The following is a 72,089-nucleotide window of genomic DNA, read 5'->3' on the forward strand; positions in this document are numbered from 1 at the left end:
TAAAGATGAAATATTTCCCAAGTTCTTTAACAAAAAATTCCTTTACTTGGTTTACGACCTTACCTCCACAATCTTTGTTTTCATGGAACCAGTTAGAGCGATTGTTCCATGAGCAGTTTTATATGGGACAGTCGAAAATCAGTTTGAAAGAATTTGCCGGAGTCAGGCGAAAGGGTACAGAAGCGGTCGATGATTATCTAAACCGTTTTAGGTTATTGAAAGCCAGATGTTTCACCCAAATCCCTGAGCATGAGTTAGTCGAAATGGCTGCAGGTGGGTTAGATTATTCCATAAGGAAGAAATTAGATACCTAACATCTAAGGGATATGGCACAACTGGCAGACAGGGTGCGCCAAGTCGAAAGGCTAAAAGCTGAAAAAGCCAGAGTTAGCAAATATCATAAAAAAGAAAAGATAGCTTATGTTACTACCAATGAGTTCGACTCTGATAGTGATAGTGAATACGAGGAAGGAGAGGTTAATGTGGCTGAATTGAAGCCAGGACCACCATATATCTGTAAATTACTCAAGCCCTCAAAAGATAAAAATCCGATCGAAAGTAAAAATGAAAAATTTTCTAGAAAAACGTATTCATTTGATATAACAAAATGTGATGAGATATTTGATTTGCTGGTTAATGATGGACAAATTATAGTACCGCCAGGACTTAAAAATCCTCCTCTTGAACAAAAGAAAAAAAGAGGATTTTGCAAATTTCATAATTTCTTGGGTCATAAGACTTCTCAATGTGTCCTTTTCAGGGATTTGGTGCAGAAGGCATTGAAAGAAGGAAGGCTACAGTTTGGAGAAAAACCAAAGTCATCAATGCAAGTTGATACTGATCCCTTGCAGGTCGAAGAAGCTCACTATACTGAGCTTGCTGATGTGATGATGGTCGAGACTACTGATGGTTTCGGCGAAAAGAAAGACGGTGCTACTGATGGCAAAGTCTTGAACATGGTGTATCCTAAACCAAGAGAGAGCCTTCTGAAATTCCTTGAGAGGTGTCACAACAACAACTCTCAAGTTGGATTATGTCCAAGGTGTGATGCTGTTTTCAACGTTGATGCTGCAAACAGAGTGAGGTTCGACCCTCGTCGAGGCAAGAATCGTTAGTTCATGTATACAGGAGAAAACAGTGGTCGAAGGGCTGGAGAACACAGGAAGCTATTCGAAAAGCCAAAGACTTTTCGCCCCAAGACGGATGTCCCTGAGGATAAGTGGGTAAAACCCATTAACTTCAGAGGAGGCAAACGTCCAGAATGGCAGATCCAAGGTGTTGGAGCAAATGCTGAAGGCTCTTGAACTGATAGTGGATCTAAGAGGAAAGATTACATATCTCCAAACTACAAAGGAAAGAATCCTATGACTCGAATGCAGTGGAGTCGTTATCAGAGAAGCCATAAGAATGGGCAGGAAAGTTCGAAGATGATGCAAGCAGGTTTTTCTCATTATCAGCCAAAACCTTTTCAGAGGAAGTTGACTGAAGAACAAGCCAAAGTGGCAAATGAGAGACTAGCTGCAAGAATGATCCTGGGAAAGAAGCTCATCAAAGAATTAGTCGACGATGATACTCCGACTCTCAATACAGGAAAAGAGGCTGAGTATTCTCCATTGTCGGACGAAGAGGTCGACAACAACTTTGACATAGAATCAGATGAGTTGTTAATTGACTGTGGAATTGTATCTGTACTTCCAGCAGAGTTCGACAGAATATCTGAGGTGTCTGAGAATGAAGATGATTTTCTTCCAGACAAAAATGTGGAAGAAACACCTGTTTGTTATTATGTAATGGGAAAAAGAGTAGTGGAAGAACAAAAGGCTGTGTTTGAGAAGCCAGGTCGAGGAATGATGTATCATTTGAAGCCTTTATTCCTAAGGGCAAAGGTAGATGGTGTTCCAATAAACAAAGTCTTTGTTGATGGTGGAGCTGTTGTGAACTTAATGCCCTATTCTTCACTTCAGAAAGTGGGTAAGTCTGACAAAGATTTAAGGCCCCATAATATGGTGCTGTCTAATTATGAGGGCAAGACAAGTGGAATACTTGGAGTGATTCAGGTAAAATTGGCTGTTGGTTCGACTGTCAGGTCAACCATCTTTATGGTGATTGCATCCCAGGCAAATTTTAAATTACTCCTGGGTCGAGAATGGATCCATGGCATAGGGGCAGTTCCCTCTACTTTGCATCAGCGTGTGGCTATTTGGAGGCCAGATGTGATAGTTGAAAATGTCGAGGCTGATCAAAGTTACTACAAAACTGAGAATGGTCGAAAACACTTCGACCAACATCTAGCAAATGTAGCTCCTTGCTACAAAGCGGAAGAGGTGTATTCTTCTGATGAAAGTGTGTCTAAGTATTTGAACTTAGACCCAAATTATGGTTTTATTTGGAATAGAGAAGATCCCAATGAACCATTGAATCATGAAAGTCCTCTAGAGAAGGGGACAGCAGTCAAAGATGATGACCACTGAGTCAGAATATCTGGCTCGAATAACGGCTTACTTGGCCGGGAATAAGATAAAAACGGCTTTAGAATCCGAACTGGAAGAAAATATGGCTATTGAGGCCATGATTGTAAAAAGTGAAAACAATCTAGAAGTCGATCACCAAATCGAAAGACTTGATGGGATATACAATGACGAACCCTTGGGCTTCGAGATGGATCCTTTAGGATCAGTAAAAAGAATGCAAGCTCAAGATCCTCTTGAAGAGATTGACTTGGGTGACGGAATTACTAAAAGACCTACGTATGTTAGTATGAAACTTACAAGGGATTTAAAAATCAAGTTGATTTGACTTTTGAAAGAATATAAAAATTGTCTTGCTTGGGATTACAATGAAATGCCTTGTTTAAGTCGAAGTGTGGTAGAGGATCGAAAACCTTTGAACCCAGGAAAGAAACCTATCAAGCAGCTTCCTAGAAGATTTGCACCAGAGGTGATGGAAAAAATCAAGGTGGAAATTGAAAGGTTGCTGAAAAGCAAGTTTATTCGAACTGCGAGGTACGTCGAATGGTTAGCTAATATAGTGCCTGTAATAAAGAAAAATGGTAGCCTTCGTATATGCATAGATTTCAGAGATTTAAATAGTGCAACCCCTAAGGATGAATATCCTATGCCCGTGGCTGAGATGTTGGTCGATTCTGCAGCAGGTTTTGAATACCTTAGCTTATTAGATGGATATTTAGTCTATAGCCAAATTTTTATAGCTGACGAAGATGTGCCTAAGACGGCGTTTCGATGCCCAGGTGCTCTAGGTACTTATGAATGGGTAGTGATGCCTTTTGGTTTAAAAAATGCTGGAGCTACGTACCAGCGAGCTATGAATTCCATGTTTCATGATTTTATTGACAAATTTATGTAGGTTTATATTGATGATATTGTAATAAAATCTAATTCTGAGAATGGTCATTTAGACCATCTTCGACAGTCCTTTAAAAGAATGAGGAAATATATGGATTAAAAATGAATCCTTTAAAATGTACTTTTGGTGTACATGCAGGGGATTTCCTAGGTTTCGTAGTTCACAAGAAAGGTATTGAAATAAACCAGAACAAGACGAAAGCGATCTTGGACCTGAAGGCACCAGAAACAAAGAAACAACTCCAGTCATTTTTGGGGAAGATTAATTTCTTGAGGAGATTTATCTCAAATTTAAGTGGTAAAACGAAGATCTTTTCACCACTTGTGAAGCTCAAGAATCAAGATCAATTCAAATGGGAGCAAGAACATCAACAGGCATTCGACCAAATAAAAGCTTATTTAACTAAGCCTCCTATTTTGTTACCCCCCAATAGGACAAAAAGTATGAAGTTGTACATAGCTGCATCAGGTTCGACAATTGGGAGTATGTTAGCCCAAGAGGATGATAATAGCGTCGAAAGAGCTATATATTATCTAAGTCGAACCTTAGTGGATGCTGAAACTAGGTATAATGATATTGAAAAATTATGTTTATGCTTGTACTTCTCATGTAATAGACTTAAGCAATATATAAAGCCTGTTGATGTGTATGTGTCCTCTCATTTTGATGTTATTAAACATATGCTGTCTAAACCAATTTTGCATAGTCGAATTGGTAAATGGGCCTTGGCGCTAACTGAATTCTCCTTAACATATGTTCCTTTAAAAGCTATGAAAGGACAAATCGTGGCCGATTTTATAGTCGAACATGGGTTAGTTGAACTATCAGCAAATCTGGTCGATCAATCTAACTGGAAGTTGTTTTTTGATGGTTCTAGTCATAAAAATGGATCAGGCATTGGAGTCCTGATTATTTCTCCTAAAGGACTTCCAACCAAGTTCCACTATAGAATGAAGGATGTATGTTCTAATAACGAAGTCGAATACGAAGCTTCGATAACTGGTTTGAAAGCCCTAATTGACTTGGGGGCAACGCGAGTTGAAATTCGAGGTGATTCTGAGCTGGTAATTCGACAAATCAAGAAAGAGTATAAATGCATCAAAGAAAATCTAATAGTGTACTATGCAATAGTGGTACGCTTGTTAGAGAAATTTGAATATGTTGAGATTTTGCATGTACCAAGATCTGATAATTATATTGCCAATGAATTGGCACATATTGCTTCTGGGTATAGAGTTTCCAAAAGTAAGTTAGAAGATATGGTCGATATCAAAGAGAAGGAAACTCATGTAGTGTTGGACAAGTTAGGACTATTGTCGACACCAAAACTTGGGGGGGTAGAAGACAAAATTAAAAGTGAAGATTTGTATGCCTTGGAAATTTTTGCCATCGACAATATGACAATTTCTGATTGGAGAAACCCATTAGTCCAATACCTAAATAATCCAGTCGGAGGAACTGATCGAAAGATCAAATACAGAGCTTTAAACTATGTGATATTGGGAAATGAATTATACAAGAAAACGGTTGAAGGTGTATTGTTGTAGTGCTTAAGTGAAGCCGAAGCATATTTGGCCGTGTCAGAAGTGCATAGTGGTGTTTGTGGAGCTCATCAGTCAGGCCATAAAATGAAGTGGTTGTTGTTTAGACAAGGTTTATATTGGCCGACAATGTTAAAAGATTGTATTGAATATGCAAGAGGGTGCCAAGAATGCCAGAAGTTTTCAGGTATTCAACATGTTCCAGCCAGTGAGTTGCATGCCATTGTTAAACCTTGTCCTTTTAGAGGATGGGCTTTGGATTTAATAGGAGAAATCAAACCTGCATCTTCTAAACAACAAAAAATCATTTTAGTAGGAATAGATTATTTTACTAAATGGATAGAAGCAATTCCACTGGTTAGTGCTGATCAAGAAGCAGTGATTAGTTTCATACAGAAACATATTATTTACAGATATGGGATTCCAGAGACTATTACCACTGATCAGGGATCAGTCTTTATTGGTCGAAAGATGCAAGCTTTTGCAGCAGAGACAGGACTTAAATTGCTAACATCCACTCCTTATTATGCTCAGGCTAATGGTCATGTCGAAGCTGCTAATAAAGTTATTATAAACTTGATAAAAAAGCATGTAGGGAGGAAGCCAAGAAACTGGCATCAAACACTCGACCAAATCCTTTGGGCTTGTCGAACATCACCAAAGGAAGCAATAAACACTACCCTATTTCGTTTGACCTTTGGGCATGACGCTGTGTTGCCTGCAGAAATTCATCTACAGTCGGCTAGAATTCAACGACAAAGCAATCTTTCGATAGAGGAGTACTGGAGTATGATGTTAGATGAATTAGTAGAGTTAGACGAAGAACGACTAATAGCGTTGGATAGGTTAATAAGACAAAAGCAAAAAGTGGCGAAAGCTTACAACAAGAAAGTAAAAGAGAAAACATTTGTGGTAGGTGATTATGTGTGGAAAGTTATTCTACCCATGGATCAAAGGAATAAATTATTGGGTAAATGGTCCCCAAATTGGGAAGGGCCGTTTAAAATTTTGCAAGTGTTTTCAAACAACGCATATGAAATTGAAGAACTGAATTCAGATGGTCGAATCTTGAGGATAAATGGTAAATATTTGAAAAAATATAAACCTATACTTCAGGAAATTCGCATAATAGAATAAAACCAAAAGACTATATTAAAATGGCTGAAAATTTGGCCAGTCATTACAAAAAGTTCCTTATAAAGTACGTGGACAGTCAGTCGAAAACAAAAAATTACAAAGTAGGAAAGTTATTCCTAAAATAGGCTAGCTTGGCCGACTCAAAGTCAATCTTAGAGTCAAGTCAAGACAAGCCTTGTCTAAGTTGTCGAACGCTACTTTCCAGTTTGAGAGCATTTTCACCATGACCAAGACCCTTCAAAATCTCTTGATTAACAGTTTCAGGCGAAGGAATCTTCTTAGTTTGAGCCAAAGTGATTTTCTCCTGTTCAAGATCTTGAATTTTTTTGTTGAGAGCATCAATTTGGGCCTTATAGTCAGTAATTTTGTTGTTGATTTCTCCTTCCTTGTCAGAAAACTTTAAAGTTTTTTCCTGAAACTCTTCAACCTTCTTAGTCGAGGCTGCACTGGCATCCCACTCCCTCTCCATTTCGCGCTCTTGTTCTTTGCTTGTCGATTAATGTTTTTCTTGGTGATGAGGTCTCTCCAGAGCTGGTCGAAGTACGCCTCAAAATCAAAGAAGAATTGAGCAACAACTGCTGGAAGAGAAGCTTTAATGAGTGAGTCCAGTAACTTGCGAATTTCTCCACCAAGATGTTCAGAGCTCTCAAGGACAGTAAGAAACTCAGGTTCATTCAAGTGGGCTCGTAGTTGGCACATAGCATCGACAAGGGAAGCGTCGATTTCAGCATCAGGATTAGTCGACTGAACAGGAATGTCAAGAGAACTTGGCCTCAGTTTTTGAAGTCGAAGGAGAGCCTCTAGAGGATTAGTCTTTTTCAAGTCCAGAATCTCCTCCTGACTAAGAGAACTGTTGGAGTTAGTGTCATCAACAGTAAGATGTTGTTTGGACTGAGAAATGGTATTGTCCTCTGGACGAGAGGCATGGTCAGCAGCTTCAACATTTTTAATTGCAGGTTGAGCTTGGTCGATGATGGGATTGTCTTAGGGCTCCGTTCGACTTCGACCTGGGGTATTAGCTGAATCTGTAGTGCTTCCAAAAGCGTCAGTCTTTTGAGGACTAAGAAGGCTGGAATCAGAAGCAGCCTCAGGAATGTTTTCAGCAACTTCGACAATTTTCCCTTGAGTATGGTCGACAGTGGATGCAATCTATTTTAGAGGAAACAGATTAGAATATAATTTACTGAAAGAAATACATTAAAAGATAGTGCTAAGTTACCTCATGAGGAACTTGAGACGAAGAAGAGATTATTGTTGGAATTGTTTGGGGCTAGACAACCACTTTAGGAATTTTTTTAACAACCTTCCGTTTCTTCGTTGGAGTCGGAAGCGGAGGTCGTGAGAAAATTTCACTTTCTTGATTTGGTGGAGGCGTAGTTTCGTCTGAATCAGCAGGAACTACCAACTAAAGAGAGAATAAACAATTAATGAATGAGTATTTATAAGAGATAAAGGTTAAGGTAATACCTTTCTTACAACTTTGTTTTTCTTGGTTGTGGTGGTGTTCGACGTACTAGGACGCTTTCGACCTGGTTTAGGAGCAGGGACTTCAACTTGATTGGTAGGATTAGGCCCTGAAAGGTCTAAGATTGAAATTAGAACATTGCAAATTGTAATAAGAAAACGAAGTTAGATGTAAAAATACTTACTTATAGTAAGTTGATCCTCCAGCACGTCGAACGCAGTATTCAGTTTCTTGACAAACGAGTCTCCATCATACAGTTGGTAATATGCAGACCACCACTCACTAAACTCTTTGGCTGTGAAGTAAGAATTTTGGAAAGTAAAGGTGGGGTGTTCCAAGGATTGTTTATTGTGGAATTTTAAGCAGTCGAGATGTTGACGAGCTGTGAACGGTCCACCAGAGTAGCAGATATCATCATCATGAGTGTACAGGCTTTTGGGAAGCATTTGGCTCAAACCAAATTGTCGAGAGACCAAGTTTGGTTGATAACCCACAAACCCATAACACTTACCGGTCGACTCAATTTGATGAGAGAGGAGTGTTGGGGTCAGGAAAGCAGCCCAAATGGCATTCAATTGAGCTCGAAGGGTTGGAGTATTTCCAAGGAAAATGGCATTAAACCAAGTTGGCCCAAAGCACCGATTTGAGAAAGGAGCCATGGAAGCTATGAATGTTTTACATTTAGAAAACACTTTCACATATTTGAGAAGGTTGGGCCTGTTAGACTCATCTTGAGGAGTTTGAAAGGAAAGTTTGATGCCTTCGACCCTCCGGTCATACATGACCTCTAGAATGGACCTAGAAACAGTATAACCAATATGTGACTCGAAAGTGGCATTTAACCAATGTTGTAAAAGCCAGTAAGGTCCTGACAGAGAAAGCTGCTTTGGGGTTTCATGAAGGCGTTTGATTCTTAGAGACGCTATACCCAAACTATGGTAAAGATAAGCAAGTAAAAGCTTACCCAAGGAAACCTTTCGACCTTCATGGATCTGGATAGCCAGGGGTATATAAGCTTTAGCTATCTGAACCGACCCTGGACAAAACAAGTAATACGAAAGCCAGTAAGTGAGGAAAGCAACATGTTCTTTGTCAGAAACTTCAACCGTGGACTTATCATAGTGATCCTGCATATATTTGGTGATAGTAGCATTGGTGAAGTTGAAGTTCATATCCGTTGGGAGAGTTGGGTCGAAGATTTCACCAAAGGGCGAAAGCCATGTGATGGCAGCCACGTCGAAAAGAGTGGGAGTCATCATCCCACAAGGGAGATGAAAGGTGTTAGTCGAACCTTCCCAGAAGAACAACGAAGCAAGCAGCATAGGGGAACAAACCCTATGACCATTTCTGGATAATTGGATAGCGTCGAAGATGTTGTTTTTTCGCCTGAACTTTGTTGAGCCAAGCTAGATACTCTTTGTTGCCAGGAGCTGGAGTCGAACGAAACACTCTCACTAAAGGATCCATGAACTTCAGGTCGAGAGGGCGTTGCTTATCAAATGCTACAGGCATTGTGATTTGAAATGAGGGGAAGAAACCTGTGATTTGTTCTGGGTGAGAACGATGATCTGGAAGAGGTCCTGAGAAGGCCACTAACTTATCAGTGACCTGGAAAAGAATAAACATTTGATTCTGCCAGATAATGGCTTTAGCTTCTGTAAGTTTTGGTTGAGGAACGAAATCCAACCCTTTCTCTTCTTCTTCACGAGAGATAATAGCTCCTAAAGGGTTAGAGCCTGTAGCATAGACGGTGGTGTTTGTGTTATTTGTGGTGTTTGCAGCCATTGTTGAAGTATTGAAGAAAAAGAAACACGATTAAAGGTTGAGAGAAGAAGAAAATTCTGAGAGTACTTGTGAAGAACAGAAAAACGAGAAGAGAGGAAAGAAAGGAAGAGGAGTACATATATATATGGGTGTAAGTGACGTCAGTAAAATCGTGTGGAAAGGAAGTTGTTGAGTCAAAGGTCACATAAAAAACGCTTTGGAAACTGGTACAAGAAAGTGGGGAGCAGTTATAGCCCACTACCTAGGATTTAGGTAATAATTAGTGTCTAGGGATGCGTAAATTAATCATGGCGTTAAAAGATAACAAAAGTCGAAACCTACGAAGAAAATGAAACGCCATCTTTCTCTTTTGTAAAATCAGTCGAAAGAAGTCGCTTGGGGGGCAATTTGTTACCCTAGGATTTCGACTTGCTAATAATGGTAAATAATCTCTAAGATATATGAGATTATTAAATAGTCTAAGGCAAAGCAGCCTGATTAAGAAGCTTTCTTAGTCAAGACTACTGTTCGACTAAGAAATGCCATCATTGCCAGGGGTGGTTCGACTAAAATTGGCAAATTTGCCATGCATGGTCGACTAAAGTATGCAGAAAACTTAGGCGTTTTACCAAGTATAGTTTTGAAGTCGGAAGACATCAGAAGTCAAAGGAAGCAGTTTCAGACAGTTTTCAGCAATTTCTAAAAGACGCGTGGAAGCCTCACAGACGAAGATGCTGCATGTCGAGGACACGTGTTGGCTAGTAATCAATCGACCGTTAGTAGTAGTTATTTTATTTTCACTATTTAAGTAAGATCCAGATGAACAGTTTAGGGTCCGCATTTTCTACAAAACACAAGTGAAACTCAAATCTCTGTGCAAAAATGAGTAATGAGTGCTGCTTTGAAATGTATGTATGCGCACCAACTTAATCTATGCAATCATTTACGTTACGTTTTAATTTCAGTGCACATTTACTGCATTTGTATCGTTTTCAATCTACTTTAAAGCCTTTAATTTCAGTGTTCTTTACTGTAAAATTATTGCTACATTTAATACGAATTAGATACACGTAACACAACAAAGAAAGCAATTAGTCCTGGAATATTCTAGTTGATTCCGCAAAAGTAACCTTTAAAAAGGAAACTAGCGATTGTTTACCATATTTCTGGGTAAACAAAAGCCTAATCTTCTTTACATCAGTCATTGATCTACCCTATTCAGGAACCTCTCCAGGTAGTCTTATGTAAGACATTACTTCATTTTGATGAATTCCTCCTCCAGATACACTCAATGCATATGATTCAGTCTGAAGAACATTTGCTTTAGACAAACATCTTGTTAAAACATCTGAATGGCATCTTTAAGCCCATTCGTACACCGACAATAGAGTCACAACAATTGAGTCAGATCTAATTCTATCATCACAAACGGTGTAGACACGATCATCCTTCCGAGATCTAATTCAGTTGCTACGAATGGTGCTGACACGATCGACCTTCAAAGATCTAATTCTATCATCACGAACGGTGTAGACACGATCATCTCTCCAAGATGTAATTCAGTTACTACGAATGGTACTGACACGGTCAACTCTCAAAGATCTAATTCCATCATCACGAACGGTGTGGACACGATCAAACTTCCAAAGTCTAATTCAGTTACTACGAACGGTACTGACACGACAAAAGATCTAATTCCATCATCACGAACGGTGTGGACACGATCAACCTTCCAAAGTCTAATTCAGTTACTACGAACGGTGCTGACACGACAAAAGATCTAATTCTATCATCACGAACGGTGTAGACACGACCATCCTTCCGAGATCTAATTCAGTTACTACGAACGGTGCTGACATGATCGACCTTCAAAGATCTAATTCCATCATCACGAATGGTGTATACACGATCAACTTTTCCAAAGTCTAATTCAGTTACTACGAATGGTGCTGACACGACTAACATTCAACAACTACTTCTCAACACTTCAAATACAGATATAGTCCAACAAACGACTCATTCTGACTTTCAAAACTTATCAAGACAGGTGCCATCTTAAAGCCCACTTCACATCCCCAACATTCGGATGGCATCTCTAAGCCCATCCCCGATGGTACAAATTTTTGGGTACTCTAATGTTCAATCCTCTTCCACCTTCAGATACCGACTGGCATACAAACCACTCTACATCCTCAGGTTTAAGAAGATTGAACAGGGGCAGCTATCATACCCCAAAATTTTCCCATCTCATTTCTCCTTTCAAGCTCATACCAAGGCTCGAGGCTCAAAGACACACTCTCTTAAACAATGGCTCAATGAACTGGGGTTTTGAATTCTCTAAAGGAAATCAATGAATCAAAGTCTCCAATGGATTTCACATGGCTTATAATGTTTCAAACTATCTCTATGGCAAAGTATAAGCTTCAATTCCAAGGATTGCCCAGTCAAATTGCTCAGAAAGTCAATAGTCGACTAATTTGACCTAAAAGTCAATTGTGGTCAAAGTACAGTCAAAATTCTTGATATTTTTGTCAGCAACCTTGTTTTGAAGTACCATTCATCATTTGATCAAGGATTGATCATGATTCATTAAGGAAAGTTCAGAAATCAACCAAACCTAAAGTTTCTAAATTAGAGTTTTGACCTAAAGTCAACTGAACTTTTACCAGCCATAACTTTCACATGGAACATCAGAAATTTTCCATCCAAAGCTCAATTTGAAGGAAATAGAATTCTCTACAAATTTGTCTCTCAAAAGCCAAGTCCAAAAATGCTTAATTTGAGAGATATGGATCGAAAGATTATAGGTTCTTTTTGAAAGTCAACCAAAAGCAGTTTTTTGTCAAAGCCCATATCATCAAGATAAAATCTTCAAATGCAAAATATGTTCTATAGTAGCTTATAGAGGACATCTTGGGCTTTCCAAAAAGTCCTAGAACATCTTCATATGATAAATATTGAAGGAGTTATGGCTTGTTAAAGTTGAGCAATTTTGAGGAAATGCACATAAAGCAAAATGAAGGATTTAGGGTTTTTGAACCAATGGGCCTAAGATATGGATTTCAAACTTGATTGTGGGCCTTACAATGACTCTTAAAATAATTGTTTTATTTTTATAATATTTACTTTTATTTATTTGAATTTTATTCATTTAAATATTGATAAATCATATAAAATTGGAATAATTGGTTTTAAATTCAAGATTTGATTTTCCAATCAGAATCAATCATCCAATATCATATATTTGAGGAAAAAATCGTGATTAAGAGAAATTGGAAAGAGAAGAGTGAAATTGAATCAAAATTGGAAAGATTGAATGATGATTTTCAACCAAATTCCAATCACCTTGATTCACTAATATTTGATTCAATTGATTGACCTAATTCAAGTCACATATATATACAAATGATGCAGACCTAAAGGGGGGAATGATTCTTCTGCAGCCAAGAACCGTAACAAGTAAAAAAAACCATGGTGTCCAAACATCTAGCAGTTGAAGTTTTAAACGGATTCAAACAATTTTAAGCATCCCAATAGCTTTCTGAGGATTCTCTGAATCGTTCCAGGTCATTGCAAACGAACCAAACTTCTGGAAACGCATAATCGCGGTGCCTCTTTGTCTTCACTTCGCCAACGCTCGATTTCATGTTTACATGGGTTTTCAATAAGAATTGATCATATATTTGTGTTCCTAACATGATTTCGATGCTTCCTGTATGATTTAATTTTAGTTTAAGTGCAGGGATGAAGCTTCACCATTGTTAGGGTTTCGGAACTCCGAAGGGAACCATGAATAGAGGCAAAATTGGCCAAAACTGATTGCGCCATTGGATTCAGAGAGCAATTTCCAATCGATGTTAGAACAAGATTTGTTCTGATAAATATTCTTAGTTTTGATGATAACAAGGATATGAATTTTGTATGAGATAATGTGGTACTCTAATACATTGCAATTTCCCTTTCAGGAAATATATAAAGAGTATGCACAAATCAGTGCTCAGAAGCTTTGACTCAGAAGGTTCAGCATGCAACATCAAAACATGGTCTGGCAAGACATCAGAAGATGGTCAAGGCAGTATCAGAACATGGGTCTATGAAAGCATCAGAAGAACTTGAGATCAGAAGCAGAAGCACTGAAGTTCTCATGGTATCACGCTCAGAAGCACTTCAAGGTCAGAAGACAAGAAGATGCTATGCACCAAGCTGTTTGACTCTGATGATATTCAAACGTTGTATACACAAACATCAGATCAGAAGAAAGTACAGGTGGCAGGCTACGCTGACTGACAAAAGGAACGTTGGAAGCTATTAAAGGCAACGTCAGTAGACACAGCGTGAACAAGGCTCGAGGTAGTTGACAAAAGCGTGAAACATTAGATGCAATGCTGTACGGAATACACAAAGCATTAAATGCTCCCAACGGTCATCTTCTCAAAGTGCCTATAAATATGAAGTTCTGATGAGAAGCAAGGTTAACAATTCTGAAAGAACTTATTCTGAAAAACTTGCTGAAACCCTGTTCAACTCAAAGCTCAGAAACTTCATCTTCATCAAAGCTCACTACATTGCTGTTGTAATATATTAGTGAGATTAAGCTTAAACGTTAAGAGAAATATCACTGTTGTGATTATAGCTTTTCAGAAGCATTTGTAATACTCTTAGAATTGATTACATTAATTTGTAAGTAACTAGAGTGATCAAGTGTTGATCAGGATACTCTAGGAAGTCTTAGCTTGTGTCTAAGCAGTTGTAATTAGAGTGATCACGTGGTGGTCAGGATACTCTAAGAAAGTCTTAGCTTATGTCTAAGCATTTGTTCCTAGAGTGATCAGGTTGTGATCAGGAAACTCTAGAAGACTTAGTCATGGGCTAAGTGGAAAACCATTGTAATCTGTTGCGATTAGTGGATTAAATCCTCAGGTGAGGTAAATCACTCCGTGGGGGTGGACTGGAGTAGTTTAGTTAACAACGAACCAGGATAAAAATAACTGTGCAAATTGTTTTTATCGTTCAAGTTTTTAGACTACACTTATTCAAACCCCCTCCCTTTCTAAGTGTTTTTCTATCCTTCAATTGGTATCAGAGCGCCGGTTCTAAGGTGCAAGCACTTAACCGTGTTTAGAAAAGATTCAGGAAGAGAAAAACGCTTCAGTAAAAGATGGCTGGTGAAATTCCAACAGATCCACCTGCATCTACATCTGGCTCTGCTGAGCAATACAATGGTAACAATGGTTATACTAGACCACCAGTATTTGATGGTGAAAACTTTGAATACTGGAAAGATAAACTGGAAAGTTACTTTCTTGGTCTAGATGGTGAATTATGGGATCTTCTGATGGATGGTTACAAACATCCAGTAAAAGCCAGTGGCGTAAGGCTTACAAGGCAAGAAATGGATGATGATCAAAAGAAGCTTTTCAAGAATCATCATAAATGTAGGACTGTTTTGCTGAATGTTATCTCTCATGCTGAGTATGAGAAGATATCTAACAGGGAAACTACCCATGATATATATGAGTCATTGAAAATGACCCATGAGGGAAATGCTCAAGTCAAGGAAACTAAAGCTCTTGCTCTAATCCAGAAATATGAAGCCTTCAAGATGGAGGATGATGAAGATATTGAGAAGATGTTATCAAGATTTCAAACTCTAACTGCTGGATTGAGAGTTCTGGATAAAGACTACACCAAGGCTGATCATGTAAAGAAGATCATCAGAAGCTTACCCAGAAGATGGGGTCCAATGGTGACTGCATTCAAGATTGCCAAGAATCTGAATGAAGTTTTGTTGGAAGAGCTTATCAGTGCCTTGAGAAGCCATGAAATAGAGCTGGATGCAAACGAGCCTCAGAAGAAAGGTAAGTCTATTGCATTAAAATCTAATGTTAAAAAATGCACTAACGCTTTTCAGGCTAGAGAAGAAGATCCTGAAGAATCAGAATCTGAAGAAGAAGATGAACTGTCCATGATCTCCAGAAGGGTAAACCAACTCTGGAAGAGCAAGCAAAAGAAGTTCAGAGGCTTTAGAAGTTCAAAGAGATTTGAACGAGGAGAATCTTCTGGTGACAGAAGATCTGACAAGAAGAAGGCTGTCTGCTATGAGTGCAATGAGCCTGGACATTACAAGAACGAGTGTCCAAAACTTTAGAAGGAGAATCCCAAGAAGAAGTTTCATAAGAAGAAAGGTCTTATGGCAACATGGGATGATTCTGAATCAGAATCAGAATCAGACTCTGAAGGAGAGCAGGCCAACTTCGCACTGATGGCTACAGAAGATGATGGATTAGAATCTAAACTTGCTTCAGCTCATTCAGAAGATGTGATCCTTGGGAAGAAAGATGATCCCATCAGAACAAGGGCATTCCTTAAGAACAATGCAAAATGTCAATTAGATCTTGTTTCTTTGATCGAGCCAAATTCTGTTGAGCAAGCTCTAGAAGATCCAGACTGGATAATTGCCATGCAAGAAGAACTCAATCAGTTTACAAGGAATGATGTATGGGACTTGGTTCCTAGACCAAAAGGATTTAACATCATCGGCACTAAGTGGGTATTCAGAAACAAGCTAAGCGAGAAGGGAGAAGTGGTAAGAAACAAAGCCAGACTGGTTGCTCAAGGTTATAGTCAACAAGAAGGAATTGACTACACAGAAACCTTTGCACCAGTGGCCAGGTTAGAATTTATTCTTCTATTAATTTCTTTTGCCACTCAACATAATATCACTCTTTATCAGATGGATGTCAAGAAAGTCTTCTTAAATGGTTATATAGATGAAGAAGTTTATGTCCATCAACCTCCTGGTTTTGAAGACTCCAAGTCTCCAAATCATGTTTTTAAATTAAAGAAATCATTATACGGATTGAAGCAAGCTCCTAGAGCTTGGTATGAACGTTTAAGTTCTTTCCTTCTGGAAAATGGTTTCACTAGAGGAAAAGTGGACACTACTCTCTTTTGTAAAACCTTTAAAAAGGATATTTTAATATGTCAAATATATGTTGATGATATCATCTTTGGAACATCTAATGCTACACTTGGTAAGGAGTTTGCTGAGTCTATGCAGGCTGAATTTGAAATGAGCATGATGGGAGAACTCAATTATTTCCTTGGGATTCAAATCAACCAAACTTCTGATGGAACCTATGTTCATCAAACGAAGTATGTGAAAGAACTTCTGAAGAAGTTTAATCTTTCTGAAAGCAAAGAAGCCAAAACTCCCATGCATCCAACATGTGTCCTAGGTAAGGATGAGGTAAGTAAGAAGGTAGATCAGAAGTTATACAGAGGTATGATTGGATCTCTTCTATACCTAACTGCTTCTAGACCTGATATTCTCTTTAGTGTTTGTTTTTGTGCTAGATTCCAATCAGATCCGAAAGAATCTCATTTAATTGCGGTTAAGAGAATTTTGAGGTATCTGAAAGGTACTACTAATGTTGGTTTAGTTTACAGAAAATCCAAAGATTACAACTTAGTAGGATTCTGTGATGCCGACTATGCTGGAGATAGAATTGAAAGGAAGAGCACTTCTGGAAGTTGTCAATTTCTTGGAAGTCATCTGATCTCATGGTACAGCAAGAAGCAAGCTACTATTGCCCTCTCAACAACAGAAGCAGAATATGTTGCTGCTGCTGGTTGTAGCACACAAATGCTCTGGATGAGAAGTCAGCTAGAAGATTATCAGATATATGAGAGTAACATTCCTATTTTCTGTGATAATACTTCTGCTATATGTTTATCTAAGAATCCTATCTTACATTCAAAAGCTAAACATATTGAGATTAAACATCATTTCATAAGGGACTATGTTCAAAAGGGTGTTATATCTTTAAACTTTGTGGATACAGATCATCAATGGGCTGATATCTTTACAAAACCCCTTGCTGAAGATAGGTTTAAGTTCATTCTGAAGAATATCAGTATGGATTTATGTCCAGAATGAGAAGATGAGAAGATCTTTTGTATGAGTATCTTCTGAAATGAAATTGGATTAGTTTTTTTATAAGAAGTTCTGATTGTAATCAATTAGAAGTAGGGATTCGGTTATTACTAACGGTTCATTGTCTAAGTTGATTCAGAATCTCTTTAAAAGTAAAACAGCTGTAACTGGCTATCCAGATCGTAAACACGTGTTCACTATCTCTGGACAAGCGTGCGTGCAGTTGAGGGGACGCCTACTTAGGTAACTGTGCTAATCACTTCTTTTGTCATTATTATCTCTCCTCACGTCACGTAACATTAAATGCTTTCCATCATTTCAGTTTATTTTCCTCTTCGGTTCATCTTCCTCAAACGTTTCTTTTCCCTCCATTTATTTTTCTATCTCTGTGCATTCATTGTCATCCTTGCTCTCTCTCTCTCTCTCTCTCTCTCTCTCTCTCTCTCTCTATCTATCTCTTTATAAGTGTAGCAACCTGCCTAAAAATTATAACTTAGAGAGTCGCCACCTATTCTACCAAGGCGAATAGGAAACCTTTAATGGTTAAGAGATTTAGGGTAAGATACTATATTCGGGTTAAGGGAAGGTGTTAGGCACCCAAAACCCTTTCCTAAAGGCTAACATTCAAAGATAAAGGTTTGTAAGGTTTATAAAGAAAGATGGCAGAAAGTAATAGGGCTAATTATGTTGCCATGATTAGATTTTTTGGGGAGGGGACTCGCCTTGTTGCCAAGTGCCTACGTATCTCCTTAGGGAGAATCAGAGTCAACGTAGTTCGGGCAAAGGGTTGTACGCCTTAGAATTGAATTGAATGTATTTGAATTTGTTTTTGAAATGAGAAGTTCGAAGGTATTTTGAATTACCTTATCCTAGTTTGAACATCGCAGAATTGAAGAGATGAAAATTCGTGGTTTGTGATTTGATGTATTTTAAGTGTTTTGGGCGTACAACCCTGATTTAATATGGCACTATTAACCGCAACGATCAATAGATTCGATCGCCATAGTTAACAGATTAGTAAAGGATTGCTGGCAATTCTAATCGATTGATTCGATTATCACTTTTAGCAAATTGATGTATTTTAATTATTAATTTATTAATTTATCGTTACCCCTCATAACCGATAGTTTCGATTACAAATAATAACGAATTGATAAGGGGAAATATGCTAATCATCATAACCAATAGGATGGTTAAAACCATTTAGCAAAATAAATTTATTTGAATTTTAATTTATAGGATTTGATTAATTAAATTAATCGATTATTAACCATCGCGACCAATAGATTTAGTCGGAACGAATAATAAATTAAATCCTAATATCTTTGATACTTTGGGCAAATGGGATGGAGCAAACCCTAATGCATTAATAAAGGTTCCTACGTTTTTTGTAATTTATAATATTAATAAAAATAGATTAAATCGAATGGTCGAAATAATCGGAAAAAGTCCTAATAATTACATCCCTAATCCTAATTATATATTCTAGCCCTAATTAAAAATAAAAATAAAAAATAAATTACATATTTATTAATATACTTATAATTAAACAATTATATAATATATATTAAGAATAAAAGGAACCTGGGACATCATCCTGTATGGTGCGCCCTTGTAGATCCATGGTAGTCTTGCGCATCTGGGGCCTTAGATCTGAATCTGTGTTGAATCCAATGGTTGCTGCTTGAGGGCGCATGGTGCACGTGCGCGTGACGAATACATGGAATCTGCAAATGAAAGGAAGCAAAGAAATTGAAAAAATTAATGTCAGGCGCTGGGATCGAACCCAGGCCTTCTTGCTTCGCAATATGTATGCCTTACCACTACGCCATGTTTCGTTAGTTGTTCTACAAACAATCATCAATCAAAATATATAAAGCGAAACATCCAAGAAAATCAAAACCAACACGCGCGCTGTAGTTCTTCTTCCCCATTCAAATTTCTGCTGAAACAAAACAACCTTTAGCAACAGTTTCTGCAGCGTGGCCATAACACCCAAAAATCACCAATTAATTAAATACGAACTATAAATCATATTAAATGGCATGAATCAATTCGGTTTGATCCTCTGAGTAAGGTAATGGCCTTGGTTTCGTTCAATTTAACCTGTATCAAATAATCCCAATTCAGAGCTACAAAACCCTAGCTATGGTGATTCTTGAAACCTGCACTGAAACTCGAATTAAACAACGCAGAGAGATTATAAACAAGATTATGAACGCAAACATGTATTCACATTCGATTTATGATGGGTGTATGCGTGAATTCAGATTCAAAACAATTGCAACCAAATGTGACATATAAGCATGTGTTTCTATGCGTTATTGTTAGAGATAACAATCGGTTTACATTCAAAAGACACCCAGGAATCGATTTGAAGGCTTTGTTTGGCCTGAATCAATCTGCAATTTTTTTCTGCCTTCACCTTGTTCACGGTTTATTTGGGTGGTGAATAGGGTTTTTTTTTACGATCCCCCTTTTCTTTTGTTTACAAAACATATTTATATAAGTCAATTTAGGGTTTTTTTTTTATACCTAATGGGCCTAAAAATAATCCTAATAATAATGGTTAGTAATAATAATAATATTTTAAATAATAATGGTTAGTAATAATATTAGTATTTGCAATAATAATAATAATAAGCAAATAACAATAATATCTAATGAACCTAAAAATATTAATCCTAGTAATAATCTTAATAATAATATCACCTAATATTAATATTAATATTAATAATAAAATTAATAATATTAAATATTAATAGTTAGAAGTAATAAAAATTACTAATAATAATTCAAAAAAGTGCAAATGTTAGTAAAAGAAAAATAGTATTAATAAATGATGAAACCCTTGAAACACCTGTTAATTGCACCCCTTTTTATTCTCATGATTTTTTATAAGAGGGCGGGTTTGACAATAGAAACGTCAAACCCATGACTCTTAATTTTGACCTTGATGAATTAAAAGATATAGATCTGATCGGGCAAATTTTGGGGTATGACAGCTGCCCCTGTTCAATCTTCTTGAACCTGAAGAGGTGGAAGATGATTGGACACTGAAATGCCCTGAAATTTGCTTGCGTAGGGAAGAAGTTCTGTGGGAGATGGGCTTACAGATGCCGCCCAAGGTAAATACCATTTCTCAGGATGTGAAGCAGATGCTTTCACAGGGAACCATGTGATTTGATTGTAGCATGGCCTGAAAAGGCAACCTGAATTTGTGCAATGTTATGATGCATGCAATGTATGATGCAATGATCCTCTCAAAATAAATGAGAGTGATGCATGTATATGCACTATGTATGAGTATGTTAGTTAAATGATGCATGATTGTCAGTTGAAGTATGTTAGTAATTCTGAAAAGAAAGATAGAACCTTTGCTTGTTGTTGATGAAATTTTGGGGAACATCACTGCCGAGGGACTAACGTGATAAACCCAATTGAAGTATCGTTTGAAAAAACCTTGTGCTCGAGTGTGAGAGAAAAGAACCGTCCTGCTAAAGCCTGAGTCTTACATAGCGAGGACTTGTAAGAGGGATCACTTGTTATGATTCTGACAAGCTCACCTGCACCAATAGGGTCATTTGCGAGGGTTATCGCAAACTCACTTGCACCATTAGGATCATTTGCGAGGGTTATCGCAAACTCACCTGCACCAATAGGGTCATTTGCGAGGGTTATCGCAAACTCACCTGCACCGTTAGGATCCTTCGCGAGGGTTATCGCGAGTTCGCCTGCACCATTAGGGTCATTTACGAGGGTTATCGCAAATTCGCCTGCACCATTTATGATAATTTGCTATGCTCATAGCAACTTCGCCTGCACCATTTAGGATCATTTACTATGTTTGTAGTAAACTCACCTGCACCATTTGGATCATTTGCCCTGGTTCAGACAAATTTCACCTGCACCAAAGGAATTACCTGCCATGGTTCTGACAAGCGTACCTGCATAAGAGTAATCATTTGCTATAGTTCTAGCAAACTTACCTGCATGAAAAAGATTCACCTGTTTGGAGACTCACGACTCGAAGGTCGGAGAAAATACACCTTTCACAACACGAGGGTTGGAAACTCACGACACGTGGGTCGGAAAATACACCTATCACAACACGAGGGTTGGAGACTAGGCTTTTGTAGTGTGATTTGAATTTTGATGTAACAGTCAGACGGGAACTGACTACCAAACGAGAATTGGATTTTGTGATGATTTTGCCAGGACGAGAACTGGACTTTATAATATGTAGTATATGAATGCCCCCAGATGATATGCGTATGCTAATGCGTATGTATATATGTTGATTGATGTAATGAGTGAAACAAAATAATGTCTTCTGTAAGACTACCTGAAAAGGGTTTTGGAATGGATATGAAAATTTGTCTTGAAGAAGACTACCTGAAGAGGTTCTTAGAATGGATAGAAATTTGTCTTGAATAAGACTACCTGAAGAGGTTCTTAGAACAAGAATGTCTCGAAGAAGATTACCTGAAAAGGTACTCAGAAAATGAATGTCTTGAAGAAGACTGCCTAAAAAGGTACTTAGAAAAAGAACGTCCTGAAGAGGACTACCTAAAAAGGTTTTTTGGGAATGACGATGATTGTCTTAAAGAAGACTACCTAGAAAGGTTTTTAGAAAAGAATGTCTTCAAAAAAGACTACCTAAAGAGGTTCTTGGAAATGGTGATCATTCGTCTTGAATAAGACTGTTTGAGGAGGCTCCTAGAAAGGACCGTGAGATTTGTCTTAAGGAAGACCACATAAAAAGTCACGGTGTTATGTATCAACCAATGTATGTAATGCATGATTTGTATGTATTTGTATGTATTTGCATGATACTCCGATGATAGGTTGTTGATAACCTAAGCGTATATAACTCGCTGGAGTTGCAGGTTTGTTTGATAAGGTGGGGTGTGATGCTAGCGCGATTCCCCGATACCTGTTTTTTTTAGGATCGTAGTTAGGAGAAATATTTGATCGAGGTTGTAAAGTACGAGAATGCCTTTCCCTTTTGTTGTTCGCCTTGCCCCAGTTTGGCTCTTTTGAATTACTCCACGCCTTTTACCTTTTGAGGTTCTCCACGCCTTTAACCTTTAGAGGTTCTCCACCTTTAACCTTTCCGGGATCTCCACACCTTTAACCTTTGAATTTTTCACCTTACGGATTTGATATCCGATTGCCCAATGTTTAGTGAAAAAAGATGCCCCTGGTTGCCAAGTCATGAAGGAAATATTTCGAGAAATAACCTTATCATATGCCTCGACGTTTAGATTAAAGGGTATGCTCTTCATCCCCAGAATATGGAGGGTTATCCATGGTGTTCTATCCTTTGAATTTGAATTCTTCCCATGTTTGACATGCCCCTGTTTGTCATGGCTTCGAGCTGTGCCCCAAGTCGATTGAACCTTAGGAAGAATGCCCCTGGTCAATAGGATGTTTGATTGCATGCCCCTGTTTAGGAAAACCCTCTGGACGTGGTTTCCCCATTTAGGAGTCTTTATCAGAAATGATCGCCTTTGTGCTAAGTGTATATTCGCAGATGGCGTTGTACCCTTTGAGAAGTAACTTTAATGTGATGCAAATGCAAGTTTTGAAATCGAAGGAGTGGATGATTAGAAATGAATGCTTGAAGAAGCGTAGTGATTAGCAATAGTTTTAACAAACCTTAGGAGTCGGTATAACCAATCCTGCTTGATATGCTTTCGTAGTTGACCTTGCCTCAATTAGGACTTTTGAATGTTGTAACTTGGCCTGGTTCATGTTCTAAGAAACAATGGATATGAGGCTCAAAAATTTATTTATCCCACCCCTTTCTCCTTGATGTTCTCCAGATCCTAAAAATTCGCTTAATCCAATGAATGTGCTTTGTTTGCAAGAGAATCGTTTCAATTTCGATGTTGAGCAGAAGCCTTAGTAGAGATCCTTGCATTGATGAAAAAATGTTGTAAAGATCCAAGCATAGATGAGAAGCTTCGATGATTTAGCAGTCACAAGTATATCCTTTGTGTTTGCCTTTGTTTTGTCTTTATCCCTTATTTTTGCATGAATCAATTCCTTTGGATTTGATTCATCGGGATGCCCTAATTTTTGCCTAAGTCATTTTGTTTTCTTTCATGAAATTTTCCATTTTGACTTAGCGGGCGTTTTCTCCTTCTATTTTTTGAATGCCCTTTTGGAAATATTGATCCTTGGGTATTGAATGTTGTGACTGCCATATTGGTTTTGATTTGTAAGCTTCGACTTTGACACTTCCTCGATCTTGAATGATGTATTGAGGAAGAAGATTGTTGTGAATGTTATCTTCATTTGCTTCCTCAACCTTGGATGAACGCGAGGAAGAAGATATGCTTGAAACTTTATGCTTGAACCTTGCTTGAATTCTTGCTTGGATTGACTGATTCTCTTAACAACCAAAATACACCATTGAATTAATTGAAATCTACCCTGCCACTGGTTAAAATCAAGGTTTATTTGACAAAGTAGAAACAAACTCCAACTCCTGGCTCGAGGGGGTAACTAGGGATTAACATCCTTATATCTCCAATGTTTGGGAAATGAAACAATGCCTGTACATCCTCGGCTCGGTCTTACTTTGAAAGCATATGTTTAGCTGGACTTAGTTATTTGTATTCGTCATTCTCCCTCAAGTTTGTTAATAATTGAAAGTTGAAATTGAAATAGAATAGAAGGGTGCGAGTGGAGAGTCGTAGTGGTGAGCGAATGGAGCGAATGAATTGATTTCAAAACATGCATGAATATTTTATTGAATTACTATTCGAGAGGTACAACGTTTTATAGCATTTTGTGATCGTAGGAAATACAACTTGAAATGGTAAACCTATTGATCCTAGGGGAAATGTTCTTTGTGGATCCATTGATCTTGTTTTACTCCTTAGCTCTTTAGACTTGTAGAAGTAAAAGGGTAACCTCGAATTCTTCATGGGCACGTCAAACCTGTCGGAAGTAATTGTAAGCGATGGGTTTTCGTCGTATCGGAACTTCATGAGTTTCTTTTGACTAAACCTCTTTTGCTTTTCCTACGGATAGTACCACACCGTTTGCAACCTCCAGATTTTGTAGATTGATAGAGAGAACCTATGACCCTTTTGCCCCTTGGTGTGGAGTTAACACACGTCGCCTTCTCTCCATCGTATTTACGCATCTTTGTTCAGGATTTTGCCCCAATTGGACTAATCCTTGCCCCCGGGTTATCGTAGAGCGTCCTCGAAAGTTTGATATGTTCTAAGATCAACCCCTTTATGACTAGATACATCTTGAGTGTATCTATGAGGGAACTCTTTGTTGAACTGGTCCTTGCTCGATGAAAACCTCTATTGTATTTATAATCCTGTTAAGCCAAGGCATGGACACGTGGCTGGCACGGTAAAAGACGTCCCCTTTTTTTAGCAAGACCAAGATCTTTTATTCTCCTTTCTCCATAGTTTTTTTTTATCCCTTGATTTTTTGGGAGTTTCGGGAAACCGGCTAGCACGGTTGGTATGGATGCGGGCGAAGATAGAAATGCAAATGTGAATGTATGAATGCATGAAAATGCAAATGCACGCGTAAGCGAGAGACTCCTTGTATTGTAACTCCGTGTATGCAATGCATACGTGTAACATATGATCCTAGGGATAGCCTTAGAGGCGACATTAGACCCTCTTGGAATCTTTGCAGGATAAATGTTATGACACGTTAAGGGAAATCCCTTAGATTCGAGGGCATGCAGAAGGTAGCGGCTGGTAACCGTTCAAGACGGTCACCAAATCTCATGGCCATCGAGAGACCAATCAACGTGTACCAATGAATTTGTCCCTCGTGGGAAGGTTCTCTATGCGGAACACAACCTATCTAAGGACGATATGGACGAAGAGAAATCCCTACAGGCTAGGGATGTGATGTGTAAATGGAGATCTAAACCCTACAAGTTAGAGGGTGCGCGGGAATAAGCATGGAGTGACCGTTCAGAACAGTCACTAGATTTCATAGCCATCGAGAGGCCAATCAAATGCATGCTAATGAATTTGTCCTTCGTATGAGGGATGTGATTTTTTTTAGAAATAGAATCCCTACAAGCTAGGGGACACGTAGATGTAAGCACGGGGTGACCGTTCAAGATAATCACTGAATCACATGGCCATCGAGAGGCCAATCGACGTGCGTAAACGAATATGTCCTTCGTGGGAAGGACACATAGTTGTAAGAGTACAAAGACATGAAAGGAAACTCCCCACAGGTTAGGGAGTGCGTAGGCGCGGAGTGACCGTTCATGACAGTCACTAAGTCTCATGGCCATCATGAGGCCAATCAACATGCGTAAATGGAGGTGTCCTTCGTGGGAAGGACATGGTTTTTAGAAATTTGAGTCCCTATAGGCTAGGGACCACGTAGGGATACCTGCAAAATCGAAGCGCATAGATATTTGAAGTATATAAATTGTAAAACATATAAAGAGCACAGCAGCACAAAAGTCCTAGGTTCATAGGTTCGACGTAGCGGCCCTTGGGAGCCAACCTTTTAATAGGGGGTTCTAGAAGGTCTCATGGGGTCGTTCGTAGCCTCCGAGACTTTTTGTCTCTTCGGATTTTAGAACAACTCATTTTATCCATGAGGTTCGAATTTTTGGGGTAGGTTCCCGGAGAGATCAGCTAAGTATCCAGTCCAGCCCTCCACAAAGTCAAGCTTCGTTTCGGACCTTTCCAAATACCTAACCCACTCCGAGTGGAGTTATCAGTGAGACTCGTAAGGCGATTCATGTCCCCTTTTGGTCTCAAAGTTAACCCCCACACTTAAGGTTTAACCGACATAAAAATAGAACAAATATATAATAATAAAGGCGAATATTTTCAGGCAGATGAAAACATAAAACAAATAAATAAATAATTTAATGTTCATTAAAAGATAAACCTCCCCCCAAACCCTAAATGTGGAAATTTGCCAACCCTAAAGTGCGCCACAAACCCTAAACCACAAACCACGAGCCATAAACCTAAACCCACTCAAGCCTTAGGAGCATAATAATTAACCAAAAGTGTTTTCCCTAGCAGAGTCGCTAGTTGTAGCAACCTGCCTAAAAATTATAACTTAGAGAGTCGCCACCTATTCTACCAAGGCGAATAGGAAACCTTTAATGGTTAAGAGATTTAGGGTAAGATACTATATTCGGGTTAAGGGAAGGTGTTAGGCACCCAAAACCCTTTCCTAAAGGCTAACATTCAAAGATAAAGGTTTGTAAGGTTTATAAAGAAAGATGGCAGAAAGTAATAGGGCTAATTATGTTGCCATGATTAGATTTTTTGGGGAGGGGACTCGCCTTGTTGCCAAGTGCCTACATATCTCCTTAGGGAGAATCAGAGTCAACGTAGTTCGGGCAAAGGGTTGTACGCCTTAGAATTGAATTGAATGTATTTGAATTTGTTTTTGAAATGCGAAGTTCGAAGGTATTTTGAATTACCTTATCGTAGTTTGAACATCGCAGAATTGAAGAGATGAAAATTCGTGGTTTGTGATTTGATGTATTTTAAGTGTTTTGGGCGTACAACCCTGATTTAATATGGCACTATTAACCGCAACGATCAATAGATTCGATCGCCATAGTTAACAGATTAGTAAAGGATTGCTGGCAATTCTAATCGATTGATTCGATTATCACTTTTAGCAAATTGATGTATTTTAATTATTAATTTATTAATTTATCGTTACCCCTCATAACCGATAGTTTCGATTACAAATAATAACGAATTGATAAGGGGAAATATGCTAATCATCATAACCAATAGGATGGTTAAAACCATTTAGCAAAATAAATTTATTTGAATTTTAATTTATAGGATTTGATTAATTAAATTAATCGATTATTAACCATCGCGACCAATAGATTTAGTCGGAACGAATAATAAATTAAATCCTAATATCTTTGATACTTTGGGAAAATGGGATGGAGCAAACCCTAATGCATTAATAAAGGTTCCTACGTTTTTTGTAATTTATAATATTAATAAAAATAGATTAAATCGAATGGTCAAAATAATCGGAAAAAGTCCTAATAATTACATCCCTAATCCTAATTATATATTCTAGCCCTAATTAAAAATAAAATAAAAAATAAATTACATATTTATTAATATACTTATAATTAAACAATTATATAATATATATTAAGAATAAAAGGAACCTGGGACATCATCCTGTATGGTGCGCCCTTGTAGATCCATGGTAGTCTTGCGCATCTGGGGCCTTAGATCTGAATCTGTGTTGAATCCAATGGTTGCTGCTTGAGGGCGCATGGTGCACGTGCGCGTGACGAATACATGGAATCTGCAAATGAAAGGAAGCAAAGAAATTGAAAAAATTAATGTCAGGCGCTGGGATCGAACCCAGGCCTTCTTGCTTCGCAATATGTATGCCTTACCACTACGCCATGTTTCGTTAGTTGTTCTACAAACAATCATCAATCAAAATATATAAAGCGAAACATCCAAGAAAATCAAAACCAACACGCGCGCTGTAGTTCTTCTTCCCCATTCAAATTTCTGCTGAAACAAAACAACCTTTAGCAACAGTTTCTGCAGCGTGGCCATAACACCCAAAAATCACCAATTAATTAAATACGAACTATAAATCATATTAAATGGCATGAATCAATTCGGTTTGATCCTCTGAGTAAGGTAATGGCCTTGGTTTCGTTCAATTTAACCTGTATCAAATAATCCCAATTCAGAGCTACAAAACCCTAGCTATGGTGATTCTTGAAACCTGCACTGAAACTCGAATTAAACAACGCAGAGAGATTATAAACAAGATTATGAACGCAAACATGTATTCACATTCGATTTATGATGGGTGTATGCGTGAATTCAGATTCAAAACAATTGCAACCAAATGTGACATATAAGCATGTGTTTCTATGCGTTATTGTTAGAGATAACAATCGGTTTACATTCAAAAGACACCCAGGAATCGATTTGAAGGCTTTGTTTGGCCTGAATCAATCTGCAATTTTTTTCTGCCTTCACCTTGTTCACGGTTTATTTGGGTGGTGAATAGGGTTTTTTTTTTACGATCCCCCTTTTCTTTTGTTTACAAAACATATTTATATAAGTCAATTTAGGGTTTTTTTTTATACCTAATGGGCCTAAAAATAATCCTAATAATAATGGTTAGTAATAATAATAATATTTTAAATAATAATGGTTAGTAATAATATTAGTATTTGCAATAATAATAATAATAAGCAAATAACAATAATATCTAATGAACCTAAAAAAATTAATCCTAGTAATAATCTTAATAATAATATCACCTAATATTAATATTAATATTAATAATAAAATTAATAATATTAAATATTAATAGTTAGAAGTAATAAAAATTACTAATAATAATTCAAAAAAGTGCAAATGTTAGTAAAAGAAAAATAGTATTAATAAATGATGAAACCCTTGAAACACCTGTTAATCGCACCCCTTTTTATTCTCATGATTTTTTATAAGAGGGCGGGTTTGACAATAGAAACGTCAAACCCATGACTCTTAATTTTGACCTTGATGAATTAAAAGATATAGATCTGATCGGGCAAATTTTGGGGTATGACAATAAGCGTCTTGCATAAACCTTAGCTTACTTCGTCTTCAAACTTGCATTCACCATGAATCTGTTGTCTAGTTCCTCTCATTTGGCATTCAACAGACAAGAGGTTACTCCACTGAAAACTTGCTCGACTCCTCCATCAGAAATGGAAGCGGTATGTAATTCTTTTATGGACGCTGATGATGTGAGTGTTTATGGTTTCAAACCAAATGCGAAGACAAAGGCTCAAGGGCGGTTGAGTTATTTGAATAGAACGGTTGGAAGGGTTGATTGGTTCCAGGTTGAGAAACAAATCTCGGGGATCGCTGACATTGTTTTCAAGCCAGATCTCTCAAGAGACTCAAGATTCCAAGAAATCTCAAGTCAGATCTCTCCTGGGATGCTGTTATCAACATTTATCCAAAGGAAGAAGACTCTCTTAAGAAATTGGGTGAAATTAAGACTCATGTCCTTGACTTCTATGTTAAGAGAAAGTCCCATTTGAGACATTTGCTCTCCTCCTATGAACTGTCTCTCACTTCCTCCTTGGATTCTTGTAGAGCTTCTCGTCTGGACAGGCATGCAGAGTATCAAGCTTTCATGGCCGAACAAACTGAGAAGACCGCGGGGATTCATGATATGTTAGCTAAGATTATGTCTAAGCTAGGGTTGTAGTCTTTGCGTCTTTGTAGTTTTCTTTCCTTGATTGCATCTGCTTATTCTGCATACATCTTTTGTAATCATGCTTTTTTAATCAATGAAAAGTTTGATTCTGTGTCTTTTCTTTGTCGTTTTCTACATCCGAATCTTTTATATTCTTTTTGACGTTATGACAAAAAGGGGGAGAAAATATATGATAAATGATTTGATTAAATATTATCAGTTACCGGGTAAAAAGGCCCCACATTACTAACAGAACTTGCAAAGTTCTATGCTTTTAAGTTGTGTTGTTACAGGAACTGAAGATCAACATAAGAAGCAACAAGATGAGGAAAAGTAATTCTTTAAGAGAATCAAGCTCTTGGATTCATGAAGCAAGCTGAGTGCTATGAAGCTTCAGAATCAGAAGCAAGAAGGAAGAATGTTCAGATATTATGATCTGAAACATTATGTTTATGTGTTCTGACACCTACCATATGGCTCTGATACATATTATGTGTAATGAAATATACTCTATGTTCTAACTCATTCATGCTGACTTTTGTCGTTTAGTTTTGTTCTGTAACATTTCAGGATGTAGAGATGCTCTGATGATGCTCTGGTACATTCAACAATGTTCTGATACAATCTAGCATGAAGTGATGTAAGAAGAAATTCAAGCTCTGAAGCTGTCCCAATGGAAGCAGAAGTCAGAAGCTGTGAATCTTCTGAAGATCAAATAAATTCAAGTTCTGAAGCTGTCCTAGTGGAAGCAGAAGTCAGAAGCTGTGAATGTTCTAAAGATCAAAGAAATTCAAGTTCTGAAGCTGTCCTAATGGAAGCAGAAATCAGAAGCTGTGAATGTCCTGAAGATCAAAGAAATTCAAGTTCTGAAGCTGTCCAATGGAAGCAGAAATCAGAAGCTATGAATGTTCTGAGGATCTAAAGAAATTCAAAGTTCTGACGCTGTCCTATGGAAGCAGAAATCAGAAGTCATGAATGTTCTGAAGATCAAGCACATGTGAACGTCTCTACTGAAATACTCAGGGAAGTCTTTTATTTATAAAATTCTTCTAGTATTAATTTCAGGGGGAGATTATTCATCTCAGGGGGAGATTGTTAATCTCAGGGGGAGACACATTCACATGCTTATGCTATAGCTGTGTAATTTGTCTTTAGCCTTCTGCTCTTTCTAATCGCAAATTCATATCATTTATATATGTTTTTGTCATCATCAAAAAGGGGGAGATTGTTAGAACAAGATTTGTTCTGATCAATATTCTTAGTTTTGATGATAACAAGGATATGAATTTTGTGTGAGATAATGTGGTACTCTAATACATTGCAATTTCCCTTTCAGGAAATATATAAAGAGTATGCACAAATCAGCGCTCAGAAGCTTTGACTCAGAAGGTTCAGCATGCAACATCAGAACATGGTCTGGCAAGACATCAGAAGATGGTCAAGGCAGTATCAGAACATGGGTCTATGAAAGCATCAGAAGAACTTGAGATCAGAAGCAGAAGCACTGAAGTTCTCATGGTATCACGCTCAGAAGCACTTCAAGGTCAGAAGACAAGAAGATGCTATGCACCAAGCTGTTTGACTCTGATGATATTCAAACGTTGTATACACAAACATCAGATCAGAAGAAAGTACAGGTGGCAGGCTACGCTGACTGACAAAAGGAACGTTGGAAGCTATTAAAGGCAACGTCAGTAGACACAGCGTGAACAAGGCTCGAGGTAGTTGACAAAAGCGTGAAACATTAAATGCAATGCTGTACGGAATACGCAAAGCATTAAATGCTCCCAACGGTCATCTTCTCAAAGTGCCTATAAATATGTAGTTCTAATGAGAAGCAAGGTTAACAATTCTGAAAGAACTTATTCGGAAAAACTTGCTGAAACGCTGTTCAACTCAAAGCTCAGAAACTTCATCTTCATCAAAGCTCACTACATTGCTGTTGTAATATATTAGTGAGATTAAGCTTAAACGTTAAGAGAAATATCACTGTTGTGATTATAGCTTTTCAGAAGCATTTGTAATACTCTTAGAATTGATTACATTAATTTGTAAGTAACTAGAGTGATCAAGTGTTGATCAGGATACTCTAGGAAGTCTTAGCTTGTGTCTAAGCAGTTGTAATTAGAGTGATCACGTGGTGGTCAGGATACTCTAAGAAAGTCTTAGCTTGTGTCTAAGCATTTGTTCCTAGAGTGATCAGGTTGTGATCAGGAAACTCTAGAAGACTTAGTCGTGGGCTAAGTGGAAAACCATTGTAATCTGTTGCGATTAGGGGATTAAATCCTCAGGTGAGGTAAATCACTCCGTGGGGGTGGACTGGAGTAGCTTAGTTAACAACGAACCAGGATAAAAATAACTGTGCAAATTGTTTTTATCGTTCAAGTTTTTAGACTACACTTATTCAAACCCCCCTTTTCTAAGTGTTTTTCTATCCTTCAATTGGTATCAGAGCGCCAGTTCTAAGGTGCAAGCACTTAACCGTGTTTAGAAATGATTCAGGAAGAGAAAAACGCTTCAGTAAAAGATGGCTGGTGAAATTCCAACAGATCCACCTGCATCTACATCTGGCTCTGCTGAGCAATACAATGGTAACAATGGTTATACTAGACCACCAGTATTTGATGGTGAAAACTTTGAATACTGGAAAGATAAACTGGAAAGTTACTTTCTTGGTCTAGATGGTGAATTATGGGATCTTCTGATGGATGGTTACAAACATCCAGTGAAAGCCAGTGGCGTAAGGCTTACAAGGCAAGAAATGGATGATGATCAAAAGAAGCTTTTCAAGAATCATCATAAATGTAGGACTGTTTTGCTGAATGCTATCTCTCATGCTGAGTATGAGAAGATATCTAACAGGGAAACTGCCCATGATATATATGAGTCATTGAAAATGACCCATGAGGGAAATGCTCAAGTCAAGGAGACTAAAGCTCTTGCTCTAATCCAGAAATATGAAGCCTTCAAGATGGAGGATGATGAAGATATTGAGAAGATGTTCTCAAGATTTCAAACTCTAACTGCTGGATTGAGAGTTCTGGATAAAGGCTACACCAAGGCTGATCATGTAAAGAAGATCATCAGAAGCTTACCCAGAAGATGGGGTCCAATGGTGACTGCATTCAAGATTGCCAAGAATCTGAATGAAGTTTCGTTGGAAGAGCTTATCAGTGCCTTGAGAAGCCATGAAATAGAGCTGGATGCAAACGAGCCTCAGAAGAAAGGTAAGTCTATTGCATTAAAATCTAATGTTAAAAAATGCACTAACGCTTTTCAGGCTAGAGAAGAAGATCCTGAAGAATCAGAATCTGAAGAAGAAGATGAACTGTCCATGATCTCCAGAAGGGTAAACCAACTCTGGAAGAGCAAGCAAAGGAAGTTCAGAGGCTTCAGAAGTTCAAAGAGATTTGAAAGAGGAGAATATTCTGGTGACAGAAGATCTGACAAGAAGAAGGCTGTCTGCTATGAGTGCAATGAGCCTGGACATTACAAGAACGAGTGTCCAAAACTTTAGAACGAGAATCCCAAAAAGAAGTTTCATAAGAAGAAAGGTCTTATGGCAACATGGGATGATTCTGAATCAGAATCAGAATCAGACTCTGAAGGAGAGCAGGCCAACTTCGCGCTGATGGCTACAGAAGATGATGGATCAGAATCTACATCAGAATCAGATTTTGAAGAGGTATTTTCTGAACTATCTAGAGAAGAGTTAGTTTCTAGTTTAACAGAACTTCTGGAACTCAAGGCTCATCTTAGTATCAAATACAAAAAGCTGAAAAAGCAGTTTGAATTTGAAACTAAGAAGCTGGAATTGGAAAATTCTGAACTGAAGGAAAAATTTTAAATCTATCCAAAGATAGTGGATCTCCTTCTGAAACAGAAAAATCCATTCCTAGCATGAATCATATTCTGAAAGAATATGACTCGAGCTTCAGAAAGTTCTTATCTAGAAGTATTGGCAGAAGTCATCTTGCTTCTATGATATATGGTGTTTCTGGAAACAGAAGGTTTCGTTTTGGCTATGAGGGTGATACCTCACATAAATTTGAACCTGTTGATGATCTGAAGATCACATACAAGCCATTGTATGATCAGTTCAAATATGGCCATGCTCATGATATTAGGCTCACTTCACATACACAGAAGTTTAACACTGTTCACACCAAGAAGCATGTGACACATCCTAAGAAATATCATGCTGACAAACCTAAAGAATATCATGTTGTTCCTCCTGTTAAATATTTTGCTAAACCCAAGTTCAATCAGAACTTGAGGAGAACTAACAAGAAAGGACCCAAGAAATTGTGGGTACCTAAGGAGAAGATAATTTCTGTTGCAGATATCCTTGGCGGCAAAGAGGACAAAAAGCAAAATGTCATGGTACCTGGACTCTGGGTGCTCGCGACACATGACGGGAAGAAGGTCTACATTCCAAGACCTGGTGCTTAAACCAGGTGGAGAAGTCAAGTTTGGAGGAGATCAGAAGGGCAAAATCATTGGCTCTAGAACCGTAAGTCTTGGTAACTCTCCTTCCATAACTAATGTACTTCTTGTAGAAGGATTAACGCATAACTTATTGTCCATAAGTCAATTAAGTGAATATGGTTATGATATAATCTTCAATCAAAAGTCTTGCAAGGCTGTAAGTCAGATGGATGGCTCAATCCAATGTACAGGCAAGAGAAAGAACAACATTTATAAGATTGATCTTTCTGATCTTGAGAAGCAGAAGGTGACTTGTCTTATGTCTGTTTCTGAGGAGCAATGGGTCTGGCACAGAAGATTAGGACATGCTAGTTTGAGAAAGATTTCTCAGATTAACAAACTAAATCTGGTCAGAGGACTCCCAAATCTGAAATACAAATCAGATGCTCTTTGTGAAGCATGTCAGAAGGGCAAGTTCTCCAGACCTGCATTCAAGTCTAAGAATGTTGTTTCTACCTCAAGACCGTTAGAACTCTTGCACATTGATCTGTTTGGCCCAGTCAAAACAGCATCTGTCAGAGGGAAGAAATATGGATTAGTCATCGTTGATGATTATAGCCGCTGGACATGGGTAAAGTTCTTAAAACACAAGGATGAGTCTCATTCAGTGTTCTTTGAATTCTGCACTCAGATCGAATCTGAGATAGAGTGCAAAATCATAAAGGTCAGAAGTGATCATGGTGGCGAATTTGAGAACAGATTCTTTGAGGAGTTCTTCAAAGAAAATGGTATTGCCCATGATTTCTCTTGTCCTAGAACTCCACAGCAAAATGGAGTTGTAGAGCGAAAGAATAGGACTCTACAAGAAATGGCCAGAACCATGATTAATGAAACCAATATGGCTAAGCATTTCTGGGCAGAAGCAATAAACACCGCGTGTTATATTCAGAATAGAATCTCTATCAGACCTATTCTAAATAAGACTCCTTATGAATTGTGGAAGAACAGAAAGCCCAACATTTCATATTTCCATCCTTTTGGATGTGTATGTTTTATTCTGAATACTAAAGATCATCTTGGTAAGTTTGATTCTAAAGCACAAAAGTGTTTCCTTCTTGGATATTCTGAACGCTCTAAAGGCTACAGAGTATACAATACTGAAACATTGATTGTAGAAGAATCAATCAATATCAGGTTTGATGATAAGCTTGGTCTTGAAAAACCAAAGCAGTTTGAGAATTTTGCAGATTTTGATATTGATATATCAGAAGCAATAGAACCAAGAAGCAAAGCTGCAGAAGCTGATAGTCTCAGAAGCAATATATCAGAAGATCAAGTTGCTGCATCTTTAGAGAATCTCAGGATTTCTGAAGAGCCAACAGTCAGAAGATCACCTAGACTTGCTTCAGCTCATTCAAAAGATGTGATCCTTGGGAAGAAAGATGATCCCATCAGAACAAGGGCATTCCTTAAGAACAATGCAGAATGTCAATTAGGTCTTGTTTCTTTGATCGAGCCAACTTCTGTTGAGCAAGCTCTAGAAGATCCAGACTGGATAATTGCCATGCAAGAAGAACTCAATCAGTTTACAAGGAATGATGTATGGGACTTGGTTCCTAGACCAAAAGGATTTAACATCATCGGCACTAAGTGGGTATTCAGAAACAAGCTAATCGAGAAGGGAGAAGTGGTAAGAAACAAAGCCAGACTGGTTGCTCAAGGTTATAGTCAGCAAGAAGGAATTGACTACACAGAAACCTTTGCACCAGTGGCCAGGTTAGAATCTATTCGTCTGTTAATTTCTTTTGCCACTCAACATAACATCACTCTTTATCAGATGGATGTCAAGACTGCCTTCTTAAATGGTTATATAGATGAAGAAGTTTATGTCCATCAACCTCCTGGTTTTAAAGACTCCAAGTCTCCAAATCATGTTTTTAAATTAAAGAAATCATTATACGGATTGAAGCAAGCTCCTAGAGCTTGGTATGAACATTTAAGTTCTTTCCTTCTGGAAAATGGTTTCACTAGAGGAAAAGTGGACACTACTCTCTTTTGTAAAACCTTTAAAAAGGATATTTTAATATGTCAAATATATGTTGATGATATCATCTTTGGAACATCTAATGTTACACTTGGAAAGGAGTTTGCTGAGTCTATGCAGGCTGAATTTGAAATGAGCATGATGGGAGAACTCAAGTATTTCCTTGGGATTCAAATCAACCAAACTTCTGATGGAACCTATGTTCATCAAACGAAGTATGTGAAAGAACTTCTGAAAAAGTTTAATCTTTCTGAAAGCAAAGAAGCCAAAACTCTCATGCATCCAACATGTGTCCTAGGTAAGGATGAGGTAAGTAAGAAGGTAGATCAGAAGTTATACAGAGGTATGATTGGATCTCTTCTATACCTAACTGCTTCTAGACCTGATATTCTCTTCAGTGTTTGTTTGTGTGCTAAATTCCAATCAGATCCGAAAGAATCTCATTTAACTGCGGTTAAGAGAATTCTGAGGTATCTGAAAGGTACTACTAATGTTGGTTTAGTTTACAGAAAATCCAAAGATTACAACTTAGTAGGATTCTGTGATGCTGACTATGCTGGAGATAGAATTGAAAGGAAGAGCACTTCTAGAAGTTGTCAATTTCTTGGAAGTCATCTGATCTCATGGTACAGCAAGAAGCAAGCTACTATTGCCCTCTCAACAACAGAAGCAGAATATGTTGCTGCTGCTGGTTGTAGCACACAAATGCTCTGGATGAGAAGTCAGCTAGAAGATTATCAGATATATGAGAGTAACATTCCTATTTTCTGTGATAATACTTCTGCTATATGTTTATCTAAGAATCCTATCTTACATTCAAAAGCTAAACATATTGAGATTAAACATCATTTCATAAGGGACTATGTTCAGAAGGGTGTTATATCTTTAAACTTTGTGGATACAGATCATCAATGGGCTGATATCTTTACAAAACCCCTTGCTGAAGATAGGTTTAAGTTCATTCTGAAGAATATCAGTATGGATTTATGTCCAGAATGAGAAGATGAGAAGATCTTATGTATGAGTATCTTCTGAAATGAAATTGGATTAGTTTTTTATAAGAAGTTCTGATTGTAATCAATTAGAAGTAGGGATTCGGTTATTACTAACGGTTCATTGTCTAAGTTGATTTAGAATCTCTTTAAAAGTAAAACAGATGTAACTGGCTATCCAGATGGTAAACACGTGTTCACTATCTCTGGACAAGCGTGCGTGCAGTTGAGGGGACGCCTACTTAGGTAACTGTGCTAATCACTTCTTTTGTCATTATTATCTCTCCTCACGTCACGTAACATTAAATGCTTTCCATCATTTCAGTTTATTTTCCTCTTCGCTTCATCTTCCTCAAACGTTTCTTTTCCCTCCATTTATTTTTCTATCTCTGTGCATTCATTGTCATCCTTGCTCTCTCTCTCTCTATCTCTTTATAAGCGTCTTGCATAAACCTTAGCTTACTTCGTCTTCAAACTTGCATTCACCATGAATCTGTTGTCTAGTTCCTCTCATCTGGCATTCAACAGACAAGAGGTTACTCCACTGAAAACTTGCTCGACTCCTCCATCAGAAATAGAAGCGGTATGTAATTCTTTTATGGACGCTGATGATGTGAGTGTTTATGGTTTCAAACCAAATGCGAAGACAAAGGCTCAAGGGCGGTTGAGCTATTTGAATAGAACGGTTGGAAGGGTTGATGGTTCCACGTTGAGAAACATATCTCGGGGATCGTTGACATTGTTTTCAAGCCAGATCTCTCAAGAGACTCAAGATTCCAAGAAATCTCAAGTCAGATCTCTCCTGGGATGCTGTTATCAACATTTATCCAAAGGAAGAAGACTCTCTTAAGATATTGGGTGAAATTAAGACTCATGTCCTTGACTTCTATGTTAAGAGAAAGTCCCATTTGAGACATTTGCTCTCCTCCTGTGAACTGTCTCTCACTTCCTCCTTGGATTCTTGTAGAGCTTCTCGTCTGGACAGGCATGCAGAGTATCAAGCTTTCATGGCCGAACAAACTGAGAAGACCGCAGGGATTCATGATATGTTAGCTAAGATTATGTCTAAGCTAGGGTTGTAGTCTTTGCGTCTTTGTAGTTTTCTTTCCTTGATTGCATCTGCTTATTCTGCATACATCTTTTGTAATCCTGTTTGTTTAATCAATGAAAAGTTTGATTCTGTTTCTTTCCTTTATCGTTTTCTACATCTTAATCTTTTATATTCTTTTTGATGTTATGAAAAAAAGGGGGAGAAAATATATGATAAATGATTTGATTAAATATTATCAGTTACCGGGTAAAAAGGCCCCACATTACTAACAGAACTTGCAAAGTTCTATGCTTTTAAGTTGTGTTGTTGCAGGAACTGAAGATCAACATAAGAAGCAACAAGATGAGGAAAAGTAATTCTTTATGAGAATCAAGTTCTTGGATTCATGAAGCAAGCTGAGTGCTATGAAGCTTCAGAATCAGAAGCAAGAAGGAAGAATGTTCAGATATTATGATCTGAAACATTATGTTTATGTGTTCTGACACATACCATATGGCTCTGATACATATTATGTGTTATGAAATATACTTTATGTTCTGACTCATTCATGCTGACTTTTGTCGTTTAGTTTTGTTCTGTAACATTTCAGGATGTAGAGATGCTCTGATGATGCTCTGGTACATTCAACAATGTTCTGATACAATCTAGCATTAAGTGATGTAAGAAGAAATTCAAGCTCTGAAGCTGTCCCAATGAAAGCAGAAGTCAGAAGCTGTGAATGTTCTGAAGATCAAAGAAATTCAAGTTCTGAAGCTGTCCTAGTGGAAGCAGAAGTCAGAAGCTGTGAATGTTCTAAAGATCAAAGAAATTCAAGTTCTGAAGCTGTCCTAATGGAAGCAGAAATCAGAAGCTGTGAATGTCCTGAAGATCAAAGAAATTCAAGTTCTGAAGCATGCCGATGGAAGCAGAAATCAGAAGTTATGAATGTTCTGAGGATCTAAAGAAATTCAAAGTTCTGACGCTGTCCTATGGAAGCAGAAATCAGAAGTCATGAATGTTCTGAAGATCAAGCACATGTGAACGTCTCTACTGAAATACTCAGGGAAGTCTTTTATTTATAAAATTCTTCTAGTATTAATTTCAGGGGGAGATTATTCATCTCAGGGAGAGATTGTTAATCTCAGGGGGAGACACATTCACATGCTTATGCTATAGCTGTGTAATTTGTCTTTAGCCGTCTGCTCTTTCTGATCGCAAATTCATATCATTTATATATGTTTTTGTCATCATCAAAAAGGGGGAGATTGTTAGAACAAGATTTGTTCTGATCATTATTCTTAGTTTTGATGATAACAAGGATATGAATTTTGTGTGAGATAATGTGGTACTCTAATACATTGCAATTTCCCTTTCAGGAAATATATAAAGAGTATGCACAAATCAGCGCTCAGAAGCTTTGACTCAGAAGGTTCAGCATGCAACATCAGAACATGGTCTGGCAAGACATCAGAAGATGGTCAAGGCAGTATCAGAACATGGGTCTATGAATGCATCAGAAGAACTTGAGATCAGAAGCAGAAGCACTGAAGTTCTCATGGTATCACGCTAAGAAGCACTTCAAGGTCCGAAGACAAGAAGATGCTATGCACCAAGCTGTTTGACTCTGATGATATTCAAACGTTGTATACACAAACATCAGATCAGAAGAAAGTACAGGTGGCAGGCTACGCGGACTGACAAAAGGAACGTTGGAAGCTATTAAAGGCAACGTCAGTAGACACAGCGTGAACAAGGCTCGAGGTAGTTGACAAAAGCGTGAAACATTAAATGCAATGTTGTACGGAATACGCAAAGCATTAAATGCTCCCAACGGTCATCTTCTCAAAGTGCCTATAAATATGAAGTTCTGATGAGAAGCAAGGTTAACAATTCTGAAAGAACTTATTCTGAAAAACTTGCTGAAACACTGTTCAACTCAAAGCTCAGAAACTTCATCTTCATCAAAGCTCACTACATTGCTGTTGTAATATATTAGTGAGATTAAGCTTAAACGTTAAGAGAAATATCACTGTTATGATTATAGCTTTTCAGAAGCATTTGTAATACTCTTAGAATTGATTACATTAATTTGTAAGTAACTAGAGTGATCAAGTGTTGATCAGGATACTCTAGGAAGTCTTAGCTTATTTCTAAGCAGTTGTAATTAGAGTGATCACGTGGTGGTCAGGATACTCTAAGAAAGTCTTAGCTTGTGTCTAAGCATTTGTTCCTAGAGTGATCAGGTTGTGATCAGGAAACTCTAGAAGACTTAGTCGTGGGCTAAGTGGAAAACCATTGTAATCTGTTGCGATTAGTGGATTAAATCCTCAGGTGAGGTAAATCACTCCGTGGGGGTGGACTGGAGTAGTTTAGTTAACAACGAACCAGGATAAAAATAACTGTGCAAATTGTTTTTATCGTTCAAGTTTTTAGACTACACTTATTCAAACCCCCCCTTTCTAAGTGTTTTTCTATCCTTCAATCGATTCATGTCTTTAGATCTTATTTATTCACTTTGTTCCTTTAGTTTCTTTTATTTATTTATTTTCTTTTTGTTTATTAAATATTTACTTTTAAACATCTTTTTATCTATTTACCAAAGTTTACAATTTTTTATATTTGTTTATTTTATTTATTTCTTTTTATCGAAAGTTCGATTTTTTATTCTATTAATAATTGTTTTGTTTTAAAAATTCAATGTTATTTTCATAAATACTTTTAATCAATTAAATAATTAGGATTTAATCCAATAATTATTTAATTGATATATTAAATCGAACTTTCGACTTTTCTTTAATTTTTGGTGTTATTTAAATTATTTTTAAATTATTTAATCTTATGGTTTCTAACCCTGATTTATCCCGATAAATCAGGGTTGTCGATCTTTAATGCACTAACCATTTCTCTTCTTCGTGCCTAATTTTCAGGGTTAACCAGATCGATTAAAGCTCAAACCTTGTGGTAACCCTAAACTTACTATTATTTAATTATTGTTCTTTCTTGCCTTTATTTTTCTCATCAATGGGCTTTTGGCCATATAATCCCCCGCTCAAGGCCTTGTAATAGTTAGATTTTGTATTAATTGCGTGGTTAAAATTTAGGGCGTGAAAACCTTGAACTGAATTTAGAATAACTAATTTATAAGATAAATATATCTGAATCAACCACGTGATTGTTCACCCACACACCTTTAAGGTTATCCCTCTTGTTGCCTTGTTGCCTGTTGCCTTGTGAGTTTAAAAATAGTCAAGTCCCTCGGATACGAGGATGCCTCAGCGAAAGTTGCCCTCTATTCATTGTCATCATTAAAAGATCATAAGTCCCTTTGATGTTGCCTTCGGTTATATGATCTTGTCCCTCGAGGTTGCCTATGATATGATGATGATAGTCCCTTTCGATTGTTGAGTTATCCTCATTGGTTGCCTAAAATGACTATTCTATCCTTCCCTAAAGACTACCTACCTCTACATGGTAGGGACAGTCTTATGGCGAACGATAACTTCGATGACCCTTTCAACCTCCAATAAAAGGACTTCCTACCCTCTTATGGTATGGATAGCCCTGAAAGGCTAAAAGCACTTTTTAACTTTAATGGTAATTACCTCCTAATTGCTTGCTCTGGTTTAAATATATTTTTGCCCTTTTATCAAAAACCTTCAAAAAGGCTACGCTTATTTACAAGCTAAAGTCCTTATTCAAATGCTTTTTCCTATACATTTCTAAACTTTTGAAAATAAATGAGCTAAAAAAATAAGAGCCCATGGATAACCATGGATACAAAGGGTGCTTTAAACCTTCCCTTTGTATAAATTACCCCCCGAATTCAATCTCTTTCAAAAAAGGTTTTTTTCTGTTCTTTTAGCCTTTCTTTAAATTGGATAAAATAAAAGTCGGTGGTGAATCTTGTTTACCGCGACATTTCTTTAAAGTCAGTTCACCGTATTACATCACTTAATTGACTTACGGACAATAATTTATGAGCTAGTCCATCTACTAAAAGAACATTAGTTATAGAGGGGGAGTTACCAATACATATGGTTCCTGAGCCAATGATTTTGCCCTTTTGATTCCCTCCAAACTTTACTTCTCCAGCAGATTTAAGTTCCAGGCTTTGGAACATAGACCTTCTTCCCGTCATGTGACGTGAGCACCCAGAGTCCAGGTACCATGACATGTTTGTCTTTTGAGCTGTGAAGGAGATCTGAAACAGGAATTATCTTTTCCTTAGGTACCCACATTATTTTGGGTCCTTTGGGGTTAGTCCTTCTCAAGTTCTGATTGAACTGAGATTTCACATAAGTTTTACCAGAATGTGCAACATCATATTTCTTTGTGTGTGTTATGTGGAAACTCTTAGAGTGTGATGTGTGTTTGATATAATGAGAGTGACCATACTTGAACTATTCAGGCAAAGGTTTGTATTTGATAATCATCTCATCAACAGGTTCAAGTTTATATGGGGTTTCTCCCTCAAAGCCTATACCTATTCTCTTGTTTTCACTTACACCATATATCATAGAGGCTAGCTGACTTCTGCCTATGCCTCTAGATAAGAACTTTCTGAAGCTCAAGTCATATTCTTTCAGAATATTATTAGTACTTGGAATAGACTTTTCTGAACTTGAAGATGATTCAACATCTTTAGTTAATTTTAAAACTTTTTCCTTTAGTTCAGAGTTTCCTATTTCAAGTCTCTTAGTTTCAGATTCAAAGAGCTTCTTGAGCTTTTTGTATTTGATACTAAGTTGACTCTTAACTTCCAGAAGTTCTGATAAGTTGGAAACTAGATCATCTCTACTGAGTTCAGAAAATACCTCATCAGAGTCTAAATCAGAAGTAGATTCTTCACCAGCATCAATTGTTGTCATAAGTGCTATGTTGGCTTGCTCATCTTCAGAGTCTGACTCTTGATCAGATGAATCAGAGTCATCCCATGTAGCCATCATGCCTTTCTTTTTCTCAAACTTCTTTTTGGGATTTCCCTCTGAAGCTTGGGGCATTCACTCTTGTAGTGTCTAGGTTCTTTGCATTCATAGCACGTTACTTTCTTCTTGCTAGATCTTCTGTGTTCAGAAGATTCTCCCTTTTCAGGTCTCTTGAAGTTCTTGAAGTTCTTGAATCTTCTCTGTTTTCTCTTCCAGATTTGATTTACTCTTCTGGATATGAGAGATAATTCATCTTCTTCTTCTTCTAACTCTGACTCGTCAGATTCTTCTTCTTCTGCCTAAAAAGCGTTAGCACAGTTTTTAATTTTAGATTTTAAAGCAATAGACTTACCTTTCTTTTGAGGCTCATTTTCATCTAGTTCAATCTCATGACTCCTCAAGGCACTTATCAGCTCTTCAAGAGACACCTCATTCAGATTCTTGACAATCTTGAAGGCAGTCACCATGGGTCCCCATCTTCTAGGTAAGCTCTTGATAATCTTCTTTACATGATCAGCTTTGGTGTAGCCTTTATCAAGCACTCTCAATCCAACAGTCAGAGTCTGGAATCTTAAAAACATTACTTCAATGTTCTCATCATCTTCCATCTTAAATGCTTCATACTTCTGGATGAGAGCCAGAGCCTTTGTCTCCTTTACTTGAGCATTTCCCTCATGAGTCATTTTTAGAGATTCAAAAATATCATGAGTTGTTTCTTTATTTGTTATTTTCTCATACTCAGCATGTGAGACAACATTTAACAATATAGTTCTTGATTTGTGATGATTCTTGAATTCTTTCTTTTGTTCATCACTCATAGCTTGTCTTGTAATCTTGACTCCATGAGCATTTACAGGATGTCTGTAACCATCCAACACTAAATCCCATAGATCACCATCTTGACAAAGAAAGTAACTTTCAAGTCTATCTTTCCAGTACTCAAAGTTTTCACCATCAAAGACTGGTGGTCTATTGTAACCATTGAAGCTATTGCTTCCATTGTTACCATTGTTGTTTTGCTCAGGAGGATTTGAAGTAGTTGTTTCAACCATTTTGTGTTTTTCTCCCTGAATCTTTTCTCTAACACAGTTAAGTGTTTGCACCTAGAACCGGCGCTCTGATGCCAATTGAAGGAGTGAAAAACACTTAGAAAGGGGGGATTGAATAAGGGTTCTTTCTCTAAAATGGTAGATAAAAATAAATAACACAATTAATTTTATCCTGGTTCGTTGTTAACTAAACTACTCCAGTCCACCCCTGACAAGGTGATTTACCTCAACTAAGGATTTAATCCACTAATCAAACTGATTACAATGGTTCTCCACTTAGATACCCTCTAAGTCTTCTAGAGTATTCTGATCACACCTTGATCACTCTAGGAAATCCTTTTACAATCAATGTAAAATAAATGTTACAAGAGATTCAAATGCTTCTAAATAAGCTATAATCACGAAGTGATGTTTCTCTTAAGTTTAAGTTCTAACACTCACTAAGATATTACAAATTTGTGAGGTTGAAGATGAAGTTCTTCTTTCTTTTGTTTGATTTCAGTTTAACAGTGTTTTGGTTCTTTTGCGCAAGAGTTGTGTGGCTGTTTCTGAATCAGAACTTCTATATATAGGCGTTGAGGAAAAGTGACCATTGGGAGCATTTAATGCTTTGCGTGAATACTACACTGCTGCATTTAATGTTTCACACTTTTGTCAACTACCTCGAGCCATGCTTTCACTGCTTTTACTGACTTTGCCTTTTGTAGCTTCTAACGTTCCTTTTGTCAGTCAGAGATTTGACGTTATAGCCTTTTCATCTTGTACTTGCTTCTGAACTCAGAATATGTAGAATAGACATTTGAATATCAGAGTCTTCAGCTTTGGTGCAGATGCAACTTCTTTCTTCAGACCTTAGAAGTGCTTTGAGTGTGATACCATCAGAACTTCAGAGCTTTCCTTCTGAATGCCATCTTCTGATGCTTTCCCGTCCATGTTCTAATTCTGCAGACCCATCTTCTGATGTCTGCCAAACCATGTTCTGATGAAGCACTCCAGAACTTCTGGGTCAGAGCCTCTGAGCGCTGATTTTGTGCATACTCTTTTATACTTTTCCTGAAGTGGAAATCATAAATAATTAGAGTACCACATTCTCTTATACAAAATTTATATATAATGTTATCATCAAAACTAATAATATTGATCTGAACATTTCTTGTTCTAGCAGTTTCAACATACTTGGTTTAGTATATTTCCATCATGGTTAGAATATTCACCGTCCGAAGATGCCGCATATTGCTTACCATGTTACCTTTTTAGCAAAAAAATAAGTGGATGTCCTGGATCACTTGTCTTTATTTCTATGGATTTTAGAAATTGGAAGTTAGGAATGGAAAACATTGTTCCTTTCTTAAACACATAGAGAATGATCCTTTCTCACCACACAACAATGCAATGAGAGCTTGTCAAGACTTGTTGAATCAAGATGGTCATATTAGAAATGTTATTCAAGTGTAAAGTTCAAGTCAAAGAATGAATAATCGGTAACGACTCAAGACTTCAATTGACATTGTTCGTTGGTTAACACTACAAGCTTGTGCTTTTAGGGGTCATGATGAAACTAGCAAATCAACAAATCAAGGTAACTTTCTTGAGTTATTGAAACTTTTAGCATCCTACAATGATGAAATTGCAAAAGTTGTGTTGGAAAATGCTCCACAAAATTACAAGTATACTTCACATCAAATTCAAAAAGAGCTCTTGCAAATTCTTTCTAGTAGGGTGAAAAAGAGTATTCGTGAGGAAATTGGTGATTCCAAATTTTATATCGTTGTTGATGAAGCTAGTGATGAGTTAAAAAAGGAACAAATGGCTCTTGTATTAAGATTTGTTGATAAAGTTGGTTTAATACAAGAGAGATTTTTTTATGTGGCACATATTAAAGACACCACATCCTTAACTCTTAAGGAAGCAATATGTGATATACTTTCTCGACATAACCTTGATGTTTCTAACATTCGTGGCCGAGGGTATGATGGTGCTAGCAATATGAGAGGAGAATGGAATGGTTTACAAGCCCTCTTTATGAAGGATTTTCCTTATGCATATTATGTTCATTGTTTTGCATATCGATTGCAACTTGCATTAGTTACATCATCAAGAGAAGTCAAACCTGTTCATAAATATTTTGAGAAGCTGATCTTTATTGCGAATGTTGTTTGTTCTTCTACAAAGCGCCATGATGAGTTACAAGCTGCCCAATTAGAAGAAATTGCTTATTTGTTAGAGATACATTGAAACAAGCTGGAGATACTCGTTGGGGATTACGTTACAATTCTATTTCTAGCTTGATAAACATGTATGAAGCAACTTGTTCAGTTTTTAAAAGAATAACGAAAGATAGAGGATGTTATGCTACATGTGGGGATACAGATAGTTGTTACAATTACTTGAAGGCATTTGATTTTATATTTATTTTACACTTGATTAAAGAAATCATGGGAACAATAGATATGCTTTGTTAAGCTTTACAAAAAAAAATCAAGATGTATTTAATGCTATGAACTTGGTTCGCTCAACAAAACATCTTATCCAAGGTTTAAGAGAAAATGATTGGGATATATTGTTTACTAAAGTGATATCTTTTTGTGAAAAGCATGGTATTGAGATTCCTGATCTTAATGATGTCCATTCAACAACAAGATTTGGATGCTCCCGTCTTGAAGTGAATCAAGTCACAATTCAACATTACTTTAAAGTTGAAATCTTTTTCACTACCATTGACAAACAGTTACAAGAAATGAATTGCAGATTCAGTGAGCAAGCAATGAATTTGTTAACTCTTACTTGTTCTTTGTCTCCTAAGGATGGATATAAAACTTTTAGAATTGAAACTATTTGTTCTTTAGTAGAAAAATATTATCATATGGATTTTAGTGTTCAAGGGAAGAATAATTTGCAATTTCAACTCCAATATTTTCTATTTGTTGCCCGTCAAACATCAAACTTAAATAATTTATCAACTATTCAAGAACTATGTTCATGTTTAGTTGCATCTGGACAAGCTAAAACTTACTTCTTGATTGATAGACTATGAGAATCAAAGGCAAGCTTGTATAGTTGTTTGGTCAAAAAATATGAAATTTGAGTTTGAGTGCTGATGGGAAATAGTTTGATGAGGCCAGATACAATTTTTTCACGAACAACGTGACAGTTAATATCGATATGTTTTGACCTTTCATGAAAAGATGGATTGTGTGCAAGGTATATTGCTGAGTTGTTGTCGCAATAGATCGAAGTTGGATGAAGAAAGGGACTGCTGAGGTCTTTAAAGAGGTAATTCAACCGTTGGATCTCACAAGTTAGACTAGCTAACGCTCAGTATTCTGCTTTGGAGCTGCTCCTAGAGACTGTAGTTTGCTTCTTTGATTTCCATGTTAGAAGAGAGGCGCCAAGGAACACTGCATAGCCGGTCACTGATTTTCTGGATGTTAGGTAAGTAGCCCAATCAGAATCTGCAAAACCAGATAATAATAAATTAGCAATAGCACAATAAAAAAGCCCTGTTCCAGGGGCAGATTTTAAATATTGCAAAACTCGAACAGCAGCTTTAAAGTGAATAATTTTGGGACACGAAATGTATTGACTAAGCTGCTGGACAACAAAGGCAATATCAAGTCGAGTGGTAGTTAGATAAAGAAGTTTTCTAATGAGCCTCCGATATTGAGATTCATCCGCAAAATGTGGAGGATCAAGGCAATGAAGTTTAATGGAAGGTTCATAAGGATTTTTTGAAGGCTTGGTAGCGAGGTGGCCAGATTCTTCCAAAAGTTCTAAAGTATATTTTCTTTGGTTGATCATAATTCCTTTAGAAGATCGAGCGACCTCTAGCCTTAGAAAAAATCTGAGATTTCCCAAGTCTTTGATTTTAAAAGAGTCATGGAGAAATTTTTTAACAAATTTGATTTCAGGAATGTCATTTCCTGATAAAACTATGTCATCAGCATTTATTAATAATGCAATAAAAGAAGAATTTTGATGTTTAGTGAATAAGGATTAATCAGCAAAAAGAATTTTTATATCCAATAGAAAGTAAAGAATCAGACAATTTTGAGTGTAACGCCCGGAAAAATAAGTATATGCTTAATTTGGACGTTTGTGACGTTTATTGGAATTTTACCGTTTTGAGTCGTTTCAGTCGGTATTAGTTCGGGATGGAGGGCTTATATTTAATTGAAGGTTTTCATATTTTTGGTACTGAAAATATTATTAAGGTAATATTCCGCGTTTTGGGGTTTTTCTGAGCAATTGAGTTTAGACCGTAAAGTAGATATTTTGTTGAGAAATTTTGAGAAGTAGGGGGGAAGATAGAAAAGAAGATAAGAAAAGAAGAGAAGAAAGAAAAACAGAAAGGAAAGAAAGAAGAAAGAAAGAAAAGGAAGAGAGAAATAAGAAGAGCAAAGATGGAGAGAAAGTGAAGAAGAGAGTTTTGGAGAAGATGAAGAATCAAACCAAGGTAAGGGGGAGTATGTTGTTTATTGTGAATTAGTGTAATACGGTGAACTGACTTTAAAGAAATGTTGTGGTAAGGAAGAGTCGCCACCGACTTTTATTTTATCCAATTGGAAAGGCAAAAAGAACAGGAAAGACCTTTGAAAGATTTTGAGTTCGGGGGGTAGGTTAGACAAAGGGAAGGTTTAAGGCACCCTTTGCATCCATGGTTTTCCATGGGCTCTTAATTGCTTAGCTTACTTTTGAATTGTTTGAAATGTTTGAAGTGTCGTGTGTGTTTAGAAAAAAGATTTGTTAAGGACTTTAGCTTGTAAATAAACATAGCCTTGTTTGAAATTGTTTTGAAAAGGAGGTGTGAAAAGCATTTGAATTTTAGAGCAAGCAATTAGTAGCAACTACCCTTAAGTTATAAAAAATGTTCTTTTAGCTTTTTAGGGTGAAAGGGTCTATCCATACCATGACAGAGTAGGAAGTCTTTCAATTGGATGTTGAAGGGTCATCGAGAAATATCGTTCGCCATAAGACTTTCCATGCCATAAAGAGGGCAAGTAGTCTAAGGGAAGGATATAATAGTCATTTAATATTTTTAGGAATCATGCGAGGATACATTAGCAATTGGGACAATCATCTTTTACCGAGGCAACTTCGAGGGACTAGATGATTTTCAATCTTTTTAGGCAACCTTGCTTTAGGTATCCTCGGAATCGAGGGACTTGACTATTATTTAGTATAATTAGAGGCAACAGAATCATAAGGAAACAGTCAATAAAGGCAACAAGAGGGATTACCCTAAAGGTGTGTGGGTGCAACAATCACGTGATTCAATTCAGATATTTATCTTATAATTAGTGAGCTAATTTATTTTAAACAAGGCTTGCACTCCCTAAGATTACTAACCATGCAGTTAAAAAATAAAGGAAGAATTAAAAGTTCCTACGATATTACAATAAACACCTGCGGGGATGGGGGAAATTAAAAGGCGGAAAAATAAGAGGGAACAATAATTAATCAAAACTCTTGAATGCCTTGTTCTTCCTCGAACCCTCGATTAATTCTGAAAATTAAAAGGAAAATAATAAGGGTTAGCGTATTACAGATTCATTAACTATGGAGGCAAACCCTATTTTAACTCAAAAAGAAAAATAAAAATAAAATGAGGTTAAACAAAAAATAGAAACTTAGCTTTTCGGACTGGTATGGCGTGTGGGCGAAGGATCTTGGTTAATCCTGAAAATTAGGCACGAAGATGAGGAATGTTAGTGCATTAAAGATCTCAACAATTACAATGTAACAGATCAAAAATTAAAATAGAAATAATTTAGGCAAACAAATAAAAGGCAAGGAAAAAAGGCGAACCCCGAATGGGACAAAAGTTAACCAAGGTTAATGGGCAACACCTACCAGTAAACCTAAGGCTATTAAGGTTTATAAATAAATCGAGGTTAACAAACCTAAAAAATTAATTATTAGTTTCAATCTAATTAATTAATTAATTAAAAGTATATACAAAAATAATAATATTTATTGTTTAAAAAAAATATTGATAAAATTATGGAAAAATCGAGTTTTCGATTAAAAATAAATAATTGACAAAATATGACTTTATTTAGTTAATATGAATTTTGTAGAAAAATAATTAATAAGAAAACAAGAGAAGAAACTAAAAAAGAATTATATAATTAAACTAAATAAAATAAGAAAAAGAAATGGAAAAACACTTAGCTCAGATCATATGTGGCAACGTTCTGAGGATGTATGATGGAGCTGCATTCCTGATCCTTTAGATCTAGATTAATGACCATCTGAGGGCATGCGCGTGTGGATGTAACGTGGACTTACGCTTAGGATGCATACTGGATCTAAACATGTTTACAAACAACAAACGAAAGGAAAATAAAGTAAAACCTGTGGGACGCTGGGATCGAACCCAGGTCCTTTGGATCGAATGCCAACTTCGCCTTCCAACTGCGCCGCTTATGCTTCTTTGTTTAACATTTGATCAAATAAATTAAAAAAAGGAACCTGGTGAGTCACAGGGTAAGGAGCGCGCGCTTGGATTGAATTTGAACCAGCCAATGGAGCATCGACACACTTCTTCTTCTCCACAGCAGCCGTTGTCTTAGACCTGATACTTCTAGCAACGGTTTTCTTCTGTAGCGATAACTCCTGGCAAGTAAAACATGAAAAATAAGCGGAATAATATTATCAGGAGGACCCTAACCCCCTAATTCCAACCTTCTGAATCCGATGGAAGCACTCGCTTGGGCTGAAACGGCCTAGATTGTGTCATCCGAAACCTCTCCATGCTTGAGCCCTAACAATGGTGTGATCTAATTCCTGCCCGAGAACTCATCACCAAGGGTTCAAACCTTCCTTACACGTTGCCATGAACTCAAATCCCAGGTTAGATTGCCTCAAAACACATTAAAACATGAGATGCAAGATAATCATAAAAAGCATGAAGATGATAAATTCGATATGAAGATTATGGGTGCTATGGAGGCTTAGTAATGTTGTATACTTACTCTATATTACCTCAGGAATGAATTGGGACGACTGTTTGATTCTGATGGTGGCTAGAACACGAAATAACCTTGTGCCCTAGTTCTTGGAACTTTGGAAACCTTAAACCCTAGCCTTTCTTCCCCTATTTTCGTCCCCCCTTCTGCAGAGAATATTGTTGTTCTTATAAGGATTGTATTAGGGCAAAGAATGGGCTTGGACCTTGAGTTATTGGAGAAAGAAAATGTTTGATTGAAAATCATTCTAAATCTTTCTAAATTTGTATGATTTCTTTCCCATGGTGTGTTCCACGAATTTTTAGATATATTTGGACTTGATTTGCTCAATGAGGTATTCACATGATTTTATTTGGATTTATTTAGATTTTGTTTGATTTTATTTGATTTAAAAATGAATTTATATGAATAAATTCAATCATAAATAAAATAAAACCATAAAATATAATCCAAATGGTCCTTGGTCCTATCTTGATCTTAAAATCACGTGTGTAATCCATAATCCATGGCCCACTGCTTAAAAACACAAAATTCTTCACTTTGCATTTCATACACTTCCTCAAAATCGCCCAACTTGTACAAGCCCTAACTCATTCAATATTTATCATATGAAGGTGTTATAGGACTTTTTGGAAATCCCAAGATGTCCTCTACAAGTCACTTTGGAACCTAGTTTTCATTTGGAGATTTTATCTTGATGATATGGCTTCTGAGAAAAAACTGCTTTTTTGCGAGCTTCTAGAAGGACCTATAATCTTTTGACTTATATCTCTCAAATAAAGCATTTTTGGACTTGGCTTTAGAGGTACAAAGTTGTAGATAATTCAATTTCCTTAAAAATGAGCTTTTGATGGGAAATTTCTGATGTTCCATGTGAAAGTTATGGCTGGTCAAAGTTGGGTTGACTTTCTCCTTAAAAACCCTAATTTAGAAACTTAGATTTTTGATGATTTTGGAGCTTTTCTTGATGAATCATGATCAATCCTTGATCAAATGATGAATGATACCTCAAAATGAGGATGTTGGCCAAAAATCATGAATTTTGACTGTACTTTGACCATAGTTGACTTTTAAGTCAAAAAAGTCGACTGTTGACTTTCTGAGCAGCTAACTGAGCAATCCTTGGAATTGAAGCTTGAATTTTTATGTGGGTATCCTTTGAATCATATGAGAGGCCATGAAGTCCACTTGAGGTATCAGAAGTTGATTTTTCTTGGAAAGAAACAAAACCCTAGTTTTGGTCCTTATTGTTTAGGAGGAGAGTGAACATGCTTGCAATTAGATATCATATGAGCCTGAGGAGACTGCTTGAGCCAAGATATCTCGAAATGTGATGGGCAAATTTTGGGGTATGACAATTAGTATGGTTTATATGGTTGTGTTCTTGTTCTTCTTGTTCCAATTTCCATAACTTTCTTGTGTGGTCTTTGATTGATCTAAGCTTGTTTGAGAATGATTGTATGATGATTAAATGATATCCTTGTTGTGTTATGATGATTGATCATGCTTTCTTTATCATTTCCATGGCTTGCTTGAGTTTGGAGAAAATGTTAGGTTTTGAGAAAGATTAATGAATCAACCATGAAAAGTTTGATGTTAGGTTGTTTCTATAGTGTGTATGTGTTGTATTGGTGTTATAATGAAGCTTAGAAGTGATTTTGGTGTATTCGATGTTGGTTTTGGAGGTCTGTTGCAGAACTGGTTTTTCTCGGTTTTCGCAGGTCCGCTAAGCGGCCCTGGGTCCGCTAAGCGGAGGTTCTTTTACATAACAGTTTCTGTGAGGCTCCGCTAAGCGGAGCTTCTGCATTTTTGACTATTAGTTTCTGTCAGGGTCCGCTAAGCGGAGCTTAAGCGGAAAGTGTAAAATTTAGTTTTTCCAAACTTTGAAACCTTGTAACTTTTGATCCGTAACTCCGTTTTATACGCCGTTCGAAGCTTTAGGAAGCTAATTGGATGTTCTATATGATGGTATAGGCTTGGTTAACTTGTGATTAATGGGTTATGAGATGTTGTTGATGAAAACACATAATTGTTTATATGTACGATATGATTGGTAAATAATCATAGTGCTTGGTTGTAATTGTTGTTGATGTGTGGATTAACATGAAATCATGTTCGTATGTGTTATGTATTAATGAATGTTCATTCTTGATATGTGATGATGTTTGGTTGAGGTATTGATGAATTTGTGGGCCGATGGCCAATATTAATTTGATGTGTATATGTGTGTTATGCGTTCATCTATGCTGATGTGGCCAGTATGTTTTGACGGTGAATGTGTGTTGTGTGCTTATGAACGCATGTGTGGTAATTATGGTGTGATATAATTGATAACGATGTTGTTAATTGGTGATGTATCCTTTTGGATAGAATATAAACGGTGTAACATGAGTATGTGACCGTGTTATATTGTTGATGATGTTGTTGTCATGTAATAGAGTCATATATTTGCACAGCATAACATTTCATTACGTTAATGGCGGAATGCTATTAACAGGTGGCCTGAATTGGAAATTTTTACCAGTAGGAGCTTAATGCTCGGTAAAGGTGTATTTTCCTGAGTGACAAGAGGTCATTAGTGGGAGCTACATGCTCGATGACAATATCCTGAGTGGTATAAAGTCCCAGCATAATGCTCGGCAATGGTGTATTTGTCTTAATGACAAGAGGAGTTTACTCCAGATTGGTACCACATGCATACGCATAGTCGAGTCTCATTCATCATTATCTGTCTTTATAATTTATGTTATCATTCATGTGTCGCATTACTTATATATCGATTGGGGTTAAATGAGTGGATTGCCGTGACTTTTATTCCTGAGCTATTAGGTTGGTCCGTGTGTTGTATTTTGATTCATTGTGTTTTAGTCGCTATATATATTATACTTCTTCATAATGAATTATATACTCACCCTTCTACTCATTTGATGCTTGAGTGGCATCTTGCAGATTAGCCGCTTTGGGAGTGTTGCACCCAAAAATTTGCCCTCTTTATTTGAGCTATAAGTTAATAATGACGTTTATTTCGTCATTCAAAAATCGAAGAAAAATAATAAAGAGTTTTCATGGGTTTATGAAGATAAGGTGTGAAAATATGGTTCAAACAGTGAAAATACGAGAAAATTCACAAGTCCTAGTTGTAGCGGGGAAAATCTGATATCGAAGCCATAGGATTGACTCGAATCAATATTTCAGTGAAAGTCGCCACCGCGCTTTATTGTTTCCAAAGGAAAAGGGAAAAGAACGAATAAAACCCGAAGTTTGTTTTTTTAAAACAAAAAGAAGAGATCTTAGGTACGGGTGTTGTTTATACAAGGGGAAGGTTTTAAGCACCCCTCATATCTGTGGTACTCCACAGGAACCTTTTTGAAAATCTGTGTCGTGTGTGCTTAAAAAACGGGTTGTTTTATTTTTAAAATAAGCTCGGCAAGACGTTAAGCCTTGTGCCTACATACCTCCTCGGTGCAATGGAGAAGTCAGAGCTAATGTAGTTCCGCTTAAAAGGGGAAAACGTTTTAAAAATAAATAAACACTTTATCGTCGTCGGAGAGAAATACTCAGCCATTGATCTTGAGCATGAGAACAAACGAGTTCTTTGCATCGCAAATGAAAGAAGGGCTCCAACTCGGATAAAATCAACGAGTATGCCACTAGCTCTCTCACGCGGAAAAGATCTCATTATATCAATCAATTTCAAAATCGTGGGGTATAACCACTCGTTTCGACAATTAACGGTGTTTAAACTTTGAAGAAAAAGCCACTAAAGGCAAAAGATATTTTTAAAGAAAACGTTTTGAAAATGATTTCAAACATAAGAAGGTTTTTGAAAAAGGGAGAAGATTTTGAAAATTAAAGAAGGGGAGGAGATGAAGAGGCTATCCTATTGCATAAAATAAAAGCTAAGGAAAGAAACGGTCTAACCGAAATAAGAAGCCAACACTTGACATTGTGAGTCAAGGTAGATTTCCCATCCTTTGGACTTATCAATACCAAACCAAACATTATCACTTGGGGATCCAGATGAAATTATTATCTTAGCACCACTTTGCATTAAGCACATTAAAATTCTGACGAAAATCGGGCGGAGTAACGGCTGTTTTCGGGTAAAATCCTTATATCAATGCCTTGGACTTAACCATCAAGGACTTTCAAGGAAATACCTGCATACACAAACAGACAACAATCCAATGCCAGACAGACAGAATAACAACAGAGTAACAACAGAATAAGGGTCCATAGGCACTAAGTCCATAAGTCCGAATCTCCAAAATGCTCGGGATAGTAACCAATAGTCCAAAAGAGGGCCTTAAGTGTTTTTTAGATTTTTGTTGTTTATTAGTGTTTTAGCGTAAAAGTAAAGTATGGTCCAAGTGGACAAAAAGAAAATAGCGGAAACATAAACATAGCGTCCAAATGGACAAAGAGAAAATAGCGGAATATAAATGTCCAAATGGACAAAGAGAAAATAGCGGAATGTAAATATGATGAAATGATAAAATAAAGCGATAAAGCGAGAAATATAAAGAGTAATATAATAAAGTGCGGAAATTAAAGTCAATTGTTAGATGTTAAAGATAACCATCTTGAAACTTGTCAAGTATGTTATCAAAGTTAGTAATGAAGATCGATGGTGAGTGAAGGATGTACTCGGATTTAAATTCAATAGAAATTTATCAGAAGCTTGATAAAATCATAGCGACTACACGATAAACCTCCATAAGTCTTAAATCAACCGCATACAATTCTCTTCCATATTTGATCTTTTTTATTCGGGACACGAAATATTGCGCTATGTTAAGCAGATCGCCAAGTGATTTATATAGAAATCACCCTACAACGAGGCCGGTCAAAACTTTATGTGCTAATGCATGCGAGAGAAATGATATGTAGATCATTCTCCGAAAGCAATACCGCACGAAAAGAAAATAAGGAGTGATCTAGTCTTTACCAAGAATCCATAAGAATTCTCAAGGTATCAAAGACTTTCATCGATCAAAAGAAAAAGAAAAAGAAATAAAAGCTGGAACCATATTCAAAAGCTCCTTTCATCCATAATTTCAATCACTTAATATTGCGGATTCGGATTCTCATCCTATCGACGCCCTAAGTCCATTGAAATTTGAGAGAAATTAGGCCTCTAACTTGTGATTCAAAGAAAATATCAAAAGAAAGGAGTAGAAGATGAGTTAGAACCAAAAACAAGTCAAAAACCACAAAAACAAGCATTCTGCCCAGATGTAAATCGATTTGCACAGAGTGTAAATCGATTTGCATAACTCTGTTTTCAAATCTGTGCAGTTTTTCAGTTGTGTAAATCGATTTGCACCAGATGTAAATCGATTTGCACAACATAGTTTTCAAAAAAACAGCAAATCAAGAGAAGAAAACTTGTTTAAACATAAAACCAAACACCTTGTGATCTTGGATCAATTTGTGCACGAAAATGTATCAAGTAAGCAAGCAAAACTCATCAATGTAGCACCAAAGGTGCATCAAACATAAACAACAATGGATCACATCTTGGATTATGGAAAGGATCTAGAATTTTACCAAATCTTTCACAAACATTGAATTTTCTCAAGAACACACAACCACAAGCCTTGATCTCTCACAATTGATGAAGAAAAAATAGTGTTTATGTTGAGGTTTAGCTCTAAATTAGCGAGGTTCGAGATGTGACTCACTAATTTGTGTGGAAGAAAAAGAGCTTTGAGTGAGGGGTTTGGAAGAGGTGAGGAGAGAAAGAGCAAGAGTTTTCTTGGCTATCCAAGCTTGAAAAATGAGGAGGGGAATGCCTCAATTTATAGCACTTAGGCTTGGGAAATTTTGTGGCTTGGAGTTAGGATTGGAAAATAGAATTAGGCTTGGAGAAAGGTTTTGGAGCCAAAAATGAAATCCAATGGTCTTGATGCAATCACATGAGGGCTCATGATAAAATGATGTAGGAAATCCAATGTGAGAACTAAGTCATGCTTCCCATGCTTGCAAATGATGTTAACACTTTCAAAAGCTGAAATTTGCCTTCATTTTTCCAAATTCGCACTGGTGCAATCGATTTGCATCTTATACAAATCTATTTACATAGCTGAAAAAGGCAAAATCTGGGGAAAAAACAGTTATGCAAATCGATTGCTGTCTTATGCAAATCGATTTGCACTATTGGCAGAAGCAAAATCTCGGCAAAATCAGTTGTGTAAATCGATTTACACCTCATGCAAATCGATTTGCACAGTGCAATTGTTGAAAAATGCTCCTTTTGATGGGTAGTTTGACTTGATACCTACAAAACACAAACATACAAAAGCACAAGGCAATATTTTTGGTATTTTGGTTAGTAAAACATATATATACAAAAAACATTGGTGTTTGATGATCCATCTTACAGATGAAATGAGCATAACACCGAGAGCAGAGCTTTAAGATGAAACTCTTGATTGATGATTGGTATACAAATGATGTGTAATCTTAGGGTCAAAAATTGGGGTATGACAGATACCCCTATTTAAGTTTCTTCTATCCGGAGATTTGAGGGTTAAAATCCTCAGCTCGACGTAATTGAAGAGACTTAAATATAAAACACACAATTTTTGAACCTAAGGTATGAAGCGATGCTAATGGATGCATCAAGTATGATTATGGAATAGAGGGAAGTATAACACCACTGGGGAGATAAGAAAGGATTCCACTGGGGAAAAGGTATGTGTCATCCAGGGATAAAACTTGGATTCCACAGGAGAAAGAGACAGTCGACAGAAGTTTTCAAGATAAAACATGATTGAACTTCAGGAAGAATCAATAGAGAATATCTGAGGCATACATGAATGTGGCTACATCAATTGAATATCAAGGTAAAACATGATTGGACAACATCAAATGACAATCAAGGTAAAACGTGATTGGGCAACATCGAATGACAATCAAGGTAAAACATGATTGGGCAACACCAACTTACAATCAAGGTAAAACGTGATTGGACAACATCAAATGACAATCAAGGTAAAACGTGATTGGGCAACATCGAATGACAATCAAGGTAAAACATGATTGGGCAACACCAACTTACAATCAAGGTAAAACGTGATTGGACAACATCAAATGACAATCAAGGTAAAACGTGATTGGATAATCATCACAGGTCCATCAAGGTAAAACATGATTGGATGTCATTAAGGGATAATCAAGGTAAAAAATGATTGGATAACATCAAATGACAATCAAGGTAAAACATGATTGAAGGTAACCAAGATAAAACACGGTTGAAAGCGATCAAGATAAAGCATGACTGGAGACAATCAAGATAAAATATGATTGAAGGGAACCAAGATAAAATATGGTGGCGATCGGGATAAAGCATGATCAGAGACAATCAAGATAAAACATGTTTGAAGGGAACCAAGATAAAACATGATTGAAATCTTTCAGGGATGACACTGAAAGAAGAAAAGATACATCTAGGAACAACACTAGACGGACAAGACAAACAAGTATCTGTTTTGGATAGGTGCCAAGTAAGTTGGACTTTGATCTCAAGGTGAAGATGTTGATAGCAACAGGACCTCGAAAAATGCAAATGAGTATGAAATTTGTTTCAATGCATGATGTTGAATTTTTCTATGCATGATATATGATCAATGCAATGCAATTGTTTGTGACAACTGAGGGAGACTCTTTTGTGAGGCAAGATTAAAATCTGATTCCTCAACACGGGAGCTCTGCCAACTCTGCTTATAAAGAAGATGCTTAAACACACTTCTATTACACCGGTAACTGTATCAAAATGATGATCCTTTGAGAAGGGCTGATAAAACTGCTTGGGGATTACTGAAGAAGATTACCCCTGATTGACCAATTGTTGTAAGTTAATTGATCATGGCTTCACTTGAACTGTACTGGGGATGAACTGATCACGGCTTCAATTCTTTAAATGCATGTTGGGATGACTTGCCCTAGTACAACTCTTGAAACGATATTCTGATCAACCAATCTTGAATGAACATCTGAACAACAGGATCTTGAAGTAACGTGCCCCTGATAGGATCACTGATCAAGTTTTTCGACTGTTTGAACTTCCTGAAAGATGAGTGCTTACTTACAAATAAAATGTTCATTCAAGAATGGTAATTTTAATGCAATGCTCAAAGAATATTTTTGAAATCAAAATCATTATTGGAATGATGTTATTGATGTAAAGCAAATGGAATCACTGGTCAAAACATAAAGGTTAAGACATTCAAAGTGAAAGATAAAGCAAAGGCATGATATCAAAACAAATGATTGGAAAATCTCATGGGAGTCAGCTTACGCAACCTTGTTGTAGTATGCTTTCAAACAAACCTTGCTTCAATTAGGTCTTTTAAAGGTTGTAACGTGGCCAGGTTCACGGTTTTAGAAACAAAGGATATGTACCCACCCCATCTTCGTGATGATCTCCAGTCCTAAACTCAGTTAATTCAACTCATGCATTCAGGTTCCAAGAGGCTTCTGGAATTGCACCTTTGTAATGATGTTAGCTCACAAGTAAAGAGAACTTTTGAGATGGCAGTCACTTCTTCCTTTTTGTTGTCACAACATTTTGTTGCTTGAGGAATTTATTGACTTCTCTTTTTTTTATCTTTTTATTTTGATATCCCTAACTTTTGCCTGAACTGTCTATTTTTGCACTTACAGTCAGCGGGATGCCTTATTTTTGCCTAAGTCATCTTTTTGACTTTTGACTTAGCAGGCTTTTCTTTGTATATATTTTTTGATACATATTTTTTTGAAAGATAGTGATTGCCTTGCTTAATGATTGATGAACCGTCATTGGCTTTTGATTGACATCTCCAACGTTTCTTTGATGTATGCGGAGGAAAGCTTGCGATTGAAACACTTGTTGAAAGGTGTATTGAATGATTCTCTTAAAATAGAATGCACAGCCAAATTAACTGAGAACTACCCTGCCCCAGGTTAAAATGCGGGTTTTTTCGTACAGAAAGAAACTCCTACTTCGAAGGCTCAGAGGGGTTGACAAGGGATTAACTTCCTTATTTCTCCAGTGTTTGGGAATTGAAGCAATGCATGTACATCATCAACAAAGTTTTATTTGAAAGCATACAAATCAACAACTTGGGTATTTCGTTGTCATCATCCTCCCTCCAATCTTTGCATAAAACACAAGTTTGATAGAGAATAGCAGATGGAAGAAAAAGTTTTGTAAAAGAAGGCATAAACATAGTGTATGTGAATGAATTCAAAATATGCAATGCTCATTTCATTAAAATCACCATTCAGAAACAAACAAAGTCTAAAAGTAAACAACACAATAAAGGAAATGCAAACAGTACAGAAACAAGGCCTAGTGACTAATCAGCAACAAAGATGAGCTATCTCGTCTGAAACACTTGGCTTTAGGAATATCTGGCTTTGATCTGTCTTCAGCCACTCTGTTCTGGCAAAGGATTAGTGACAACATTGGGACCCATATCCTTGAAAGAGAGCATCTTTGATCTCACCAACTCTTGAACTCTTTCCTTCAGAGGAAATCATCTTTCTAAATCATGGCCTGCTGCACCTTGATGGAAAGGACAATGGAGATCAGATCTGAAACCATCAGGGAGAGGATTTCGAGGAGGCGGCATAGCTCTTGTTGTAATCAACCCTTTCTGGACCAAAGCAGGGTACAGTTCTGTATAAGTCATGGGGATAGGATCAAAGTCGATCCTATTACGAATCTGATTCTGTTTAGCAGTTTGAGGTTGAGGAGCTTGAATTCGCACAAGAGCGACAACGGCTACATAAGGTTGATCACCATTTTGAGGTTTACGACGAGATCCCCTTTGGTCATCTAACACAGCATTAGTCTCATGCTCCTTCTTCTTGTGGAAGTTTCCATAAGGTTTCTTCGATCCACCAGAGGATTCAGCAACATTAGCAACCTTCCCATTCTTGATTCCTTCTTCGAGTCTCTGGCCAATAGTAACCAAGTCTGTGAAGTTTGAGGACACACTTCCAATCATTTTCTCCCAGTAGAAAGGGGAGAGAGTATCCATGAACATTCCAGTCAATTCTTTCTCAGCCAATGGTGGTTCAACTTGGGAAGCCAATTCTCTCCAACGTTGAGCGTATTCTTTGAAAGATTCCTTTTCCTTCTAAGCCATGTTCTGAAGTTGACGACGTTCAGGTGCCATATCCAGATTATACTTGTATTGTTTCATGAATGCATCAGCTAAATCTTGGAAGTTTTGAACACAACCCTTTTCCAAACTCATGTACCACTTCAACGAAGCTCCACTTAAACTGTCTTGAAAGCAATGAACGAGCAAATTCTGGTTGTTGGTGTAAGCAGTCATCTTTCTGTAGTACATGGTCAAATGACTCCTTGGACAAGTATGCCCCTTGTACTTATCAAACTCGGGAACTTTGAACTTGGACGGCATGACAAGATTTGAAACAAGACCCATATTATCAGCATTCACACTAAAGAAATTGCTTCCTTCCATGGCTCTTAGTCTCTTTTCCAATGCCTGATATTGCTCACGAACTTCTTCAACTTCACCACAATCTCCTTGACTAACACTTCGAGAACCAACAGAACGGTAATCATAGAGAGGATTGTCATAGCGAACTGGAACAGCTTGAGCAGTAGTATGAACAACAGGTGGAGGTTCAGAAAAGACCGGAGGTTGGAATATCTGCCTCGAAGTTTGACCCACCATAGAAGCATTGACATATGTTGGAGAGAAATTCTCAGGTAACCCAAATTCTGGCCAAGTAGAAGGTGGCTTCTGAACCTGTAAAGGATCAACAACAGCAGTGGAGACTTCGGAAATAACAGTCCTCTGAGGGGGATCAGTCCTAGCCATCAACACTTGCATCATCTCGGTAAGCTTAATCATGCCTGATTTCAACTCATCAATTTCCATTCTGACTTCCATGTTATGTTTCTCTTGATCTGCCATTCTTTGTCTAACAGCAGCTCTAGTTCCGTACTTGTGTGGAGGAATCAGCTTGACAGTAGACAGACAAATTCTGAAGATGGAGACAGACAAGGATAAGTTTTCTGGACAACCTGGATGTATGTATGCAAATGATGCAATTGCTGTTTTTTTATTTTTTATTTGATTTTCAAGGATTCAAGTTATTAATTTGTAAACATCAAAACAAAAAGGAAATAAATCCTAAATCGGATCAAAGCTTTGATCAAGTTATCATCAAGATCAATCATCCATATTGGTGGATTAGAGTTTTCACCCCATCAACACCCAAGATCCATTGAGTTTGATGAAACTTATGATGTTTACAAAGGAAGACCTATGAGTTCCTTGGAAATCAAATGAATGCATGGATGTATGGTTTATGCGTCAATCACAATCAAGATCACACATGGTCGCACAAACAGGGTTCAAAGGTTCGACGTCACGAGCATGGAGTCAAAGTTAAGAACCACCCACAAAGGTATGTACTAGGGAATTTTGTACCTGCCGAACGGGTTCTACAAGGGTTCCCAGAGTTTTCAATCTTCTATCGGATACTACCGTCTCGCACAATTGCTCATGGGCGCCAATAATATGCCTAAAAAGACCTCGTCTGAGCGTAGCATCGCATGACAACAAGCTCAAATTGGTACTTGATCTTGTTTCTGCACTACATCCTAAAAAGGCTTAGATGGGTTAAAAGGGTTCTAGGTCATTCAGCTTCTACGGACACTCACTATTGAAAGTAATAGCGTTCTTACGATAGTTCGTAACAACATCTACTACCTTCCATGAGGCCTCCACTGATTGGGGTTCCACCATATGACGCTCATGCTAAGGATTGCTCCTGACATGCGACTATTGGTCTTACCACCTCCTATCTCAAGTTACTCGCAAAAGTCCGGGTTAGAACTTTATCTTATCACAGAGGAACCATCGAGCACCAAAAAAGAAAATAAAAGAAAATAAACACACAAAGCACACAACAATATATACAGATAAAACACACAGATAAACAAAAATAGGCTTAACACACTTAAAACTGGATCCCCAGTGAGGTCGCCATTTTTTCTGTAGCGGGGAAAATCTGATATCGAAGCCATAGGATTGACTCGAATCAATATTTCAGTGAAAGTCGCCACCGCGCTTTATTGTTTCCAAAGGAAAAGGGAAAAGAACGAATAAAACCCGAAGTTTGTTTTTTTAAAACAAAAAGAAGAGATCTTAGGTACGGGTGTTGTTTATACAAGGGGAAGGTTTTAAGCACCCCTCATATCTGTGGTACTCCACAGGAACCTTTTTGAAAATCTGTGTCGTGTGTGCTTAAAAATGGGTTGTTTGATTTTTAAAATAAGCTCGGCAAGACGTTAAGCCTTGTGCCTACATACCTCCTCGGTGCAATGGAGAAGTCAGAGCTAATGTAGTTCCGCTTAAAAGGGGAAAACGTTTTAAAAATAAATAAACACTTTATCATCGTCGGAGAGAAATACTCAGCCATTGATCTTGAGCATGAGAACAAACGAGTTCTTTGCATCGCAAATGAAATAAGGGCTCCAACTCGGATAAAATCAACGAGTATGCCACTAGCTCTCTCACGCGGAAAAGATCTCATTATATCAATCAATTTCAAAATCGTGGGGTATAACCACTCGTTTCGACAATTAACGGTGTTTAAACTTTGAAGAAAAACCCACTAAGGGCAAAAGATATTTTTAAAGAAAACGTTTTGAAAGTGATTGCAAACATAAGAAGGTTTTTGAAAAAGGGAGAAGATTTTGAAAATTAAAGATGGGGAGGAGATGAAGAGGCTATCCTATTGCGTAAAATAAAAGCTAAGGAAAGAAACGGTCTAACCGAGATAAGAAGCCAACACTTGACATTGTGAGTCAAGGTAGATTTCCCATCCTTTGGACTTATCAATACCAAACCAAACATTATCACTTGGGGATCCAGATGAAATTATTATCTTAGCACCACTTTGCATTAAGCACATTAAAATTCTGACGAAAATCGGGCGGAATAACGGCTGTTTTCGGGTAAAATCCTTATATCAATGCCTTGGACTTAACCATCAAGGACTTTCAAGGAAATACCTGCATACACAAACAGACAACAATCCAATGCCAGACAGACAGAATAACAACAGAGTAACAACAGAATAAGGGTCCATAGGCACTAAGTCCATAAGTCCGAATCTCCAAAATGCTCGGGATAGTAACCAATAGTCCAAAAGAGAGCCTTAAGTGTTTTTTAGATTTTTGTTGTTTATTAGTGTTTTAGCGTAAAAGTAAAGTATGGTCCAAGTGGACAAAAAGAAAATAGCGGAAACATAAACATAGCGTCCAAATGGACAAAGAGAAAATAGCGGAATATAAATGTCCAAATGGAAAAAGAGAATATAGCGGAATGTAAATATGATGAAATGATAAAATAAAGTGATAAAGCGAGAAATATAAAGAGCAATATAATAAAGTGCGGAAATTAAAGTCAATTGTTAGATGTTAAAGATAACCATCTTGAAACTTGTCAAGTATGTTATCAAAGTTAGTAATGAAGATCGATGGTGAGTGAAGGATGTACTCGGATTTAAATTCAATAGAAATTTATCAGAAGCTTGATAAAATCATAGCGACTACACGATAAACCTCCATAAGTCTTAAATCAACCGCATACAATTCTCTTCCATATTTGATCTTTTTTATTCGGGACACGAAATATTGCGCTATGTTAAGCAGATCGCCAAGTGATTTATATAGAAATCACCCTACAACGAGGCCAGTCAAAACTTTATGTGTTAATGCATGCGAGAGAAATGATATGTAGATCATTCTCCGAAAGCAATACCGCACGAAAAGAAAATAAGGAGTGATCTAGTCTTTACCAAGAATCCATAAGAATTCTCAAGGTATCAAAGACTTTCATCGATCAAAAGAAAAAGAAATAAAAGATGGAACCATATTCAAAAGCTCCTTTCATCCATAATTTCAATCACTTAATATTGCGGATTCGGATTCTCATCCTATCAACGCCCTAAGTCCATTGAAATTAGAGAGAAATTAGGCCTCTAACTTGTGATTCAAAGAAAATATCAAAAGAAAGGAGTAGAAGATGAGTTAGAACCAAAAACAAGTCAAAAACCACAAAAACAAGCATTCTGCCCTGATGTAAATCGATTTGCACAGAGTGTAAATCGATTTGGATAACTCTATTTTCAAATCTGTGCAGTTTTTCAGTTGTGTAAATCGATTTGCACCAGATGTAAATCGATTTGCACAACACAGTTTTCAAAAAAACAGCAAATCAAGAGAAGAAAACTTGTTTAAACATAAAACCAAACACCTTGTGATCTTGGATCAATTTGTGCACGAAAATGTATCAAGTAAGCAAGCAAAACTCATCAATGTAGCACCAAAGGTGCATCAAACATAAACAACAATGGATCACATCTTGGATTATGGAAAGGATCTAGAATTTTACCAAATCTTTCACAAACTTTGAATCTTCTCAAGAACACACAACCACAAGCCTTGATCTCTCACAATTGATGAAGAAAAAATAGTGTTTATGTTGAGGTTTAGCTCTAAATTAGTGAGGTTCGAGATGTGACTCACTAATTTGTGTGGAAGAAAAAGAGCTTTGAGTGAGGGGTTTGGAAGAGGTGAGGAGAGAAAGAGCAAGAGTTTTCTTGGCTATCCCAGCTTGAAAAATGAGGAGGGGAATGCCTCAATTTATAGCACTTAGGCTTGGGAAATTTTGTGGCTTGGAGTTAGGATTGGAAAATAGAATTAGGCTTGGAGAAAGGTTTTGGAGCCAAAAATGAAATCCAATGGTCTTGATGCAATCACATGAGGGCTCATGATAAAATGATGTAGGAAATCCAATGTGAGAACTAAGTCATGCTTCCCATGCTTGCAAATGATGTCAACACTTTCAAAAGCTGAAATTTGCCTTCATTTTTCCAAATTCGCACTGGCGCAATCGATTTGCATCTTATGCAAATCTATTTACATAGCTGAAAAAGGCAAAATCTGGGGAAAAAACAGTTATGCAAATCGATTGCTGTCTTATGCAAATCGATTTGCACTGTTGGCAGAAGCAAAATCTGGGCAAAATCAGTTGTGTAAATCGATTTACACCTCATGCAAATCGATTTGCACAGTGCAATTGTTGAAAAATGCTCCTTTTGATGGGTAGTTTGACTTGATACCTACAAAACACAAACATACAAAAGCACAAGGCAATATTTTTGGTATGTTGGTTAGTAAAACATATATATACAAAAAACATTGGTGTTTGATGATCCCTCTTATAGATGAAATGAGCATAACACCGAGAGCAGAGCTTTAAGATGAAACTCTTGATTGATGATTGGTATACAAACGATGTGTAATCTTAGGGTCAAAAATTGGGGTATGACACTAGTGTGAAGTTGTTTCGACGATATCTACAACTTTCGTGATCGGCTCGGAAGCCAATTCTTTGAGGAAGGTCGTCAAATTTGCAAATTACTTGAGGTTTCGCAGTGAAAAACAGTGCTGAATGTAGGGTTTCGGACCTCGAAAAATTCATATCTCCTAATCCGCTCGTCGGATTTGCTTGAAAATTTAACTGGAGCTCCGTACCATCATTACCAAGATTTCGTATGTTCGGACCGAAGGCCAATTATGCACGGAAAACTCCCATAATTTTAAAGGTCATCGCGTTGTTTCGGTAAAAAGTGTGTTTTCGAGTACGTCGTGCCGAGTTCGAAAATTCATAACTTCTTCGATTTTTATCGTATGAAGTCCATTCCGGCGGCATTTTCTTGGAAATTTCGTTAGCTTCGATTCTTTGTCACACATGCTTGTTCAGATTCTTAGCCGAAGTTGGAGTTTTATCGAGTTCTTTAAGCGGTATTCACAAAATTCTGCACAGTCGCGCCAGATGAATCGACGTTTCTCGTCATTCAAACGCGCATAATTTCTTCATCGCTTATCGGATTGAGGAGATTCTCGCGGCGACGAGTCAAGAATTTGGTCATCTTCACAGTGGCATTGGTTTCGTTCCGAAATTCAGAGCCGAACCGAGTTTCCTTAAAAACGAGCCAAAATAAGACGCACCGAGGGCAATTTGGACGTTTCGCGTTGACAATATATAAACATTTTGCTCTTCACAAATCAAAGAAGAGGATTCTCATAATTTCAACTCACCAAAAAGATCAAAAACACTTTCTCTCAATTTTCTCTCAATTCTCTTGAATCAAAACCACAAATTACATAAAACTTTCATCAATATTCATCAATTTTCTTCAAGAATCAAGAGCAATATGGATTGAAGTTCAAGATCTCGAGTTCGGATTCGCTCTCTCTCCTCACTAGCTCGTGCGCCTCACCCTCTCTCCCCTTGGATCTTGCTTTCGCGATCGTGTCGCGTTCGTGTCGTATTCGCGTTCGTGTCCTGTTCGTGTTCACGCGTCGGTTAAAGATCTTCATCCGGTAAGCCTTTGAACCTTGAATTAAGTGCTTAATTGTTGATGTTAACATGATTCGAATGCTAGATCTAGTGGTTGATTATGCGTAATTGATGTTGATGATGATTAAATGTGGGATCCATTAATATCTTTGCTTGCAATTGCATGTGGATACAAGTTTGGTGCACTATGTGTTTGTTATAATGCTTGCATGAACTTGTTGCTTGATGATTATTGATGATGACTTGAAATCTATGTGGATTGATGCCTAATTGTGTTTGTTTGATGCTCATAATGTTGTACAAATGGAGGCAAATTCGTGCTTGGTTACATCTCTTATTGGATGCATGAATGAAGTGCTTTTGAATGTTGATTTTGTTGATTTTTCACTTCTGATGCTGATGTAACCGGTTACCTGATTGATGTAACCGGTTACATGACTTGTTTTTGGTCATTTTTCGTCACTGCCAGTGATGTAACCGGTTACATGACTTGTTTTTAACTTTTTTTCGCCACTGCCAGTGATGTAACCGGTTACCTGATTCATGTAACCGGTTACATGATCCTGTTTTTCTCAAAAAATGGCTTCTGCCAGTGATGTAACCGGTTACCTGATTCATGTAACCGGTTACATGCTTTTTTTTAGTTTTTTTTCCAACTTTGAATGTTCATATCTTTTGACTCGTAACTCCGATTTGCATGTTCTTTATATCGTTGGAAAGCTTGTGAGATGTACTATTTTGTGGAGCGATTTGTATTGCTGAATTTTGTGTTTTCCATGATGGTAATTTTGTCGGCTTCCGGTGTGATTTTTGCATGCTTATTCGCGTATTACCGCACCTTTTCCACGTTTGCTTTGTCCGGTTTATTTTAGAATAGCAATAACGCAATTCCGATTGCGGTGTCTTGTTATCTCTAACGTGTGTGCTAGTGTGCGAGGCTTTTGGATGGTCACCGATCGATGCTCATTCTATGAGTGTTCCGCTTTACTTGCGGGACACGATCCATTCACCCGTGTTGTGTTCTCATCCTGGAGACACGTTCCTATTACTTTATATATGCTTGTTTGGTTTGCTTGTTCCTCTTGCAAGTGTATTGTGATTGTGCTCGACGCGCACGTCGACCTTTATGTGCTTTCATGGCTAATCGGTGTGCTGACTATTTGATTTTGCTTTGCTAGCTCGCTCGCGGGATCCTAGTCTACTTGCTCTCTTCGCTTTAGTTTACGGATCATCATCCGTTTGGTGTTGATTCCGTTTCATTTTATTTCTCTCGCACTTTATCGCTTTCTCGCATCATCCTTTAACATGAGAAGTAGGACTTAGACATGCATCTGGCCAAGTCCTCGAAAGAGGCTCTGTTTTTATTGGTGTGTTTATATTTGTGCTTTGCGGCAGGGAGTCACGGTGTAATAAGTCCTATATGGAACTCCGTTAAGTCCTCATGGAAGGCATGCGGAAAGGGTTAGTAATCAACCCCCGCCTAGTCTCATCGAGTCTGTTCATTATGCGCATGCTTCGCGTCGCTTGCTTTTGAACCTGCACAAGATCTTGTTATCGAGTATGTCAGGAAAAGGGTTCATGCAGCCGGACCCCCTCCTTTCCTATAGCTCGTGTCGCTCGACGTTGATGCTCAGTGTACGCACGTACCGTTTTCCTTTACGATCCGTGACGGCTTGGTTGCTGAGAGGGAATCGCTCCTCTTGTCTATGGCCCGATCATTTTCGCGAGGTCTAATGCTTGGTTGACTTGGGTTGAGCTGCTCCCCTTGGCTATGGCGGGACCGCTTTTTTACCATTCGGTCAGTACCGTTGGTTTGTTTGCTTTACGAGCGGATGCTCGTTTGTGTGCTATTTGTTAGCTTTCACTTCTCCCCGTAGGTTGTTAGCTTAGCTTAGACTTGTGCCCTTTGTATGATAACATTAGGTAGCAAGCTTTCCCCCTCAGCTTAGGTATTCCTCATGCATTCTTTAAAACACAAACCACACTCTTTGATTTTCTTTTCTTAAGAGCTTGTTATTTCCGCTCCATTCCCAAGCATAAGTCTCCAAAGGTCGAGCAGCAGAGTGTGAATGTAACTCGTTCACCTAAAAAACATAAAAACAAACAGAAATTAGTTAGCCGAGCTACGGTACCTCTGATTTCGCAAAACGGATACGTAAGCAGTGGGGTAGGGCCCGTGCGAGTTTAATCCTTTCTTTTCCCTACATTTTGCATGCATTTTAGTCCAGATTAGCGTAGATTTGTTACACACCCATAGTTTTAGACACAGGCGTGGATACCATCGAGTACGATGGGCGCGAGGGGTGCTAACACCTTCCCCTCGCGTAACCGACTCCCTTACCCTTTTTCTCTGGTCGTGAGTGTCGCGCCCTCGGTTTTTTGCCATACCTCTCGCAGAGAGATACGCGAACTGACTCTTTTTTGTTTCTGCTTTTGTATTTGAAAATCAGAGAGTCGCCACCGACCTTTTATTTTATCCAATTAAGGAAAGGTTTATAAAAGAAACAGAAAAAGACCTTTAAGAAATTCTGGGTAAGGGGGTAGGTTATACAAAGGGAAGGTGTTAGCACCCTTTGTATCCATGGTTATCCATGGGCTCTTTAATTTGCTTAGCTCACTTGTTTTCAATTACTTTTCTATTGCCTTGAAATGCTCGTATGTGGTTTCAAATACCTTTGTAAATTGACTTTGTAATGATCCTTGTGCGGATGTATACAAAGTGTTTTTATCTTTCAAAAGATGTTTTGAAAAAAGAACGTTAACTTCGTAATGATCCTTGTTTGGATATATACAAAGTATTGTCTTTTTGAAAGTTTTATTTTGAAAAACAATGATATATGAGAGATTTGTTTGTTTTGATTTGAGCAAGCAAATTAGGAGGTCTACCCTGAGTTATAAGGTCTTTATCCTATTTCCTTTAAAAATCTATCCTTTCACCGGATATAAACAAAAGTTCGATTTTGTACTCGAAACAGTAGAATTTGATTTTTTGATTTTGAAAAGAATGAGAAAAGGGATTACCTTAAGAGGTGCAAGTGTGATTGTGTTTAGATTCAGATATTTTATCTTTGAAGTTAGTGGTCTAACGATTCAATTTTTATCTTTGACATACACGCAGTTTATATGTGCTGGAATTTAAAATGCGGAAATGTAAAATGCGGAAAGTAAATCTACGCTATTACATCGATTGTGCAGGAAATGTAAACTACGCTATTTACATGGATTTGACAACCTATACATTTATCTAGGAATTTAAATTGCAAGAAAATAAAGAAATGTTTTTGGATTTTTTATGATTGATTTTAATTATAATTAATGCATGATTAATTAAATTAAAATGAGGAAAAAAGATGAAAATAAATTTAAACCTAAAAATTAAGTTCAAAATATGTTCAAAATGCTTTTCAATTAATTTTAAAACAAAACTAATTTTTTTGGAATTTTTGAAATTGATTTGAAATTTATTAAGTTAATTAATACATAATTATACAAATAATTACACAAATAACTAAAACTTAAAGAGAAAATTATCCTAAATATGTACAAAATTAGCCTATAATATATAAACTATATTTAATATAAAGAACAATTTTTTTTTATGATTTTTTTATTGGTTAAAATAATTAAAAGATAAATATATGCATATTATCTAATTAATTATACAAAATATTTAAATTATGAAGAAAAATAAAATATTTATATATCAGAAAATAAAATATTATTTTAGCAACTTAAAAATATTTTTTATGTATTTTTTGGATTTTTAAAACTATTTTTAATTAATTTTGCAAAGAAATTAAAATAGAAATAGAAAATAAAATAAGGCATGATCATGTGTGATTGATCTGAGAGTCTATGATATGGGGAGTGGGTTTTGGTGCGTTGGATGGAGAATTAGTGGAGATCTATGGCCCAAATGCGTGGATACATGGTACACGTGGTTAGAGGTGCAACATGTGATCATGCTGAATTTAAGAGTCCAACATAGGGCCCACTAAAGCTGACTGGGGAATAGAAAGAGGAGAATATGCCACGCGAGCGGTCAAATGGTCAACCTCACTATTCATCATCTTCTTCCTTTTACCTGCGGAATTTCTTGCAGACTTACCTGCGGATTTTCCTGCGGATTTTGCTTTCAATTCTTTAACCTTTTGAATGACCTACAAAATGAAAATGGAAAAGAACAAGGGCCACCCAGATCACCTAAATGGACCCTTCTGAACATGATAGCGTCGTTAGTTTTTTCATTTGGAGCCTGTATCATGGAGAACGAAAGCTTCACATGTTTGAAGCTCAAAAATGGTGGAGCTTCAAAACCACGTTAAAGCTTGCATGTGATCACTCAAACCTACTCTATATCATGCCATGAGTCCATGCAAATGGTTAGATTTCATTTTAGTTAAGCATGCATACGAAAACGAAAGCTATGTGTGTATGTTCATGTAAAACATCATACGCATAATATGACTCTCATGGGACCAAACAAAAAGCTTATTCTTACTCTATATTACTTTAGGAGATGATTGGAAGTGTTTATTTGTATTGATAATGATTGGAATATGGAAAACGAAAATTTACAAAGTTATGGAATTTTTGAGAATTTTGTGAAGTTTCGTTGCTATCTCCCTTGCTATTTTCGTGTGTTTTTGTGTCTCTTCTATTTGATGGAGTATGCTAGCCTTTATATAAGCCATGGAGTGCTTAAAATCTAAGCTAGAAGCATTGATTGCTTTTGTTGAATTTTTGACTTTCAAGCTTAAAATTCAAGCAACCATTGCTTGATTTTTCCACACCTTTTGCCCTAGGCCTTCCTTGT

The 72,089-nt window shown here is 37.1% G+C and overlaps 1 pseudogene; it reads left to right on the forward strand.

The window, feature by feature from the left end:
- Positions 1-28,850: 28,850 nt before the first annotated feature.
- On the forward strand, positions 28,851-46,936 carry LOC131659134 (uncharacterized; annotated as a pseudogene).
- Positions 46,937-72,089: the final 25,153 nt, after the last annotated feature.

This window comes from Vicia villosa, linkage group LG3, assembly GCF_029867415.1.
Source record: "Vicia villosa cultivar HV-30 ecotype Madison, WI linkage group LG3, Vvil1.0, whole genome shotgun sequence".
Lineage (NCBI taxonomy): Eukaryota > Viridiplantae > Streptophyta > Magnoliopsida > Fabales > Fabaceae > Vicia > Vicia villosa.